Here is a 72,089-nt window from a genome sequence, read left to right as displayed (position 1 = left end):
AACCATTTGCAGTTTTGACACTCCTATGGATTTAGAGCAATCCAAAACTTCTACCCGAGAAGCTGCTTCTGATTCCGTGAAGTTCTAAAGTTGTGGTGAAGCTCTGAAGCTTTGTCATTTCCTATGTGAGTGGGATCTCAACATCCGGGCCTCCGTCTGTAGAGTTGTCTACCCCATTGAATTTGGGACTACTTGAAACATCTTTCTACAAAGCTCCTTGCCATTCTGTGAAGAATCGACGAAGTTGTGATTCTCTTTGTTTTTCTGTTGTCTTTTTGCAAGAAACTTCTCAAAGTTTCCAAGACCTTCTCATTGATTGCCACGTGGCAGATAAGGCTACCCCTTATGTTTTAGTCTACCTAAGGTTCATTTTTGCAAGTAAATGCAAGCACTGACTGGCTCTTACTCCATTCTCAGATGAGATTTTGGAGTTCTAGTAGAAGAGAGATATTTGCAAATTGTATTGCTGAGTTCGATTATGCAGTGATGCTCATGTTTTGAGGCATCCCAAGTTCTATTTTCACTAGTGGTCATTACCGTGGGACCGTGATTTCTTGGATATACCTTATCCAGATCACTCTGGTTGCAGTCTGAGCCATGTGTGCTCATTTGTGGTTTGCATTGGGTTGCAGTGGATTCTTTATAGGCCATTTGGATGCATTGCGACCCTTGGATGATGCACTGATAAGCCCAAATTGCCATGTGGGATGCTTTATTGATGTGATGCTATTTTATGCTGAGGGACAGCTTTGACATATTGCAGTGGATGCACAGGTTGTGCTATGATTTCTTGGATGAGATTTTGTTGATGCATATGCTCATGGACAACATTTATGCTTGAGGCATGTTGGCACTTATTGGCACTGGGATTGCCATTGTTTTGCCATTGCAGTTGGCATTTTCTTTTGGGCCAGATTTGCTCATATGGATGCATAGTATATGCACATGAGTTAGATGCATTTTGATGCTTTGAGCCTTTGAGGTTTTGTGAAATTACCTTCCATTTTGGCATACACATTCGGGTGCACCTCGTATTTGGTGCGATTTCTCTCTTGCAAGTATGGCAAGTTGGCACCCCTTTGACACATTGACAATTGACATAATTTTTTTTTAAAAGCCAATGGAAAATTATAATCAACACATGTAACAACTGAGTTCAAATCTAGCTTCTATAGACAAACTAGTGCTAATGAAGAATGGTAGTAGTGCCACTCTTACTCTCCACTCTATAAAGAGCGGTGACATCATAGAGAGTGGCATTGATGACTTGCTTTCGCAAGGGATGATACTTTGATCATTCACCGGAAAGAGAGAGTGGCATTAGTGCCATTCTCACTCTACACTCTATGAAGAATGGCACTAGTGCAATTCTTCTAAGAGAGTAGAGTAAGAATGACACTAGTGCCACTGTCTCTTTTATGGAGGATTGACACTAGTTCCATTCTCCAAAAGAAGTGGGACAAAAAACTTCAAATAGAAAATGAAAAGTATATTTGGAACCTTTAACAACAAATACAACAAATAAAAGGCAGGAAATCTTACATCCCAATTTAGGTAATCTTTATGACCTTTCACAAGGCCTCGGGTTTTGGCTTATTTGGTTGCCCAAAGGCAATCCATTATTGGGACCTAAGATGTTGTACAATATCGATGCATGGTTGGTCCTTTAGAATAGTTTGAGCCTCCATATTGGCCATTGACGATATCTTACAGCTTGCACTTTTTGGAGCGTTGACCACGATGCACACCTTTCTCCTTGTGTGAAAACTCTTCCTTGCTGCAAATGTTTCTCCCGATGGTGCATCTCTTATGAAAAATTGAGCTGCAACTATTGAGTGTTGGCCTGTAAGAATCCAGTAATTATACTTCTGCAACTTTTCTTTCTGTACCTCGTCCTTCCACATTGGAGTATCTAATTGTCCTTCTGTGCCATATTTACTAGGTGCTATGTGGCAGTTCACAACAGGAATGGACACTTCAAACTCAAGTCCAAATGGAAAGTACTTTGCATAATCCATCAAGCTTGTCATGTTAGTGTCCTTCTTAAGTTTTTTCTGAATTGCTTTGTAGTCAATAACCTTCTATGATTTCTTGTACGACACTACTTTATTTCCCATTCTAGATGCACCACCTCCCATGCCAAATTCATCCACCTTGTCCCTACCAGTGCCTTGTATCCCCGCCTGCTACTTTGTCCCTTGAACTTGTGCCTCTTGACCTATCTTTATCCACCTCCCTATCACCTAGACCTGTTCTTGAATTTGGCCCCTCAAAGGAACTTGACTCTTTCCCCACCCTATAGGTCCCTATATCCTTATGTGCCATTTTATTCCTTGAACTTACCCCTTCTTCTTTTGTTACCTTGTCTTTCTTAGATCTCTTACTGCTCTTGGCCTTGTCTTCCTTTAAATTTTTGTTAAATGTAGAAAAGGCATCCAAAATCTTAGAACTATTCAAATTTTTAGACTCAATGGTCCATCCGTTAGTTTCCATGGAGTCATCCACATTGGATATCATCCTTGCATGGTCATAACATGTGAGCTCCAAAAAATACATAGTGCTAGTCATTGTTATGAACCTCGAGGCAAGTTAGGCCATCCATTCCTTAAACTTCAGCTTCCACCATTTTTTAAATTTCCCCGACATCTTTAAATGATGTTCCTTGGAGGTTTACAAAGCAATGCATTTCACTATTGTATAAGTCCAAATACCTACCCTTTCTAGAAGAGACCCCATCAACACACGACACTTTTGAGATCTCTCTCTTTCCCTTTCCCTTGGCCATATATGCAAATCCAATCAACAATAATTACAACATAATGCAAGAAAATACTACCGACATCATGATTTGAATTACAAAATAATCAAATGAAAGCAAACATCATATGCATTAGGGAGATTGGCACTAGTGCCATTCTTCCCCTCAGAGGGAACATTCACACTACTTACATTCTTTCATTTGGTAGGGCAAAATGGCACTAGTGTCATTCTCCACATCAGACAGGCAGAATGGCACTAGTGCCATTATTGACAAGCAAGGGGTAGATTTAGCACAAGTGCCATCTTGCAATAGGGGGAGTGGCACCAGTGCCATTCTCCATAAACTCACATGGAGATTGGCATCAATTCCATTCTTCATGTAAGTCTATGGAGAATGGCATTAGTGCCATTGTCCATGAGAGTTTTCACTTTTAAGTTTTCCACATGAGAGTTTTTCACACAATGTTAGGAGAATGGTAGTGATGCCATTCTCCACATAATCATATGACGTTGTGGAGAATGGCACTAGTGCCATTCCTCACATCGATTGTGGAGGTATGGCACCAGTGCCATTCTTCACAAACTCACAAGGAGATTGGCATTAGTGCCCATCTCCGTGTAAGTCTGTGGAGAATGGCATTGGTGCTAATCTCTTGTGAAATTTAGTATAAATTTTTTTGACAAATTTCAAAGATACATTTTCACATGAGAGTTTTTTCATAGAAAATTTGGAAAAACCTAATGCATTATGTTAAAAGCATTGCATTGGTGCCATTCTCCACAATATCATATGAAGTTGTGGAGAATGGCACCAGTTCCATTCCTCACATGGATTGTCGAGAGTGGCACTAGTGCCATTCTCCACAAATTCGCATGGAGATTGGCATTAGTCCCATTCTCCATGTAAGTTTGTAAATTGGTATCATGTCTATTTTGGTCCGATTTGCACTCGCTTGCATAAGCACTATTTGGGCCCAATGCATATTTATTATCCATAGTCTTTCTTGGTGTGCTAATCGGCTTACATTTTTTGTGTACATTAGTAGTTAAGATCACATGTTGGGCCCATATTGCACCTACTAGTGCAAGTGCAATTTGAGCCCAATTTGTCTTTTTCCAATGGGCCTCTCTATGCTAAGTGGCATTATATTAATTTTATCCAACGCTAGAACTAGATTCCAATAGGGGCCCCTAATGTTCCTAAAAATATATTCCATTAATTAGTCCAATGGGGGGGGGGGGGGGTATAAAGGAACACAAAATATTTTGCCACATGTCGTGATGGCACGAAAGTCAATTCTAGCATGTTCCAAATTCTTCCTCGCCACCTCGCACAGAGTATAAATCCCTAGGGGGGTTGCGAGGAGGAGCCAGAGGGAGAGGGAAGGGAGAGAAGAGTGAGAGGCAAGGGGGATAGAGAGAGATGGAGCAAGAGGGAAGGAGGAGAAACATGGAGAGATGGAGATGCAGCCTTCAATCGTAGGGCCTAGATTGGGACATGCGATGATTAAGATTACAGGGCCTAGAATAAATTAATGGTGACCTACAATGATTAAGGCCTATAGCAAAGTTTAATCGGCAATGAGGCTGAGTGAAAAGACATAAACTAATTGATTTTTGCGGGGCGAGCTATTAAAGCACGATATTATTGAGCAGATAAAAGGGTTTTTGATCAGAGGTTATGGCTGCTTTATAATCCATTAGGCTAGTTTGAGTCAATTTGGTCAACTATTACACTTGGTCACTAAAATCAATTCAATTATTATGATTGATGGTGCTTTAATTGAACTAGTTACCATGAATGAAATGAAGGCCATATGTTGCTCTTTTTGAACCCAAATCAAACCTAGTTTGAACCATGAATTCAATAACTAAAAGAGCAAGCTTCTAACTCCTTTTGAGGCTAATTTAACTTTTTATGCATCATTATGCCAATCAAACATTGCACTAGTTTGGGTAGCTCATTTAAGTAATTTCTTGCAAATTTAATCCTTTTTTAGTTTTGTCTTTACTAGCAACATCCATATTTGAACATGATACCTTCAAAGGTTGCATACCAGTGATAATTTTTGCGATTGTATAACAAATACGGAAAATTCAGGTAATGATATCATCTTCTTAGTAGCAAACTAGATGATAATAACTATGAAAATTTGAAAATCAACCTATTAAACATCTTTTAGTCAAAGAAATTGTAGGAAATTGTCATGAAAAAGGAAAAAACTCAAATTATGTTCATCAATATCCACATCAACCCCACATGGCATTACATCAAATTAATGACATCATGAAAAAATAAGCCAAATGAGATGAAAGCGTAGGTTTGATACTCCATTTGATAAATTCCAATGTCAAATAGGTAATGATCCCCATCACCAAGGATTAAAATTCAATGGTTGATGCCTGGAAAGTGCAACCCAACAGGAACCCTTAGACCAAGCCAAGTCTAAACTATTTGATCAAACTAAAAGATATAATGTTGGTTAAATAACATTCGTTGTTTAGGAAATTAAACATGAAAGATTAGTAAAATTTTCATTAAATGGTCTAGGCAAAGAAGATGAGCAATTTGTGACAGTGATGGGCTACATACATTTCATATCATGTATGATATGCTTGTGCGATATGCTTGTGCAAGAGCAAATGAGAAGGGCTTCTAGTTCAAAATCTAGAAGTCATAAACATGCATTTTCAAAATCTAGAGGAAGAGGACAACAAAAGTCTGAGACTAAAAACCAATGTAATTTAGAAATACTTAATAATTAGCTAGATGTAATTACTTTGATAACCCTAATGGACATACTTTAGGTTGCATAATCATCGAGGTCCTACCATTCACAAGGGCACATGGAATCCTATAAGGATAGGTATATGTGGCAGATGTGATTATGGATGAAATGTTTCAAAAAGAATGAGAAATTGCAACAATTGCAGAACCCCGGTCATTGCAATAGAAAGAAAAAAAAAGTATTACCATTGGATAGTACCGTAGAGCAGGCAAATTCCTAGCAATACAAAGACCAAAATCAAAACCAACATCAAACAATAGAATTTATAATTTTTATGCATTTGTGAGAATGACCAAAATGAGATCAGTACAAGACAAAAAATATTTTAACAAAATGAAACAAAAGGTATTACCATTAGTGGACAGTATAGTGTAGTTGGCAATTAGTAGCAATCGGGCTAGCAATTAAACCAAAATCAATAGCATCGACATTTTTTATGCATTATGAAAGTGATAAAAGTGAGCAAGAATAAGATCACAACAAAGTTCTAGCATAAAGCTATCATTTCACAATATGCGATCATATGGCATATAAAAATGATTGGTTTTCAGAATCCTAACAAAAATGCCAAAGAAAATGTAATCATCGATTATAATATACCATGTAAGATTGAAGCAGCTGGCAACTTCTACTAGACAACAACATAGATCGTGGAAGCAACATTGGTGATGCATTTTATGTTCCAATTGTGGGCACAAACTTTATTTCAATCAGTCAAATAACCCCAATAGCCTTATTGCAAAATGTGCCAAGATTTGCAAAATGTTTAAAGTGTATACAACCATTTCCATTTAGAGATGGTGTCTTGCCATTGAAATTAGGTTGCATATCTTAGCACTCTATAGCATCAAAGATTTGGACTCCTCACTTTCAAGAGATTTTCTCTTACATGGTCAAATATGGCTCAAGAAATTCCATAGGTACATACTCTTAGACAAGTTAATGAATCATGTTCTGTAAATATCAACAACCAGTTCTCACTTCATGATCTAGGATTTTGAACATCCTTGAGATCATTCATTCAAATATCTAGGAATATTGTCCATGAATAATGCCTTATACTTCGTCACTTTCATTGATGACTTCTTCAGAGAGACATATATCTATTTTGTGAAGCTGAAACTTGATGCACTCTATTTTCGGAAGCGGGAATTTGATAAACCATATTTTAATAAAGAAGAAGATGAATACCTCAGGATTAGCATTTGTTCCTCAGGATAAACTATATTATAATGATGAACATGAATACCTCAAGATGAACTATAAACTATATTATAATGATGAAGATGAATACCTTAGGATTAGGGTTTGTTCATATGCCCTTTGTACACCCTCTCTTAACTTACAATAAGTAGAGGGCGGCACCTTTTTGGATTTTCTATTTCATATGATAGCCACCAAAATTGGGGGAACAAAACTAAAAATATTAGAGTAGTTTGTGGTTGAGAACAATGACTACATAGTGAAAATCTGTACATTGAGTATATCTTTACATGGAGTACAACTTAATCTTCACTTTCCCTTCTTAGGTTGTAGCAAGCAAATTTTCCAAAGCATGAGAAATTGTAGAGGAAAGTGGTTTTGTGAAGATCTTTGCTACCTATTTGTGTATTGGAATGTGAGCAAGGTCTATTTCTTCATTGATGACCTTTTCTAAGATGAAGTGATAATGCACTTCAATGTGTTATAGATTTACTTCTTTGATCTCAATTTAAGATCATTCCTAACTTTGTATATGACTTTTATGAATGGTTTATGATCATGTTGAGATTTGTAAACGATTATGAAGAATTGAAGAAGAAAATGAGTCTTCTAAAGAGAAAGAGAGAGAGAGAGAGAGAGAGGATCCTAAGTGACTAAGTGTTGAAGTATTAGATCCCATATGTCCTTCAATGACCTCTATACTTGTCTACAAGCCATCAAGAAAGTGTGAAACTTGCATGGCTCCTAATCTCTTAAGCTCCTATGAGAAACCTGATCCTATATAGTTATGTGAGGGTGACCGATAACTCACCCATTTTTAAGTGTACTAGATGAACATAAAGAGGATGTGACTGTTCTAAAAACAAAAGTCCAAAATAAGAAAAAAATCCTTTTTTTGGTGAATATCGTGTCTCCTACAATTTCTAAATGTGAACAATTCGAAGCGATGCATATAGCAAAAGATTCTATCAATTTCCTAAAAATCTTCGAAGTAAATTGGTGTGTCCAAAATTGTGGTCCCTACTTTAGGACCTGCAAATTCATTCAGAGGATTCATAGTTTTTTTCTTCATGGGGCATCTTACAATTTGATTTTCAACGATGTGAAAATAATAAAAGAAATTGTGGATGTGTAGCTTTTCAATATGCATACAAGAGAGTTATAATTCTTTAGGAAGTGCCTCAAACCAACTAGAGCCAGGTTCCACCATCATGAATGTTTTCTAGTCAACTGGCAAAAATGTTATGTAGACAAAATGCCCATGTTGCCCATGTGAGACAAAAAAGGTGATGGTGAAGACCTTTAAGAATGTGGAAGAAATCACCAAGGTGAAGGGGAAAATGAAGCAAAAGAAACATCTTGTAGGCAAGGAGATGCTTTGCAACATCCTTTTACTTTTCTTCAAGAGTCCACTCACAAAAGTTGTCAAGTATAATTACATTTGTATGTAGGCTGAGGTTTCTTGAATATGTGGTTGTATCAGTCGTGCACTTTGTAAAAAAATTATACTTCAAGGAGCAGAAAGAGATTCAGTCTATGCATTGGTATTACAGATAATCCCATAAATCTTAAATATAAAACATGTTATCTATCCTTAAAATTATAGTTGTCATCCAAAAAACTCTTTAAAAAAAACTCAAAGCGACAGAAAAATATCATCAAACCATAACCATTGAAAATATCATCGATATAGGACAAGCGATAGAAAAATCATCAAAACTACCCTAAGCATCATCAAATACATCAATAAATTTTTTTTGGATGTCAGATCATGGTAGGGCATGCTATTTATAATGTTCAGATTCTTAGTCACATAAGCCTTTATATTGACATTAGTCCTTACTATGTGTTGCGGGATGTGGTTTGCACCCCAATGATCTATAATATTCCTATAAGTTATGGATATATACAATGGGCTAACAAATTGAGTTAGGCCATAGAAAGTTCAATCCCTATGAGTTTCTACAATAAAAATGTATGCAAGGCCCCATTATTATCAGAGACAATTTAGAACCACATAAATTATTACCCTATGGTTCCATGTGACATGCATTTGTCAATTTATTCTTCAAAAATTTCCACAGGGTAAGCACATAGAGTGAGATAATTTTCTATCTCATAAGCTACTTTTTTATAGGAATAAATGCCACATACAAATACTACTACGTGCAATGCCCCATGACCATTGGTATTCATTTAGCCATTCAAAATCCTTTTGTGTCGATGTCATAATACACATAAAGTGACAAAAAAAATTATATGGTAACTTTTTAAGATGGCTTATCGATGTTTAATCAAGATCAAACTTTGCATGGAGGAGGCCCAATGGATCTCTCATGCATTAACACCCTTGGATTGGATTTTCACTCTTACCAACATGGACTTTAAAGGAATAAAAAACAATACCCTAGATGTGTGGACATAAAACAACCATTGGTATATACTTACTAGAGTTAATAAAACCATCAATAATATCATTAAAACAATTAATAAAAACACGTTTTGACTCTAATATAGACGGCTTAGAGAGTTTCTAAAAATTTACTAGCACTGGTGTCAATTTAGAAATTTATAAGCACTATTATTGATGCTAATTTTGATGACATTTTTTTAAGTTTTAAAATAAATTTTGATGTGGAAGTTTGAATTCCCTTAACATTTGAGATCTCCTATGCCCTCTCTATCCTCTCAAGCACTCCATTTGCTCAGGCTCTCCCTTTCTCACACTCTCCCTTTCCCTCTCCATCCCCTCGTTTCACCCTTCTACCAGCTCATTTTCTACCTCAAGGTAAGGTCTCACTAATCTCTTCACTTCTCCTATGGCCTCTCTATTCTCTCAAGCTCTCCATTTGCTTAGGATCTCCCTTTCCCTCTCCATCCCCTCATTTCACCCTTCTACCAACTCATTTTCTACCTTAAGGTAACCTCTTCATTGTAAGTTGCCAGAAACATCAGAGCAACCCAAAATCAATGTAAAAGCTTCCCTTATGGTTTGATATGACCTCTTGCTAGGTGACTTGATAGTACAATGTCTAGGCTGAGTGTTCTTTTGTTTGCATGGTGCTACAAATCACATTTTTTCTTACCATGGTGGATCGTTATATATCATGGGTGGTGGTCAAGTCTAAGTAGATATGAAGGGTAAAATATTTTACATATTAGTGGTTTACCATGGGGAGCAATCATTGATTGAATTCTCCGTCTCTATGGTCTCATTACAAATATAAAGGGTTTGTTTTTGTGAGCAAAATGCTGAATTTAAAATTCAACTCCTCTTTTACATACTTTGGTGTAGTCTTTTTATAGAGACTAGTTGTGAGCAAATCTATTATTAGTCAATTTGAGAAGTCTTCGCATAAATTTCCTTTTGAGATCTACATTCAATGCAAAGATATTAAATTCATGGTTTGTGTTAAGGCTGTATAGAACTCATGTGTTGAATAATTGAGTTCTTTTTGGCCTTATTGTGGAAGATAATCAACTCTTCTTCTTCGACTTAGAAGTGGCTGACTTTGGTATAGATTTTGCAAGTTTATGGCTTGTGTGGATTTTTAGAAATAGATTCTTGTTGGTTGTGCGATTTCCTTGAGCATCTATGCAGTACTCTCATCCAAGAGTAAAGAGAGAAGAATCAGACCAGCAAGTTCTTATCTCATTTCACTTTACAATTTATATCACATGCTTGAGATTAGGTGGCAATAAGTATTTATCCAATCCTTGCTTTCGCACATACATAAGATACCAATAGGACTAGTGTTATTTTTAAGAAATTCAATCTATTTGCCCTATTCTAGACTGATTTCTTAGGTGATTATAGGCTTACTTCTTAGTCAAATCAAACGTATTTTCAGTGCAGCATGTACATTTCACATTTGGATTGCATAAGCATTGCTTCACTCTCAACCCTTAACCTTAGCCAAAGAGAGAAAACTAGTTATTCACTTTGAGTATTGGGCTATTGGGTGTAGTCAATCACAGAACTACTTTTGCAGTGTGATGAGACATGCATTAGTGGGCTGGACTACAAATCTATACCAGCTCACGATGATGTGGGATAGCCCATGCGTTCATTGATATTTTTTCATGATGTAATCATTATTATATGGGAGGCCGAGGCCCCAATTCTCACCACGACTAAGTTTTACCAGCTGCCAACTGCACCAATGTTGCATCTATTGTGTGATGGTGGTGTGCCACTTTTCTCCTAAGGATGATCATTGTCTTGTAATCTTCATCACGATGTGCCTTGAAATCCCCAATAGAGTCACCAAAGATTTAGACTTATTTAAGTTCCTAGTGAGATTGGTGCCCACTTTTGTCTTGAAATCAAATAACTATTGTTTCAAAAAGAATTTATCATGTTTAATCCTTGTAGATAAAGCACAGTGGAAGAACGAGGAGGTGAAAGCCAAAGAACCCATTGCCCAAGCAAACCAAAGAGAGGAGGAAGAAAATCAAGAAATCGGTTCACTCAAGCAAAAGCTAGGAAAGGTGAAGCAAATAATGAGGAGGAGGAAAAATAGGGCCAAGGCAACCATCGAACACATGGACCAAATTAATAAAAAGACCTCAAAGCATGAGCACAAATTGTTGAGGCCCAAGTGGATCTAGCCATGGAAAACTGCTTGTATCCTAAACCAAGCTAAAAAAGTGGAAGGATTCCACCATTTTTGAAACCATTCTGCACATTAAAAGGGATGAGCTTTCAGCTAGAGTGGAGGAACTTCTATAGCTTTTGACCAAAATTTTCAAACCCTCCTAAACTAAGGTTTAAAGGAAAGATGATCAAGATTCAGATTTAGCAAGGAGCGACAAGCACAACCATGACATCAGGCACCTCCTGTAGCACAAGACACCCTAACCAAACTAACGCCCATTAGCATATGACCATTGAAGTGCGTGGAAGACCAAATGCATCAAACACAATCTTCAATTATGGGTCATTCAATGCTCAAAAGCATTATTCCAAAATCCTTTCATTCAACAAATCATAGGTTCTTATACCGTTTGTACCAAACAATTATCATATTAGAGGGGGACATTTTATCAACGACAAACAAAGTACATTGTTTAGTGAATTTGATCCATCTCATCAATTTAAATTCTTCTATGGCATTCGATATGAGATTGGATAAGCCTCTACTTATGAGCACCACCTTTAATCAAGGAAAGCCTCTCAATTGTGTGACACATCTAGTAATGAAATGGGGTAAGCCTCTAGCAGCACTATTGTAATAACAATTTGGATAAGCGTCAAAACAATTTTCAACAACAATCCCCATTAGTTCATGTAATCATATTGCAAAGAACATCGTAGTTTACATATGGGAATCATGGAAAGATAATATTCCAATTCAATTTGACATACCACTACCAATAACATCAACAACATTAGACATGGACAAGGGAAACTTTTTAGGTTGTAATAAAAAATGAGTGTTTGACAAGAATTTTCAAAATCTAAGACTTATCAAATGGTAACAAAAAACTAATAGATCCATATCTATAACAAATGTTAAAAGACTTTCTACACTAGAATCAAGATTTATGCAAAGAACTAGGCGACAAAATTATTCAAAAGAGACAATCACTTCTAAGAGAAGGTCCAATCAAAATGCAAACAAGGCAATAGAAATCAATCAATATTACAATTGTATGCATACGAATTCAAATTCTTCGAAGTTATGAAGTTCTCAATGCAATAGATGATGCTCAGTCAACCCCCAAAATTTATGTATTTTTATAATTCAACATTTTGGGATTCTTGATTTTTGAGAAATTTCGAGAATGTGTTTAAATATGCATATCAATCATCCACATTTATTTTTCAGCACCAACAAGCAATACAATAACAATGGTACAATCGTTTTTTTCGGTCTTAGAAATGCTCAATGATTTTGATACACAAGAAAATCTTGTAGATATTCATCAAGCAAATGAAAGCTATTCACAAAAAGGAAATTTTCATTGTGGATATCAACATTCTTAAAAAACAAAGGCACTTAGATATTGCACATACAAAAAGTGATTAGACTTTGTAGCAATAGAATTGGTTGTTCCCGTGATCACAAATATGCTATCACATGCCAATGTGAATATGTATCATCTTATTCCACTAATGATAGTATATGTTATCCATCATCAACTTCAATCAAAGAGAGAAATCAACATAATACAAAGAGCATTATCATGACCACAAATTTTTACAATCGACAACAAGATTTGACACAAGTTTATGAGTCCATCAATCAATCTTCAAGTCTTTCCACATGTGAAGACATTGTTTCTTCAACTTCTCCGTTGGATCCTACTAGGATACTCAATAAAAATTTATGAAAGTATTTGTCAGTGCAGCAGGTCCAACTTCAAAATGTGAAAATGCAAATATCAAAGCTCTTGGAGATTATGCCAAGCTACTATTTTAAGGTGATTCAGATTTGGAAATGCTAGAGGAGAGGCTATAGAAGTTGTAGCCTATTAGCAAAGGTTTGCCAATGGAGGATTGTACATTAGAGTGTATCTGGTGGTCAAATGATGTGGACGAGGTCTAAACTTCAAACTAGGTAATTAAAGGAGATTGCATTTTCAGTGAGGAGGGCTAGTTGCTACCCTAGCAATAAGGATCCGATGTTGCTTGGAGTTTCACACTTGTTTGAATGAAAGTGCACAAAATCTGAGATAGTGACTAAAGAGAAGTTTTCAAACACAAACATTTTGTTGATATCTATATCAAATGCCATCATTGTAAAGCCATTTTTGGTAATTTGGCATACCTTCCACTAAACTATTCAAGAATGGTCAAAATATCTAAAAGTAGATTGCTAATAGGTGCACTACTTGCAATGCACTACATTGCTAATAGGTGCACTACTTGCAATGCACTACATGTGTAACTTTTAGTGTACTTCAAGCTGGATGGATGTCTTAAAGACACTTTTATGGGTACCACCTTGCCAATTCAAGCAGGTATCCCTTACTAGGTACTTGTTTCAATCTGAATGATTGTCTTTTGGTGGAATTAGTTCTCTAGATTGATCTATGTTTGCCAAACCAAATCTCTTGTATCAATTTTTGTTACTTTTTTTTTTTGGCAGTTTTACCATCTGTTTTCATTAGAAATTTTTGCAGTTGATTACACTTGTGTAATGCTTTGACAAATCACATGACGAGATGATATTTGTAGACGCCTTAAGGCAAGTCCTCAAGATAAACATAAGAACAACATTAGGATGTGCTGGTTAGTACTATACCTCCAACTGCCTAATGCAAGTCATTCTGCCCATCTGAGGTTAAAAGAGTACCCTATGATCACTCGATGGGTTGGTTTTTCAACAACTCTGATCACAGTAGAAATGCAAAGAGGCCCAAACTCAGCAGTAATTTTGAACATCTCCTTAATCCACTTAGCATTTTCTAGACTGATCAGCCTCAAGATTGCATCCAATTACCACAAAGCAGTGTAAAAATTAGAACTCAATACATGACCCACCATAAATGGGCTTGTTAGGAAGTGCACCCAAGACTGAAAAGAGGGACTGCAATTCTTGGAGAGAGAGTGGTGCATGCAAGACTCAGTCCGAGACAACCAGCCACCTTGAGCCCTGCTATGTGTTAAATGTAACAAATGGACACCTCATTTACAGGTACCAACACCATTTCATTTTGAGGACCTGCCTGTTCCTTCATACCAGTCACCATAAAACATGAAAGGCTATATGCAAGAACATCGCCAAAGTCTGCATGATCTATATTTCAAATACTGGCTCCTGAGACCCACCTCAGGAACAGATTCATGATTCAAGAGGACAGAAGGCTTTCCATAAGCATGGGAGTAGTGCTCACTCTGGAGCTCCCAAAAATGAGCCCTAAGAGGAATGGTGCCATTGCATATTAGTGTGTAGGCATGTGATGGCCACTTATACACTAATTGCTGCCCATTTACAAGAGTTCAAACATGTATGTATCCCAGAAGGATGATAAACTTTAGAAAGAAACATGTTTCTAGGTTGTGCTAGAAACAACGTTCAATGCACAAGTGCACATAGAATAAAAGCTAAATGTCACCTTACCACAGAAAATAGTTGTAGAATGAAACTCACCTTTATCTAATTGCTGAGCTTCATCTCCTTACTATCACCGCACACTGCAACCACATCTAGGCCTAGATAATAACACTTTAGTACTTAGATCACCTTAAATTTGATTGCTCAATATTTTATAGAGTGATTACGTTGTCATCCCCTTTAAAGTATACAAGGCCATTCTTCAAGTGTATGCATATGGTTGCAAAAATGGATAGGTGTTTCTAAGAGAATCATTCTAAAGGTAGAAAACATCACTGTAGTCATAGGGATGGTGACAGTATAGCAGTACTTGGAAGCTTCCTGCAGTCAGTTTTCATCCAGCCCATTCTGCTGTTTTCATTATCATATACCACCAAGTGTCCCTGCATTGAGATATCTGCAAAATTGGCAGCAGCATATTAAGGATCTGAAATCAACAGCCAATCAGGAGGTCATAAGAGTATGATGGCAAAATTTACCTCCTATGATGTTTGCACTGTGGTCTCCTAAGACTTTTACGTCCAAAACTCCAAAGCACACATTTCCTTTAGACTGTCATTAAAAAAGCCCATAAAGATAGCTCAGTACATACGCCTTGTGTAACCTGAGAAGGATTAAATCAACTTGTTCATTTTTTTATTTTAAGAAAACAGTGAGCCTAGGTTTTCCACATTATATGAACCCAAATGAGGAAACATCTTTATCATTGGAGCCACTCGCTTACGTTGATAATAAGGTATCCTTCAGGGGAAATCTGCAAGTTACTGCTCTTTGAAAGCCAGCCACTGCCTTTAAATGCCAGGGTAATGGCTTTGAAAAGATGTTGGACATCCTCCAAAGACCTACAAGGCACATTCAAAAGCTTAACACAAGAAAAACATCTTGCCAAAATTTGTCACCACCTAAAACCACCTTCAAGCTGCGCTACTTTATCAAAGAGTACATACTACAAAAGAACCTGGTCCCCAAAAATGTACAAAAAGTCTTGATTTCACCTGAAAGGGGAGCTGCCACGCCAACATAGAGGTAAAGTGTCATCTGTTTCATCTTGCTGAAGGCCACTGCCAACTAAGCTCTTCGAAATCTGGATGGGACATATATGTTTTAAACTCTCCATGACATACATGATATACAATGTCAGGTTTTGAAGGATTCAAAACTTACAATTGAGACAATGGCTGCATACACTGGAGAAACAAGATAGGTATATGAAGTTCCGCTATCAAAGATGGCTGATCCAAATGCATTGTGGCCAATGTTCATCACACTGTCTCCGAAATGGATATTTTCAACAGCTAATGCGTAATTTCTCCTGTCATGAAAGAAAGAAGGGCAATGTTGGATGAATGTATCATACGAAAGAAATTCAGACATGGAGGTCAATGTAGGAAGATGAGGTTCAACTTACGCAGAGGGCTTGCCAAGCATGGGAGCCCATGTGATGCCCCATGACGGAAGAAGTTTGTCTCCAAAAAACAGATATCCACCACCCCTACTGTTCCCAGCTATACAGTGCGAAAGTATATTTTTTATAAGGCCTTGTCCCGCCAATTGGGAGGGAAGAGAGACTCTGGACGAACTGAGGCCCAACACTCCATCTGTAAGCGATGGAGACTTTGCCAGAGACCCCTGCTGATCGTAAGCGCACCTATTGATCATGCAGATAAGATTCATGACAATGACTTGAGGAACCTGGAATTTGGAAAGGACGCAACAGCAAAAATGAGTAAGCCAGTTACCCGAAGATAGCTTTTGTTTGAGCCCAACTACCATTGGTAAGCAGCAGGGTCATGCTATCCCGGACAAGAACACCCAAGGAAGATCCACCGTCCGCATACTCAATCTCGTAATCACATTGACTGGATCCCTGCTTAGGCTGAAAATTACCTCCCGATTGCACAGCTGAACAAATATCTTCCTTAGAATCCACAAGGTTGGCCTTTCTTGGCTTGTACAACGCATGGGGTCCCTGTACGCCAACACGAAATCAAAGATGAAACCCCATACAAGTGATTCCTTCCATTTGTTAGTGGAAGTTTAAAATCAAAGATGACTGTAAATTTTCTCAAACTACCTTCGCACAGCTGGTGCACGGTGCATCGCATTGTAGCCAAGTTAGGTCGCTTCCTGTGTCTAAATCCAGAAAGTACTGTTTCGGAGGAGCTCCAACCATCAATGTGACGTAGTACAGTCTGCAAATCCCTGGCCCGTTTTCAAGTTAACAAGCCGAATTGAAAGCGAGACTGACACTACAGAACACAGCATGCCATAGTGTTTTGGTCCCTTTTGCTCGCTTCCCTAGGCCATACCGAAAGCGAGACGACAGAATATGCAAATCCCTGTCCCGTTTTCGAATCAGGAAACCGAATTGAAAGCGAGACTGCACAGTTCGTAGGCTATCGTGTTATGTCCGATTTTGATCAGATAAATAATAGAGTCGTGTTTTTAAGCCTATTTTGCAATAAGTTGAGTACCGATCACAGATCGGTAGAAGATAAGACGACTATGCGATTACGTCGACACCAAAGCATATGTGTCTTACCCATGAGGATACACGCTTCCGCGAAGAGGAAAAACTGTGGTAGAAGTCTTGTCAACCTCAGTGTCAGGCGCTGCCTCACTCCCTAACATATTGTTGCGCAGTACATCTCGCTCTACGAGCTTGGTAACCGCAGAGGGAGAGACGTTGCCAGGGTCAGATGGATAGGCAGGGATAGACTGGGAAGCGAGGGAAGAATTAAGAGTGGTAGACACCAGGAGCTTAGAGTAGATACTATAGACCATAGATCGCTCGCCCTTTTTAGAATTGGAAGAATCATCATCGAGCTTAAGGGACGAGGGACCGTATCGCCAGAGAGAGTAAGCGACCAGGGCGATGAAGAGGAAGGAGGCGAGGCGTTTGGACCTGAGTCCGTGGAAGAATCGTGTGGGGCGGCGAAGGGGACGATGGTGAAGGGGAAGGCGATCGTGCTCTGTTGGAAGGGAATCGTGATCGTCTTCTTCTTGTAGTTCTGGGAGAGCTTGATGATGGTGATGAAGATGATCATCGGGATTTGCGAAGGCGAAAGCTGCAGCGATGGTCTTCCCGTCGGAAGGGCTCTCCGGCGGGGGGAGCTTGATGATCACCACACCTTTCATGTCGCCTTCCATATTTTTGCGCTCGTTTTCTGATGCTCTCTCTCTCTCTTACAGATTGCAGAACAGAATCGATTCGAAGTGTATTTCGCTCCGCGAAGCCGGGAAATCTAGCCACGGCTCATGGATCCATCACCGGGAAGAGCTCCATCGCTCGACATCGCTAGATGGAACGATCAGAGCTCGGCAGAGCGGGGGTGGCGTCAGTCTGGCGATTCCATAGGAATCCGTCCGAGGTATATGCAAACTCGCGAAGAATTCAAAGCTCAAGGGATTGTGCACAAATTGAGAGATGGAAAGAGCGTCGAGGATCGAGGCGGAAGAAACGGAAGGGGGAATTGGGGAAGAAGATCCATGGCGAAGAAGATGGAGATGGAGATGAAGAGGAAGGAGAGAGAAAATTCAAGGAAAATGGATAGAAAGGTTCTAGAATTATATGAGTGGAGTTAGACGTGTGTTATATATAATAGAATGTGTGTGTGTGTGTGTGTGTGACATTTGTGTGTGTGTGTGTGTGACATTTGTGTGTGTGTGTGTTCCCACAAAAAAAAAAAGTGTGTGTCTGTGTATTCTATTCTCACCAAAAAAAAAAAAAAAGTGTGTGTGTGTATTCTCACACAAAAAAAAAAAGTGTGTGTGTGTGTGTGTGTGTGTGTTTTTGTGCACGAGCACAAGGAAACCTTGACTCTCAAGCTTCTTCCCCTTTCTTTCTACCATTAGTGGACCCTCACCCTCCACCCCTGCTTCTCTTGCTTCTCCCTAACACCATGCACCGGCTCTTGCCCCAGTTGCCCATCTTTCCTTCACACCCTCAACAAAGATTGACCGAAACAAAGATCCTTCTCACAGCCGCCTCATGTCTCAAGAGAGAGGGAAGGCACCCCCCCTGGACCATTGATGCAGGGTCTGCCAGAAATAGCAAAGCCGACAACAACTATAGATGCTCCAGTTCCTCGTCTCTTCAACCTTCTCTGCTGCATTCCATGCCCAATCCAAGGCACAAGGGGGCAGATGGAATCCATGGAGCAATTCAACACACTCAAAAGCTTGAATGTGAAGCTTCTCCCCTATGGTTTGCACCCCCTCACATTAGCTTTGATCTTTAGAATACCAGCGAGATTTTGAGTAATTTAGTGTAATTGAATTGCACCCAAACTTTAGAATACTTGCTTAGTTTTTGAGTAATTTAGTGTAAAGAAACAACAAACTTGTATATTCAAGGTCCAAAAATCAACAAACTTGTATATTCTGAGATGCAAAAATCGGGTCACCAATCAATTCATTTGAGATTTGGTGAGAAAAAAGTTAATGCAAAAATTGGTCCTTTGGAGATTAATTTATGGAGAAAAAAGTTTTTCACTCATTCATCCCACTTTGCTACTTTGACTTTCGTCCCTCTCCCAACCCTACCTTCTTTCATCTATTTTTTAATCCCCTCGCTTAAAGGGAGTTCTATAGTGGAGCTCCTTTTGTAAATTTCCACTTATAATTGTTTTTTAAAATGTTTGCCTAGGTAAAAAGTTTTCTCAAGGTAAATTTAACCAATCTATGAGCTTCATTCCTAATATACATGGAGGCAATGCACACACAAACTTGCACTATAATGGCAAAAAACGGTTCAGATTCTGCCTAGCCTTTATTTTATGGACTAACTTTTACTCATTTCAAGGCAAGCATCATCGTCCAACACATTTGAGATTTCGTAAAGTCGGCATTCCAATTGCCACTCAAGCAGGCCCAACTTGTTAAAATCTCTCAACGGCATGTTAAAGATACAATCTAGGTACTTTAAGGACCTTTTTAGGAGGGAAATAGGTTGAAATATAGAAAATAAGGGTTTAACGGCCTATTCCCACTAGGACTAGTTAAGGATTGTGTGCATTCTGAGTCAGCTTCAAGAGGTTCCAATTTTATTACATTTCGATGCTTGAAATTTAACCTAAGGAAATAGGTAGTTTAATGACCTTTTGTGAAAGGATACAAGTTGGAATATATATATATATATATATATATATAAAATGCCGAATATATTATGAGGGTGGTCAGCCCTGGGAAAAAAGAGAGACCATGTACAAAATTTGGCCTAACAATGGGCTATCTGCCCTAGGCCTACGCTGAGGGTCTAGCTTTTGGGTGATCTAGGTCAGGTCCCTGAGGTTTGCTTTGATGGCCCATCGAGACCCCGCGCTTGAAGACTATCTTATTTCGGATATCCCAGATTGCCATGTACGTCGCTGCCTTGACATATAGCCAGCACGCAGCTAGAGTCGACGGAAATCTCTCTGTGTCACCCGTAACGGCCGGTTGCTATGAGCCGAGGAAGAACTTCGCCATGAGACCCGAGTTTCGGATCGCTGATTCCACTCTTGCCCAAACACTTCTGGAGACGACACAGTTCCACAGTAGGTGGCGGACCACCTTAGTTGACTTATCACAGGGAGCGTAGCAAGGGTTTACCGAGAACCGTTTGGCAAGCTTACACCGCATTGGCAGCCATTGGTTCAAAATTTTCCACATGAGGAAGTTGGCTTTCCCTGTTGCGCAAGCCTTCCAAATTCCCTTTAATCGGTCCTTCCACCATGCTTTCCCTCGCTGAAGTGACCATTTACGATTGAGGTCGAGGACCAGGGATCTGGCCCTCCATGAGATGATTATAGCCGATTTAGCCGACAGCTTGCAGAAGGATTGCCTTCCCAAGGTCCACTAGTTCACATGCCATCCGGAGGACGGGCATGTATTGGTTGGCAACCAGTTGGGAGTAGAGTCTAGGACGGCGCAGACCAAGTCCGTTTCCCCATCATTCAGCCGGAACCTCTGCTTCAAAATTTCGACAGAGTGCCAGTCTGCTTTCTTGGCATCCTAGAGATCAAACCAGGAGCAGATGCCCTTCTTGGAGACATTTCTGGCTCTCACTAGATCCATCATGGTGGCGAAGGGATCACCACCTCTTCGCGGGGTGGGACTCCACCAAATATTCTCGACCAGGCTTACATCTCCCCTAAGCCCTGGGCGTCCTTTTCAGGAGAGGCAACCAATGATTTCTTTCCATGCCATCACCAAGCCAGCCACAAGATCCGATCCCATGATGGCAATGGGAAACATTGAAATATTGGTGTACAAGCTGGGCGGGTGATGCCCATTGAAATATTGGTGTACAAGATGGAATATTAAGGATGGTGTACATTAAAGCATAGAGCTAGGGCATAGGGATGAACCCGAATCCTAACCCTAACCCTAAGGGATAAGGATGGTGTACATTAAAGCATAGAGATAGCGCATAGGGATGAACCCGAATCCTAACCCTAACCCTGAGGGATAAGGATGTATATATTCATAATCATGTTTAATATTACATAGTGTATAGTTAGTCATCTCTTGTGCACTTACTCTCTCTCCCAAATCCTCCAGTATGGTATCAGAGCGACCCTTCATGAGAGAGTGCTTGTGTTGTCAAGGTACAAGCCCTTGCTTCATCAAGGCACAAGCCCTTGCTTCCATCAAGGCAATAAGCCCTCTCCTTGAGGCAACTTCGTATTTGAAGAGTTCATCTTGTAGAGTTTCTTCCCATCTTTAATTTGGTCTAGAAATATCTCTATTCCACTTTATGGAGTTTCGATTATATCTTTTTGAAAGATTGTATGTTTCCATGAGGTATTTTAAGGGTATTGTGAGTTTCATTGCTTGTGAGAGTGAGACTTATTAAGATTTTCTTTTGTAAGATCTTTGTGAGATTGGAGTATGAAAAGAAAAATTCTACCTTTTCATTGCCTTTGGTAATACTCCCCCTATTACTACTTCAACAAACGTAATGTATCAAATACGACTACAACGTCAACAAGTAAAGAAGAGACACAGCATAGTACAATGACTACTTCAATGGCACATGAGAAAGCAAAGCATCTAAGCTATAACATACACGACACACTAGCAACTCATAGGAACAAGGATTGACTCGACAATAGTCGACATACTATAAGTATGCACTACGCAGTGATGCATGGCCAAAGACAATAGAGTAAACACAACCAGCAAAAGATTCAAGTGTGGACTCGATGCAAGAACTATGGCAAGCACCTATGCTATAACAACTACAATAAAAAAGCAATGCCACAAGCACATCTCACTGGTAACTCCATGCAAGTAGCAATGTACATGACAACATCCAAGCGGTTGACACTAGTGACTTCAGCATTTCACCTATTCTCATTAACTAATTTGTCTCTAATTCCATGATCCCAATCAACCTAAGGTAATTTGCATGATTAACGTGTTAATTTCCTCTCCTAATCACAACAAACCTATTCAATCTCTTCGCCTCTACTCCACTCACACTTGCTGCCTCCCTCCACCTTTCCTTCTCACTCTCAGTGCCTCCTCTCACTCCCTCCTCCCTCCTCTCACTCCCTCCTCCCTCATCCCTCTCTCCTCCCACTCCTCTCCCTTACCCCTGCCTTCCACTCAACCCCTCCTCTCCCCCCCTTCCTCCCCTTCTCTTCCTCCTTTTGTTTGAGAGACCTTCACAGCTCCCATGCCTGCACTCTATTGCCCCCCTCCTCCTTTTATACTAGTAATCCAGTGTGGCATAACCTTTTGGATTTGGAGGCTTTTGGAAGAAGCCACCAGCTTGCTGCGCCACCAATCAACTACCCCCCATTGCATCGCATCGCCTTCCCTTAATTGACCATCGTGTCGCCTTACCTTAGCTTAATCTTTTGTGCACACCCCCCCCCCCCCCAACATAGAGAAATTAATTAATTGTGAGTTTTTCTCGTTGGGGGGCCCTATTGACTTCAGCAAACAAGCCATGCCAAACAAAGATGACTACAACTATTGCTAACAAAGTAAACTTAGCTACAACAACTTGACCTATGAAGCAAGGACTACATGATGCCTACAGCAAAGACACGAGCTCAATAATAGCAATGTGATGCAGGATGACACAGATCATAGCAACAAGCATTTCATTGACACAACACAACAACAACACATGGCAAGAAATAGAGGCAAGACAACAAGCAAGCCACAAGGAGCTACGACCTCAACCATGATCAAGTAGACTAAGGCAACTAGTAGTGAAGCACGTGAATAGCCTAATGACGAGTAGTAGAATACAACAATAGAGTAGAGCGATTGAGAGACACACAAAGGAGCACTAACCTCAATAACCATCAACAATTAATTCTTCTTCATTTTTTCACCCTCAGTAATTCTGCTTACGAGATCTTCTTCATTCCATCATCATCGTTGTAGTTCATAACTCCATATTTTTTTGCTCCACAAAAACCTGACCCTTAGTTTTTAACATGTGGCAATGCTTATTCAAGGAGAACATGATGTGCCTAACTCTCCTCCTATTTGTTCGATGGAGTTGGAATGACTACTACACCAAGAAGAATGCGAGGTATATCTTTATGAACTTACTTTTATTGGTGATTTTATGTCTCCTGCATCAAAAAGAAGTTTTGATAATGTTAAAAAGTATGAATCTTCTTTCAATGATTTAATATTTGAATTTAAAGATGTTTTTCCATCTGATTTATCTGATAGTTTACCTCCTGAGAGAGAAGTAGATCATAAAATAGATTTAATTCCTGGATCTATCCCTGTTTGTAAACCCCCATATAGGTTTAGTCAAATGGAGGAACGTGAGGTCGAAAGACAACTAACGAAATATCTTAGGAAGGGCCAAATCCAACCAAGTAGCACACCTTGATCTGCACCAGTTTTACTGGTAAAGAAAAAGGATGGTACTATGCATTTATGCATAGATTACCGAGCACTAAATAAAATCACCATAAAAAATAAGTATCCTATGCCTCACATTGATGAGCTCTTTCATCTATTGTAAGGAGCAAAATACTTTACTAAGAGTGATTTAAGATTAGGATATCACCAAGTACTAATTAGGGAAGAGGATGTCCTTTAGACATCATTTCATCCTAGGTATGGGCATTATCAATTTAAAGTAATGCCATTTAAATTAACAAATGCTCTAAGGAAATTTGTTGTATTTTTAGATGATATCCTTATTTATAGTAAAACAAAAAAAAAGCATTTAGAACATTTGCGAAAAGTGTTCCAATTGCTTAGGGATAATTCACTCTTTGCTAAAGAATCAAAATGTGAATTCTTTGCAAATGAAGTGAAATACTTGGGACATATAATATCCCAAGAAGGGGTTCATATGGACCTTGACAAAGTAAGGGCCATATTGGAATGGCCACATCCTACAAATCTAGAAGAATACAGATATTCTTAGGTTTGTCAGGATTGTATAGGAGATTCATCCAAGATTACACTAGGATTGCTATTCCGATGACGGACCAGCTTAAGGGGAAGGGAAGCACCTTCATATGGGATGAACCTCAAAAGAGAAGTTTTGAAAAATTAAAGGTAGCTATAGCGGTAGCTCCTATCTTAAAAGTAGTGGATCCCAATGAACCATTCGTGGTTGAGATAGATGCTAGTGATTTTGTTGTTGGGGCAGTACTTATACAAAAAGGTCGACCATGGCTTTTGAAAGCAAAAAGTTAGATTGTGTCCAACGGAATTACTCGGCATATGAGAAGGAACTATATGCTATAGTCTATGCTTGAAAAAAGTGGTGGCACTACTTATATGGTGCAAAATTTGAGATCATCTTTGATCAAGAGAACATTAAGTGGATTTGTAATCAGCCAGAGCTTAAAGGTAGAAAAGCTAGATGGGCTGAGTTAATGCAAGAGTTTGATATACAATTGGCATATAGGAAAGGGAACTTCAATGTGGTTGCAGACTCTCTTAGCCGAATGTCAATTGTTAATGAATTGAGTTTTACTTAATTTCAGAATGATTTCCTAGAGTCCTTAAAGGGGAAATGTGAGCTTGATCCTCACTTCTCTGAAATATGGAAAGCAATTAGAAATAGGGATCCAACTAATCGTGAGGCTTTCACTAAGGAGTTGCATGGAAATGGTGACATACCACAGGTTGGTGATAAAGGACTCAAGTGGAAAAAGTATACTATTGAACATGGCTACCTGCTCTACAAGGGTAGAGTATGTGTCCCAGGTGATAATGACATTAGGTGCCAAATCCTTTTTGAATGTTATGATAGTCCAAGTGCCGGACACCCAGGAATTCAAAAGACATATGTGCTTTTGAAAAGACAATTCTTTTGGTGGCCTGGAATAGGTAAGAATGTCCAAGATTATGGATTGAAGTGCCAAAAATGCTAGGTCAATAAGGCTGAATGCCTTAAGGTAGGAGGTCTCCTACACCCATTGGAGATTCCATCTGGTAAATGGGAAAGCATCTCCATGGATTTCATTGTGGGGTTACCTTGGACACAGAGGGGGCACAACTCTGTGTGGGTAATTGTGGATCGGTTGACCAAGATGGCTCATTTTATTCTTGTCAGTGAAGATGTTAAAACTCAAGAATTAGCTAGGCTATTTGTGGAGCATATCTATAGACTATATGGGCTACCAGCCGGTATAGACTGGTTTTTGCCATGATGAATTGATTTGATGTTTCATTCTAACTGCTATGTAACTGCCTGGAGCCACGTAGACTCCAAGTTAAGGAATCACACATTCAAGTAAATCTTCTGTTGGACTGCTTTGTCAATGCCGATTGGTCCTCTTGCATGGCTGTGTCACTCATAGCTTCTCTTGTAACTACTTTAAGAATGGTTTGTGACTAGTTTCTGCTTGTACTTTACGGGTACTTTACAGTGTGCTTTGCATGTGCTTTAGCAATGTTAGAAGTGTTTTCACATGTGCCCAGTTGGGTCTGTCACTTTAGAAGTGCTCTTGCAAGTCTTTAGCGATGTCTTTTCACTTTAGAAGCTTCAATGGCATTGGATTCATACTCAGTGACTGCTTTACCACTGCTTTCTTTCTAAAAACTATTTTTTCACAACTTGATTTTTTGACTGGTTGTCAGTGCTTTAGCAATGCTTTGTGATTGCTTTGGCAGTGCTTCGCATGTTCTTGTTGCTGCTTTGGCTATGCTTTATGAGTTCTTGTCCTTTTCTTAACTACTTTATGAGTTCTTTCCACTGCTTTCTACTTGTAATGTGCTTTGCATGAAATTTACAAGTTCTCTATATGTGCTTTGTGACTGCTTTGAAAGTGCTTTAACATTGATTTGTGGCTGCTTGTACACTGCTTTCTATTTGAGGAGTGCTTTACATGTGCTTTTCAGTGCTATGACAATGCTTTAGTGCTGCTTTGTAATCACTACTTGCTTTTATGATTGGTTTGGAAGTGTTTTAGCAAAGCTCTGTATGTGGTTTGGCATGTTATTTGCATGTGCTTTTGACTTCTTAGATTTTGCTAAGAATTGCTCAATGACTGCTTTACCATTGCTCAGTGACTGCTTTACCACTAGTTTTTTTTTTAAAGAGCTTTTTGACAGCTTGATTTTTTGATTGTTTGTCAGTGCTTGGCACTGCTTTTGCAGTGCTTTGCATGTGCTTGTTACTACTTTGGTAGTGCTTTATGACTGCTTGTCCTTTTCTTGACTTCTTTTTGAGTGCTTTTCCACCACTGCTACTTCTAATGTGCTTTGCATGAAATTTACAAGTTCTTTGTAAGTGCTTTGTGAGTGCTTTGAAAGTGCCTTAACATTGATTTGTGGTTGCTTTCTATTTGAAGAGTGCTTTACATATGCTTTTCATGTGCTTTGGCAGAGCTTTACATGTGCTTTGTTAGTGCTTTGCATGTGCTTGTTACTGCTTTGGCAATGCTTTATGACTGCTTTGTCCTTTTCTTGATTGCTTTGAGTGCTTTTCCACTGCTTTCCACTTGTAATGTGCTTTGCATGATTTGTGGCAACTTGTCCACTGCTTTCTATTTGAAGAGTGCTTTACATGTGCTTTGGCAAAGCTTTACATGTGCTTTGGCAGTGCTTTGCATATGCTTGTTACTGCTTCGGTTGTGCTTTATGATTTCTTATCCTTTTCTTGACTGCTTTATGAGTGCTTTTCCACTGCTTTTCACTTGTAATGTGCTTTGCATGATTTGTGGCAACTTGTCCACTACTTTCTATTTGAAGAGTGCCTTATAGGTGCTTTGGTAGAGCTTTGCATATGCTTTGGTGATGCTTTGCATGTGCTTTACATGTCCTTTGCATGTGCTTGTTACTGCTTTGCATGTGCTTTACTGCATTGGTAGTGCTTTATGACTGCTTGTCCTTTTCTTGACTGCTTTATGAGTGCTTTTCCACTGCTTTCCACATGTAATGTGCTTTGCATGATTTATGGCAACTTGTCCACTGCTTTTTATTTGAAGAGTGCTTTACATGTGCTTTGCATATTCTTTGGCACAGCTTTACATGTGCTTTGGTAGTGCTTTGCATGTGCTTTACATGTGCTTTGCATGTGCTTGTTACTACTTTGGCTGTGCTTTATGACTGCTTTATGAGTGCTTTAACATTGATTTGTGGCTGCTTGCCCACGGCTTTCTATTTGAGGAGTGTTTTACATGTGCTTTTCAGTGCTTTGACAATGCTTTAGTGGTGCTTTTTCGCTGCTAGGGATTTGCTTTTGAAGTCCTTGAAAACAATCATCATATCAAAAGATTTTTGCCCAAGTCCTTTACATGTGCTTGTTACTGCTTTGGCAGTGCTTTATGACTGCTTGGGCTTTTCTTAACTACTTTATGAGTGCTTTTCCACTACTTTCTATGTGTAATGTGCTTTGCATGAAATTTACAAGTTCTCTATATGTGCTTTGTGACTTCTTTACAAGTTCTCAGTATGTCCATGGAGTGCTTTACATATGTGCTATGATTTCTATCCATAGAGTGATTTCTATCCATGATTTCTATCCAACTGTGCTCCCTTTGTTTTTGAACTAGCATAGATTGAGTTCTTCCAATGATTCAAGGAAAATTTTCAAAAGATCAAGATTCAGCAACACTCCTTTGAGTGCTTGAAGCCCTATTTCGTTTGAAAGATGAAGGACAGGTACACATGCTACTGCATTTATCATGTGCAAATGTGTTTTTTGAAGGATGTAGTCAACCAGCTGAGGACCTAGAGTTTTGGGATTCATGGAGCACGCTGCAATTGTGACTATAAGGTATGTGGAAATAGTGAAGGGGAGTGTGGTTGCAAAGCTAATCAACATGCTAACATGGGTGTCACTAGTCTTTGGAATTCATTGTTGTGCCCCAAACCTCTTGAAGCCTGCTACCACCATCGTGGGTGTCTTTTGGGTGACTACAAAAAATGTGGCCCACGCAAAATGCCATGGTTCCCACACAAGATGAATTTTGTTTCCAGAAAGGTGATGGTGAAGGTCTTCCAGAATGTGGAGACAAGAACCATGGTGCAGGGGAAAAAGAAGCAAAGGAAAGACCTTGTTGGCAAGGAGATGTATTGCAACAAACTTATACGGTTAATGAAGACTCACCTCAAAATATTCTTCAAGCACAATTACACTTGCAGGTGGTAGGCTAAACAATTCAAAGAGTGTCTGCTGAGGTTTCTCGAAGATGTGGTGGTTTTAGTGGTGGACTTCACAGAGAACTATTCTTTCATGGAACAAAACGAGATTCAGTCCATGCATTAGCACTCTAGCCAAGTTACAATTTTTGTCCACATAACATATGTCCGTATTGGATCTGAGGTGAAAAAGACATTTTATTTTTTCATTTCAGATGATAACGTGCACGACACCCTCTTTGTCCAGCATTGCTTTATGTTGCATCATAGGTGGTTGTCAGAGCAAGGGTTGGAATTGACTAGGCATTGGGTTTGGTCGGATGGAGCAGCCTCTCAATTCAAGGGTAAAAGACCTTTCTATTTCATTTCTAGATTTGAATAGATGGTGGGTTTGAAGATATGGAATTTCTTTGGATCTGGACATGGAAAGGGCGAACACGATGGGTTTGGGGCAGTTGTGAAGAGAACATTGACACATGAACAACTAAAGACAAATGGAGCCACCTTAAAATATGCAAGAGATGCCATGGATTTTTTGAGGACCAACTTATCTCATGGGGCTCAAGCCAACTATGTATCTAAGGAGAGGAATGTAGCACAAGTGTTTTGGGTCATTAAAGAAGGAGATATTGATAGATCTAAATAGTGGGACTGTCAACCTATGCCACAAACACAATCCATGCATTGTATACGAGGAGCTGCGCAAGGGGTTGTTAGTCAAATAGCTATGAAAAGGTTGTCGTGCTAATGCAATGCTTGTATTCAAGAGTCTTGGGGACACTGCACCAGTAAGAAGCATGTGCCCAGTTGGGAATATCACATCATTGTTCTTGATGATGCAGGTGTTTTAGATACTGATGAGGAGCTCATTGAGGAGCCTCTGAAAACATTGAATCTTTCCTTGGAAGGTGAAGAATAAAAATTATTGTTTATTTATAATTAGCAAGAGGAAGAAGACAAATTAAGGAATCTAGTGATGGATTAAAAAGTCTATAAATGAAGAGAATCTAAATAATAATAATAATAATAATAATAGTGCATGACCCATTAGAGAAGGTGCTAACCCAATGCTATGTTTACGTTTAAAACAAAACCAAAGTATGATGCCATGCTATTTGAAGAATTGGAGACTTCTAGATGTCAGATTCATCTATCATATTAAACACAATGGTTGGATATTTCATTGTGCCCAACAAGAATAAGGACATGTAGAACAAGGGTATATGGAGCATACCAGTATGGCACCATGGTATATGAAGATCCGGACAAAATTGGATTCTAGATTTATTTATGAAATCGAACACACTAATGGGGTTTCACCATTATTCATTGTGCCCAAGAAGAATGAGAAACTAAGACTATATGTAAACCTCAAGAATTTAAAGGATGTTGTAGCCAAAAATCACCTCGAGATCACTATCCATTATTGAAAATATATATGGGCACAAAGTGCTTCTAATGCCATTTTGATTGTACAATGTTGTAGCTAAATTACAAAGAGTGATGCACATGGCATTGAAGTCAATACTCAACAAATTTCTATAGGTCTTCTTGGATGGTATGAAAATTCCTTGAAGGAGTATTGAAAACGCAGAGAATATGGCATTTCCCTAAATCAATGAAATATGGTGGATTCATGGTCACTGATAGAGTTGCTCTAGCCATAGTCACATGGCATGGTATTGAAATGACAAGGATAAGATAAAAATAATTGTAGAATCACCACCCAACTTTATGAAAAATCTGTATAGATATTTAGGCTTATACAAGATTATAGGGTTTATAGATATTGACCCTCCTGAGGGTTTGAAGGGTTTAAATATGAGGGGAAGAACTCTCAAGTTTTGGTAGTCAAGAAAAAGGAAGAGAGGAGGAATGCATCTATTTTTGTTCTAAGGTAAAAATACATTTTTCACTTATGGAACGATGGATCCCTTCATAGCAAGATATATTTTTACTAACATCTCTATGTTAACCTGATCCTTTATGATTAGAGCCATACATTCCATCTTATCTAACTGTACCACAAATAAGCATGTCACAATAGATAAACTTATAGCACAAACAATTGTTTTACAAACAAACCAAACACTTATTAAACAAAGTTCAATTGTACTTTCCCCTTCTCTAAAGCAGAGCCATCTGATGATTTGATCTCATCGAAGGAGCTCACCAAAATCTGTTATTTTTTACAATTGCTCAACTAGACATCAATTTCTAGTTGGGCATGGCATAACAGTCCACTTATGCAATGATGGAGCCCTTCATGGCAAAATAGAATGATAGAGCCTTCGTGGCAAGATAGATTTTTACATATATAAATTTCAAGTTTTGGCATTCAAATAACATCATTTAGAAAGGAAGTAAGGAGGCATGAAAATAAGGCATTCCGAAAGACAAATTGACAAATTTGATTTGATCAATCAAAAAATTAGGGCCATATCATGAGAACCTATGTAGGGATTCTAATTTTTGAGCATAGGAATATGGATTTCTTGATAGACACATGTGAATTCTTGGAGTTGTTCAAGTCAGTAGATGCTAGAAGAAGTGCATGGTATACTAATGTGAAGCAAATAGCCAACCATTTCAAGCTAAGTCCTAATGAGATCAAAATTCTTGAAAGTTTTATTTTAGAGAAATCCAAGTCAAGAACCATGGGCAAAGATATGGCATTGAAGTTTGTGACATTAATCCTTAGTCAAATGAAGAAATCTTATCTAAAAATTAGAGAGGCTTGGCCATCAGATGCCCTAGAATGTGAGTAAAAATGTGTTGATTCAAGTTCTCATTGATTGTGGAGTTGTTAATATGTGGGTACATGTGACATCAAAGCTGAGGTTCATTAAGGACATACCCAAAAGGCAATTGCCGGTTAATGAATATCTTGTTGAGATGTATCATGTGTCCCTGATATCACCTAGTCCAAAACACAATATTTGAGATTATGAAGTCATGGAGAAACCATGGGGCCTTCTTGTACTATTTTGGCCCATAAGTGGACTATTATGCCATGCCCAGCTAGAAATTGATGTCCATGGAGCAGTTGCCAAAAATAACAGATTTTAGTGAGCTCCTTTTGATGAGATCAAATCATCGAATGGCCCTGCTTTGGAGAAGGGGAAAAGTCAATTGAACTTTGTTTAACAAGTGTTTGGTTTGTCAATAAAATAGTTGTTCCTGATGCAAGTTTATCTACTGTGACATGCTTATTTTGTGGTAGAGTCAGATAAGAGGGAACACATGGCTCTAATCTCATAGAATCAGGTTGACAGGGAAATAATTCTTGTGAACATTAGTCGACTTCTTAGAAGTTGATGAGGGGATGTGATGCTAATGTGCTCGACATGCATTTTGCTCAATGGTGTCTTGGGAAGTTGTCCTTCGTCTCGTTGTATTGCCTATGGTTGTGGTCATGGGCCTGCTAAGCATCTTGTATCCATCGATGTGAAAGGAGTAGCCTAGATTTGATATCTACGTTATTTTGGGTAATGCCCTTCTCTAGCTTTTTGTTGTACTTTGGCTACTTGGATCTCCACACCCATCATTGTGGTTCTTTTAGTCAAGTTTTGTTGTCTTTGAGGTAGTCTGTTGCTGCCTAATGACTTTCCCATATTAACCTATACCCTTGACCATATGATTATAAATCATTCATTAGGCCTGCCCTAGATTCAAAACAGCGAGGAAGATGTGCAGTGCAAAAAAGAGGGCGGAGATGATGAATTGAAAGCTCGAGAGAGAGAGAGAGAGAGAGAGAGAGAGAGAGAGAGAGAGAGAGAGAAAGAGACAGAGAGAGAGAGAGAGAGAGACAGACAGACAGACAGACAGACAGAGACAGAGAGACAGAGAGACAGAGAGGGGGGGGAGGGGGGAGGGGGGGCCTTAAAATGTGGAGGATTTCTAGAGAGAAAAATAGCATGTGGAGAGGGAACAATACCAAGTGGATCGTAAAATCATTAGAGACTTTTTGAAAATTGAAAATGGCTATTTTCTCTTTGTTGTGAATCGCCGAAATAACACATCTGGCTATGTATTTGTGATGATTGGAGGACCGGTCTTCGCGCAAGCATTCGCGCAAGCAAGAGTGTATATCTCTGTCAAACACCAAAGGTGAAATATGTTGCACTTAGCCATGCTGCCTGTGAGCATGTCTGGATTTAGCTACTCATTTCACAGATCCCCACGGCCTCCAACTCTTTCTGGCACCAGGACTTCCCATTAATCATATACAGGTCTGATATCACTTCGTCAGAGAATCGCTCCAGACCTATAAACTCTGACTTGAATACTGCCCCACTCTGCATATGTTGGCATACTTGCTCACCAAGCCTCTCCCAAAGGAACGTTCTCCATCTCCTCTGCACCCAGATGTATGCTGGGTGGGAGAACATGATCAAGAGGACCTACATCAAATTCGATGCTGCTCAATCAGTATATACCGTCTCTATATATCCCTATAAGCATTGGTATATACCGACATAACAGGGTATAACATCGGTATATACCAATGGTACAGGGTATAAAATCTAGCAATAGGCATAAAAGCTCATGGGTGGCTATTTTTTGGATCTTGAGTGGATTTCCTTGCATTTTGTGTTATGATTTTGGAGGTGTTGTGCAGATGGAAGGGACGAGTGGAAGCTCATCAAATGATGCGCCAATGCCCGAGAGTGCGGAGTGGCTTACAAAGAGGTGGTATTGTCATTGCACTCATTGTAAGTGAAAAGTATGACATCAACGCCATATTTTCATGTGCCACTTGCGGATGTATGGGTCATTGGTAAGTCAATGCTATTTGAGTTCGTGATTAATATTGCATGTGTACTTCACAGGAAACCTTGAGACAGGATCTTATATTTACACGAAACCTTGAGACAAGATGAGGAGGGTGGTGAGGGGGCACATATACCTTCACACTTTGAGTAGGAAGATAGTCTCCCGAATGTGCCAGATGACGACGAGGGTATGGTGGACATGATGGATTCTATTTTTAGGAGCACTACCTCACATGTACACATGATGTTCGAGAGTCTGAGGCCAATATGCAAGAGTTGGAATCAACACGGTTGTACGAGGCTACTAGAATGTCAAAACTAAGGCCTGTCTCTGAATCTTGAATCTGCAAGCAAAGTATGGGTGGTCCGATACAAGTGTCTCGGTGTTAATGAGGTTAGCGTCTGCATTAATTTATCTCATAATTTGGATCTTGATTGTTTTGAGAATCATAATAGTTTCTCATTATTCGAAGCAGATGTATGTTTGAATTGCCATAGGTTGCTCCAGAAGATGTTGCCTGCACCAAATACCATGGCTGCATCAAGATCAAAAACTACAGGTAAAGAGGAAGAAGAGGACAGAGAAAATAAAGAGGAATAAGAGTCAGATCAAGACATTGAGGAAGATAAAGATGAGCTCATGTCAATAAAGAATATCAATTTGCGTCTTAATGAGATGATCACAAAAGATGATGACGGATATATATGGGACAAAAGCCCTATTCGATGAATGCTCGAGATGTGGAGTCAGCAACTATTTTTACCAACAATAGGAATCTTGATATATCTTATGCGATGCAGGTATTCAAAGCTTTGGTGCATGGCAAGAAACCCATGGTCTCTAATGTAGTCTTACATACAATCATGTTCTATCCCAATATAGGTAGCCGTGACAGTGGAATTATGTTTGAAGCACCTACGCATTTTGAGGAGAGGTTCACAAAATTCTTCACACAACACCTTCGACAAATTCTGCATGAACAGGGTGAAGAGGCAAATGAGAATTTTGAAAGAGGAAAAGAGAAATTTATTGCTACATTGTAAATTTGAGCTGATTGATGGTCAGCACTATGCTTATGCTTGTAATGAACTCGCTAGACAAGCAAGGGACTCCAGAAGACTCACTGTAGTGCAAATTTTAAAGGTTCTTCCCTTCAATTTGTATATGGCCACAGTATGTATTTTTAAGCACTGGACAAAATATTTGATTGAGTCTGAAAGACTGCATCATGATATTTTTGCAAAGCATAAGATAAGATCAACATCGAAAATCCTAATGAAAGTGAGGTGTCTATGGATGACACTTGGTTCTCCAACAACACATTTAAAAAGAACTGCCACAAAAACAGATGGAGACACATTGGTCAATTTTTATACATGTTTAAGTGCAATTGTACCAAGGGGACGGTTGAATTCATTGAAAGCGTGGTTTGTACAAACAAGGTAACCTTGTTGCTCGAGGTTACCTTGTTGTTGGACCATACAAACCACACTTTCAGTGAATTCAGACCAGTTTATAGTGAAACCATCCTTTGTAGGGGCATTTTTTTCAGCCTTGCAATGCTCAAGGGCAAAACCATGAGCAAATGCAATCCCAAACTGCATATTGGGGGGTGCCTACTGGTAAACCCAAAAGTGAAGGTCCAAAGCCTCTTGTAGAAGGTACGGGTCTCGAAGACTTTTGGCCTTCATCACCTTGTAGTCCTTTAACTTTTGTGGTGGCTAACTGAACACAGTGAGCCATTCTCTTACCAGAAGGTCATCGTCTATAAGCCTTCGCGGTTTCTTCTCAACCATGCTAAGACCATAAACGTCATGAAAATCCATAGCAGTACAACAAAATCTCTTGACATGCAGGTCTGTGGATGATCGAGACATTCTTGTAGCACCTGCTCAAAGAGGCAGAGATGTGTATTAAAAAAGACTGAGCTCAGGACCTGCTAGGGAGAGGATTCAGTTGGGCTGGAAGACCTGCCTGGGAGACAAGGGAGACGACGTGTGAGGGATGAAGCAACAATTACAACTGAAGTAGTGGTATCATGAAAGCTTACAAGCTTACGAGTGTCATGGGACACATGTGTAAAATGCCCAATCATAATTTACATGGCTGGTGGATATATGTCACAAGCAAGCATCTCTTGAAAAGTGCTAAAATTGTGCTTTCTTAGCACATGCTTTTAAGCACATAGCTCGTGATGATGAGGCATGCATGAGACCCACTCCAGACGTCGGTGCCAACATTGCAAATATCAGTTTTGGCTCCTTCAATTGACATGGAGCATTTCAAAAAATTGCAGGCAGACATTGCCTCGTTCACGGACACATTCGAGATCCTAGGATTCAAAGTAGAAGCCCCAAATTTTGAGGAGAGCGTACCTGATTTGGAGGTAAATTTTATCATACACTTTGTGTCAGTCCTTAAGTTTTTTTATGATGTTTCCACAGTCCATTGTGTTTACCTGAGTTCAGTTTTTTTTTTGTTTTGACATGCAAGCGCAATTACATGAAAAGTTTGTTGTCTTTTAGAGGAGGCATCAACAATATTATTTTGCCAAAAAAATGATGGAAAGATTCCAGTCCAACCAGCCTCTTTGTATTTTCCCATCCCCACCAACAATTGCCAGCACAGAGGATGAGGGTTCAATGTAGGCTTATGATTGCATAGCCCTGTGGTGGATGTGGCTTTACTATTAACAGAAAAGAATTTGTTGAGGTGTGTTTGCTTGCATGTGGCCATCCTTACCACTGATTTTGTTTTGCAAATATGTGTTTGGAAGACCCACATTGTAGGGTGGAGGGTTGCTTGGAAAAAATCCCCACAGCAGTGAAATCGATGGTTTTAGGCTCATCAATTAGTATGCCAACTCCTTGTTTTGTTTGGCTTTTATGTATTGCATATCTGCTTTGTGACTTCTTGCCCATTGCTTTCTATATTTCTATTTTTGTAATGCTTTACATGTGCTTTTCAGTGATTTGTCAATGCTTTACTAATGCTTTGTGACTGCTTTACCACTACTTTCTCTTTTAAAATTGATTTTTTGTAAACAGTCATTGCTTTTAGATTGCTTTGGCACTGATTTGTGAGTTTGCTTACTTTTGTGAGTGCTTTTGCAGTGCTTTAGCACTGCTTGTGAGTGGTTTGGTAGTTCTTTGGCATTGCTTGGTCACTAGTTTGCATTTTTAGACTGCTTTACATGGCATATGCAAAGTACTCTACACGTGCTTTGTGGGTCTCACTACTTTAGCACTACTTTGTATCTGTGCTTATCAATGCTTAACAGTGCTTTGTGACTGCTTTACCACTGCTTTCTCTTTTAAAACTGCTTTCCATGTAAACAGTCATTGCTTTTAGTATGCTTTGGCACTTCTTTATGACTTCTTGCTTTTGTGAGTGCTTTTGCATTACTTGTGAGTGGTTTGGTAGTGCTTTGGCGCTGCTTTCTAACTGCTTGGTCACTACTTTGCATTTTTAGACTGCTTTACATGCAAAGTACTCTACATGTGCTTTGTGGGTCTCACTGCTTTAGCACTGCTTTGTATGTGTGCTTGTCAATGCTTAACATTGCTTTGTGACTGCTTTACCACTGCTATCTCTTTTAAAACTGCTTTCCATGTAAACAGTCATTGCTTTCAATATGCTTTGGCACTACTTTGTGATTGCTTGCTTTTGTGAGTGCTTTTGCACTGCTTGTGAGTGGTTTGGTAGTGCTTTGACAATTCTTTTTTATTGCTTGGTCATTGCTTTGCATTTTTAGATTGCTTTACATGGCATATGCAAAGTACTCTACATGTGCTTTGTGGGTCTTATTGCTTTAGCACTGCTTTGTATGTGTGCTTGTCAATGCTAGCAGTGCTTTGTGACTGCTTTACCACTACTTTCTCTTTTAAAACTGCTTTCCATGTAAACAGTCATTGCTTTCAATATGCTTTGGCATTGCTTGCTTGTGACTACTTGCTTTTGCAATGCTTTTGTACTTTCTGACTGCTTAATTACTACTTTGCATTTTTAGACTGCTTTACATGGAATATGCAAAGTACTCTACATGTGCTTTGTGGGTCTCATTGCTTTAGCACTGCTTTGTATGTGTGCTTGTCAATGCTTAGCAGTGCTTTGTGGTTGCTTTACCACGGCTTTCTTTGTAAAACTACTTTCAATGTAAACAGTCATTGCTTTCAGTATGCTTTTGTACTGCTTTGTGACTGCTTGCTTTTGCATTGCTTGTGACTGGTTTGGTAGTGCTTTGGCACTATTTTCTGACTGCTTGGTCATTGCTTTGCATTTGTAGACTGCTTTACATGGAATAGGCAAAGTACTCTACATGTGCTTTGGCACTACTTGCTTTTGTGAGTGCTTTTGTAGTGCTTTAGCACTGCTTGTGAGTGGTTTGGTAGTGCTTTGGCACTACTTTCTGTTTACTTGGTCACTGCTAAACAATGACAAGCACACATACAAAGCAATGCTAAACGAGTGAGGCCCACAAAGTACTCTACGTGTGCTTTGTGGGTCTCACTGCTTTAGCACTGCTTTGTATGTGTACTTGACAATGCTTAGTAGCAGTGCTTTGTGATGACTACTTTACCACTACTTTCTCTTTTAAAACTGCTTTTCGTATAAACCACTTTGCCGCTGTTTTCTCTTTTAAAACTACTTTGTGTGTTCTGTGTTAGGTACCATGTGTTCTCTAGAAGTTAGCATTTATTGTCTGCTATTTATAATATATTTTCTACCTATTAGCATTTTTGTGTGTCAGGTAGCATTTGGTCTATGCTAGCTAGCATGTATTCTATGCTAACTAGCAAGGCTCCAATACCTTGAGGTAAGTCGCTAGAATAGAGAGAAAAACTGTGCTCCTTTCTAGAGATAAACGGTGGTCAATATGGCCCTTGCCCCTAAAGAGGACCCCTCAAGGGCCATTTTGACAAATGTTTATCTCTAGAAAAGGCTTGAGAGATAAAGTTGTTTGTCAATATGACCTTTGAGGGGTCCCCTTTAGGGGCAAGGGCCATATTGACAAGGGTACTGACATTGCTCCCTCAAGACATTGCTTTTGCATTGCTTGTGAGTGGTTTGGTAGTGCTTTGGCTTGTGAGTGGTTTGGTAGTGCTTTTGCATTGCTTGATTTTGTCAATGCTTTTGTGATTGGTTTGGCAATGCTTAAGCAGTGGGTTTAGATTTTTGTTTGCTTTCCTTCTACTTTTGGACTTCTTTGCATATGCTTTGCATGGGCTGTGCAAGTGCATCATGTGCTTTGTGACGCTTTTCAGGGAGTGCTTTGTATATTTATTGGTAGTGCTTTGTTCCTGCATTGTATGTGCATGCTACATGATTACTAAATGTGTTCTTGCATTAGTTTTCACGTGTTTTTTCCACCAGGATAAAATCTCCGTTTGAAATTTGGCATTTCTCTGGATGCAGTTTTTGTTTTGATAATTCATAGGCAGGATCATCAGACAAGCTTGAAGTACTTGGACGTGCACATACGTTTACTGCTGAGCCTGCACCTTTCTTGGGCAACACAGCCCATGAGAAGACTTCTAGCCTCAGCCCACTTCCTTTGAGGTGACTTACTAATTGAAGGTTGCAACACCCTCAAGTTTTTTGAAATCCTTCCAAGAACCCACATATGAAGTAGCTCCTCTCTCCCATGTGTCTCTCCCATCTTATCCATTGCATGTAACAAGAAGTGCCAAGAAATTTGCCATGGTCATCAAGTATGTTGTCATTGATAAGATTCCTGTCAATCTCTTCTAGAGAAGGAGGGGGCCTCTCCATATATTACTCCTAAAGTCATCCCAAGCTTTCAGTGTGGTAGCAATAAGTAAGAGAGGAGAAAGGAATCATGAGATGCATTGGTCTAAAATTCCACCGGCACTATCCATCCCATCCCCACTCGTGGAAGGAGAGAAGGACTGTATGCAACAATGACGAAACCTTTTCAAGGCCCTTGTCCGAGCAAAATCCCCCTGACCACAAGCTTGAAAAGCAGGGCCCTACACTACAAAAATTGGATCAATGATATTGAGTCAAAGTCTCCCAAGCCACCCTAGCTCAGTATTTGCCCAAGCATGTAAGAAAGTCCTTATAGGCCTTTTGAGCTGAGCGATACAATTCCCAAGCATGGTACCAAGAACAAATAAATCACATTGCGGCTAGCAATATCCGATTAACAACTATCACCCTAGAAAGTAAGGTCAAGTCTAGCTAAACTATAAAAGAGGAGTTTTCTCCTAATCCTCTCCAACATAGGAGCGAATTGCTATGGAGAGACACCTATACCAACCTTGCAACTGTGTTCCTAAATAAAGAGAACATCAATAAGACCCATGTGGAACTTGGATGAAGCTAATTATGCATCGATGCTGCCTTTGGTGGTGGCGATGAGGTACACCACCAAGGCCCTGAATATTCCATCCAACAATCCTTATTGGTGGGAGAAAGTGAACTAGAAAACCTTACCCAACCTAGTGGCAAAATAATCTCCTTATGAAGATCTCCTGGAGTAGTGGAGAGGAGAAAATTCCATAGGAGAAAGGACCCCCACACCTATGGAAGAGGATGCTCTATCGATAGGAAGTGGAAAACCATCATCCCCAAAGGTAGAGGGTAACATCTCCAAAATTAGTGAGAGGAGAGAAAGAGTTCCTCTAACCAAAGATGGAGCTAGAGTCCGTTAGACCCCCGCATGTAAGAAAGCTACAAAGACAAGAGCCACATCCTTCCCTCAATCAATAATAGGTTCAATGTAGCACTAAAGTGAAAGGGGCTTCTCAAAAAAAGAAGAAAGGCCATGATCCTAAGATGGAGCTAAAGGAACATCATCACTAGCCGCGACCAGAGTAGGGTCTGAGACAAGAGAATAGGCCTCTTGATCTACAGATGATGGAGGAACACCAAGTCTAACTGCAATCCCATGGAGGGCAGTAGGAGCGAGACATGCAATAGGTGTTGGGCGTGTAGGAGTTGTCGATAGAGAGCTCTAATGAGGAGAGGCCACACCAAAAGACTTCTTAGGTCTTTTCTTCTTCTTTGGGCAACCTCTAGCAAAATGCCCAAAGGTCCAACAGGTTCGACACTTATTCTCCTACCTGCAATCTCGACTCTCCATCGAAAAAGAGAGCCATCCCTATGTATGAGCATAATGTGGCCATTGGGTCAAACCTGATGACTGTATTAGGGTCAAACATGATGACTATAACTCAAGAACCCCATCAGACCTTATCACCTCACTAGGATATAGAGGGTAAACAAGGGTGGGACGAATCTATGTGACCAACCCAAAAGAAGCTTCAATCGTGGCAAGGACTCGATGATAGACTCGAGGCAGAGCGAGCAATCTGATGAAGAGTGAAGTGACCCATCTATCCTCTTGTATAGGGTCAAGACTTAAATAGAAGGGAGTGGAAAAGTCCCTGGGACCAAGACATAGTTACCAAGGAACGAGAACGTTCTGAAAATTTGAGTTTCGAAACTAGAATGTTTCAAGAAAGGGGAATGGGGAACCAAAACTGAAACGCCACGTCATACATGACACATCATCATATGACATAAGACTATGCTACAAAATGAAAGAAACTAACGTTTTATAGATATATAAGCTCTAAAATACCCATTTGAAACTTTCAAAGAGGAAAAAAACAAGGGTGCATGTATGCACGAAAGCACTTGGCTCCAACTTGTGGGTTTTACAAGTCTTCAACCACTGAAGATTGTTTAGTAAGAAATAATAAAAATGAAACGCTTTAAGGACTCACAAGATCCATTAGACTTTGCCAAGGTTCCATAGTTATTTGCATGCTCTCACACTGACTGCAAAGCCACTGTCTTTTTTATAAACAACTATAATTTAAAATTGAAAGGTAAATTGGCATTATTCTTCCTTGAAAGTTTTACGAATGATACCTGCAAGTTTTGATGTCAACTTTTTGGGGTTTCTTTTTTGCTTTATTTTTATAAACAGACCTAGTAGACGACAATCTCTTCACCGACACGCATAAAGCCCTGCAAGTTTTGATGTCAACTTTTTGGGGTTTTTTTTTGCTTTATTTTTATAAGCAGACCCAGTAGACGACAATCTCTTCACCGACACACATAAAGCCCGTTTGGCAAGCATAAAACCGATTTTGCTAGTGTAAAGCCCTTTCAACAAGAAAACAGATTTTTTTTACACAAGCAAACCTACTTTTCTGGCAAACAGCTTTTTGGATAATTTTTTCCAAGCAACAACTCCTGAAAAGCCAAGTGCCACACACACACGCTAAAAGCTGAAAAGCCAACAACCATCTAAAAGAATTTTAAAATTTCCTAAAAAACTAAGAATAATCACAAAACTCCCACTCAACTCAATCCTAATGCATTGTCTCTAGGAGAGGCAGTGTTAAAAAGACGTTCCAATTTCGCCTTGCCTCCCAAAACAGCATTTCAGACGTTCCGGATGTTGGAACATCGTTCCCTGGTAACTATGGGTCACCAAGTGCCCAAGGGCTAGCTTTGAGCAGTGTGCTCGCACCTCCAAGAGAATCAAAAGCCACCTGAAAGAAACCTCATCCCAATAATCGAATATTAGAAAGGCAGAGGGTGAGGTTTGGAGGTATGGCAGCAAGCATGCAATCTCTAACATGCGATCTTGGGGTGCATGACTCATGGATGCGTGCAAAGAGGGTGGTGGAGCTCTAAATTCCACATGCTGGCTGATTAGTTAGCCATTAGTCAATCAAGGTGGAATGCCGACTCAAACAAAATGAAAATTCTTCTATTGCTTGAGAGGAAGAAACAGGATGAACGGAGGGGCGGAGAGGGGAAGGAGGGGACTCCACATCCTGGCTGATTAGTTAGCCATTAGTCAATCAAGGTGGAATGCCGACTCAAACAAAATGAAAATTCTTCTATTGCTTGAGAGGAAGAAACAGGATGAACGGAGGGGCGGAGAGGGGAAGGAGGGGACGAGCTAAGAGGAAGAGAGAGGACGGAGAGACAGAGAGAGAGGCAGGGTGGGCAGAGGAGCAAGAGAGGGACGGAGGGGCAGGTAGCGGGAGGAAGGGGGGCGGGAGGAAGGGGGGGGGATGGACAACAAGGGAGAGAGGGGCGGGGGGGCAAGGACGGCGAGGGAAAAGGGATGAGTGGGGGAAGTGCAACAATAGAGTTTATTATTGAATCAGAGACAAATACGCAGGAGTGTGAGAAAGTGAGTAATGATTCTCTAGATCAACAAAGGCTAAGCTTTGTGTGAAGTTTTACTGCTTGGGTAAAGAGCAAGAAGATTCTGAAGCAAGCACTGCTATTCCTTACAAAGAGCTCAGTTCTAGATAGGCTTTGGTTGGCAACTTATCCTATCATAGAACAGCATTCCAACAAAGGTTGGCTTCTTGTTTTCTCCTTCAAGTTATAACTTCTGTTCAACTTGGTAGCTTGGTGCTTTGGGGGATGAATTGAGGAGACTCTTTGGTTGAGTTTCTAGCTTAAATGGTCTCCAAACCAGAAAGTTACATCTAATCATTTTAGAGAGTTGGTATTGCAACTGTTGGAGTCCCCTTCTGATCGTATATGTTCAGCTAATAATATGCGAATCTGTCATCCTCCCAGCAAAGTTGAAAAGCAGGGATAGCGCTGAATATGTATTTCAAGATTACACAAACGCATTCAAGGTGTTGAAAATTTGTTACATCTATTATATTGGCATAGACGGCAGTATTGCATAAATTGGTTGAAGAGGTTCACATCTTTATTCTCAAGGCAAACTTTCAATGGAGTCTTCTTCTGTGAGAAAACCTTTCATGTAAATCATGCACTTCACTTGCAATATGCCACTCCCCTAACGTCCTGACATCTCAAGAGCTTCTGGAGCTCATTTTGATTTCATTAAAATGGCACTTAATAGGCATCACCTTATACAGCCAGTGGGAATCTGGCTACGTATATACAGCAATTTTCCAGGTTGCACCTTTCAAAGCCTTGCATGATGCTCTTGTGCTGGACCTTTCAAGCCTTGCATGATGCTCTTGTGTTGGACATAGAAGTTATGTCGAGAGCAAGAGCTCTGGTAGCCTGCTGAAAAGTCCTGGAGGACCGACAAACCTTTGTCCCAAACTTCACAGAAGGATCTCAGTTTATAATCCATACTGCTTTGTACCTGGAAACCATGCTGCCAGTACAAAGCTATTAATGGACTGGTGATCGAGATATGGGAGAAGCACATGACAATCGGCTCACAGCGTGCCTTTGAGTTGCTTTATCTTTTGGTGAAGAGGACTTGGTGTTGCCTGTAAGGCGGGATAACATCCTCTTCTCTTCTGCAAAGTTTACACACAACTTGTCAATAAAAGATGCACCAAGGTTTTCAGAGACAGGGTGGTTCAGCAATGGTGGTCTGGTTGAGGGCCATAGAGAAAGCAGGACTTGCTAGGACAAAGCAGAGTCTTGATACCTCTTTTTGATTCAAGTTCTTTTTGAAGCTCCTCTTTCCATTGTTTTTGTTGCTCTGTTAAATAAAAAGTGCTGCCCAGCCAGAGTGGGAAAAGAAGATAATAAGGAAAATAAATATGAAATATGGGTACTGTTCAGGCTCCAACTAGAGACATTCGATAGAGAAATTGTACCTCGGACTGGGCAATGCCTGTTGAGTTTCTTGTAAAAGCCCTTTCCATTCACGAAGCCTTGGGGAAGGCAATTCAACATGTGGGCTGAAGTTTATACTGGGATTGCCACCACCAGGGCTACCAGAGCTCACACTAGCCTCACTGTCATGACTATTGAAAGCCATTGAAGGTCCACTGAGGCTACTTCCTTTGCTAGGTGATCTACTGTTTCCTGTGGTAAGATGTCTCCCTGCCGCAGGACTTGAAGGAAAAACAAGGCTCTCTGCTCCTCCTTTGTGGTGGCCTGTATTTTTTGGACTGTTTGTCCCTCCATTTTGTTGAGTTACTTTCCAAATGCTTTCAAATTCCATGTACAGTGGTGTTTGCAATCTCTTTAACTCTAAAGCCTGCCATGCAAACAAACCACAAGAATTATATAGCAGCAACGAAAGCTTTGTATAAGTAAACACAAGCTGCCATAATAACGAAAGATTGATGAGATTGTATGCCTCATAATAGTTATAACCCGTCCCATATAATTTAGTTCCATAATTCAATAAGGTAAGTTAAGGTTAAGCAGTAAAATGAATGGTTTACCTTTTCATCCAAGAAGGCCTTTATCTTGGATTCCGTCACCTCTTCATCATCATCAACTGGGCCACACTGGAAAGAGAAGTCTAGATCATCTTTAGCAGAACGCTGCTCTATGCCTGTTACAGCAATGATCTCAGCATCTTTATTGATTACAAATCCATCTTCTGCACCGCTGCACCAGCCATCCTTGAGATAGGATGACTCACGTATAGAGTTGAAACTTTGGGGCTCATTCATCGGATTAAAACTAGATTGCTCCCACAAAGGATGTTCAAAATTTGAGGATTTACTAGCTGACTTAAAGCTCTGCAAAACATTAAAAAAAAGGCTTTCAACAAATGGCTGTCCTTGCAAGTCAACATTTCACAGAGGAAGTGGAAGAAACTGCAATTCATGCTCCATTTTACTATAAATTAAAGGGAACTCTGCCTGAAAGTTTTAAAAGACCTTCATCATGGAATCACCAAACTGAACAGAATCCAGTCTGACAGAGCAGTCCAAATCAGATGTAAAAGACTCTGTATTGTGGTTCTCATCATCTGACTGTAAATTTCCAGGTTGTACAACAGAATTATGGCAAAAGGCCAAGGAGCGTCTGACATTTGGTTCTTCCAACGCATCATGAGACCTGTTTCCAGATAGCTAAATGAGAAATGCAGCATGGATAAAGAGCAAACATGGACCAATGGGACATGAAAACTTGACATCTTCTTTAGAACCACAGCAAAGACCCTATACTCACATCTGTCTTCTCTTGCTACTCTCCGTAACCTCATATGTCTTTGTTCCACGAGAAACCTGTCCCTGCAATTTCATGTCTGATTAATAAGGTGTGTATGATAAATAAGATCATTGACATAGGTTTCAAAAAACAACATAACTCGCCTGTATTGAGGCTGAAACTCTGACTGGATGTTTGGAAGCTATTCCACACTCTGAGTATCCTTGCTTGACAAAGGGATGCTGCAGTCAAGCATTGCATCATTCAGTAGTTTGAAGTTTCCAAGCTATTGGGTGAAGCTCAGAATGAAAGAAAGTTATACCTGCAAAAGCTCTGTTGCAGTGGGACGGAGATTTGGCTCCCTGGAAATAGAACAGTACGTTTACAGTCATTTAGAATGCTAAAAGACAAATTTTAGCCTGCTTCCATTTTGCACTTATAGTTCCACCCCTCAACAACAAATGCACCATCACCCTTAATAATCAAGTGATTGATAGATGCATGTGGGCTGGCTTACAGCTCAGACAGGAGTGAAGCAATCTCTTGGTGTTTCACTTACTTTTTCAAACACTTGAGAAGAAAATCCTTTGCCTCACAGGAAAGATGTTCCGGAATGGGAGGATGTGACTTAGTTGTTCCAATGTGGAACAGTGCAGCAACCTGAGTATAAGCAAAAATATAGCGCAAAGGTGAGCGAAAAGTCAACAAAAATATGGATGAGAAACTGACAAACATATACTAACACTAAAAAACAATCATGTCTCATGTTTAATGATTCCGGGCTCCTTTTAGCTGATTGTCTAAACCAGGTCCTAGTAGAGCAGCAGCAGAACACCAGCTAGCATCTTTCATCGAAGGGTTACAAATGATTTGTGATGTGTATAATAGATACTTGACTGGTGCCCAAAGGAAGGAGAATGAAAGTGTATTGTTGAGCAAGAATGGCTAGTTCGGGTAAAAGAACTCAAGACTTCACACTCATGGGAAAGTGATTATTAACCAAGATGAAGGCTCCACAATGTCAATGGGTGACAGAAATAAATGAAGGCTCCATAAGGTCAACAAGGAGGGTTCAGACTAATTTGCAATATGCCCTTGTGGCAGTATTACCTCCCATATTTTGTTTTTAATTTGAGAGAAGCCAAATCATCTAATTATGCAAAACAATCAGTATTCAGCATGACCAGTGTTAAACAGCTGGAAAGCACCTGGTTCACATGTTGCTTTTAAAACCAAATATTTTACAGATGTGGGAACTTCCACATACGGTCACTAGAATTTTAGTCCGTCCATTTGTACTAAACGATTTCAGTTTGTTTTGTAGCCTAGTTGTTTGCAACCCAAATCAATATGCAACATGCCTTCGTGGAAATATGAGTTTCTATATTGCATTCATACTTTTACTTCAAAGTCATATTCTTTGAACAAGAATCAAAATGAAATAGAAATTTATACAAAAAGCCTACACTTGTAAGGCATACACGTTCTTTTTAAGATAATGCCAAGTGAAATGCAGTATGCCACAATGACCTTTTTGTTCTATGCTTTTAAACCTCAATAGGACCTTATGAACCACGTTCTCTTGAAGTCCTCCAAACGCCAAATGATTGCTTATGGGTTTCAAGAAAGCACACAAATAAACCATTTTAAGACAATGCTATATGATATGTATGAGCTTGGGTTTACTCTGTAAAACAGGTTACATCCTTGACCTCAACGTGCTATAGTAGGCTATGGCATGCAAGGAGTTCAGACACGTAAAGCAGCATAAACACAATCTTCTGAGTAATCTAAATGGCATACAAGGAGTTCAGACATGTAGAGCAACATAAATACAATCTTCTGAGATGCTACTCTATGCATCTTTGATGCCAAACTTTAGCCCTACAATACCATAGAAATGGCATTAAAACCCAAGGATGGTTCAGATCACTAACGAACAGCAAGAAAAGGAGAACTTCAACAAGGAAAATGACACCAATTCTAGAAGAGCACAAACACCATTGAAAACAGATGCATAAATTTTGTAAACCATCTGTCTATCGACAACAACAAAAGACTCGTAACCAGTTAACGGTCTGACACTGTTTAGCCAACTATCATGACAGCAGCGAACTGGTTACGCCCACCAGAAAGGGTGCACATCCTGGACAAGCCAACAAGCATACCATGGGCTCTTCTGAATATGGACATGCCTGAGCCTTTTACGTCCAATATACATGCAGCCTAATGCCATTTAACTCTGGCAGGTTAGTGCAACAGGTTGAAGTGTGACAGGTGCATAGTCCAGACCATTGTAGGCAAAAGCATATCAAATGGAGCAGCGATCTCGCAGGTCTAGTGGCACAGGGTGAAGTGTAACAGATCCTTAGTCAAGACAGGTCTACTGGTGGTGGTAAAGCGTAATAGGAGCAACAGCATATAAATTGGAGCTCAAGATATCAGTGAGAGATTTGCAGAGTGCAGTAGAGGGCCCAAGCACCAAGAAATAGATATTGCTAAGCATAGGACATTTTATTGGTATAAAAAGGCTTACTAAAATGTTGAAGCAGAAAAAAAGGACAAAAATAGGAGAAAGTTTCCAAACATCAAGAAGATTGTCTAGTGTGAAGAAGGATGGAGATCAGGACAACGTAATCAGATTCTGGATTACAAATTGAAAGCTATTTGAAGGAAAGCAGGAAGGTGGTGACTGAGCAGAACCGAAAGGGAGGAACTGGGGAAATAAAAGTTTGAGAAGACACCTCCTGAAATTGTTGACTCCAGGGTGGTTTACCCGTGGCCATTTCAATTACTGTGCATCCAACACTCCATATGTCTGCTGGCCTGGTAGACAAGGCAAATGCAGCTAACTTGAGTTTTCTTTCTCAAAGCATGCATTGAAATCTTTTGTGTTAAAAAGACACGATTACTGGACATCTACTAGGGAAAAATTTTGTGAAGAGGAGCAGGCAGAGGAGATGGTTACAAACTATGCCCTGTCTGCCTGATGACCTCTGGAGCCATCCAATATGGAGTTCCTTTCATTGACTTCGCTCCTGATAAGGTAACCTGCGTGAAGCCAAGGTGACAACTTCTGAACATATGCAAACCATCGCTACCTAGTTCTCCACTCTTTAAGGCCAAAAAGAATACTTACCAGCTCCACCACCTGCTTTGATGCCCCAAAATCTGCAAGCTTGATACAACCTTTGTTGTCAACCAAAATATTTGCACCCTGCAAACGCGTGCTTCACTGATTAATTTCCATTGGTTTCCCTGATTTCACTTTTATACGAAAAGAACACACAAAGCAAAGGCTGGTAGCTGTTTGATGGCTTGTATCAAAGAACTTGAATGGGAACCAGGGTATGGATATAGGAGCTCCCAGAGTTCCAAGCAGAGGTCGACAGCGAATAAATCATATCCCAAGTACTTGCCCAAAACAAATATTTCAATGCTAAACCAAACCCCCTCAAGTTGCTCCACCATGTATCAGATTGTCGTTTTATGGTGGTGACCAAACCAACCTTTATATCACGGTGCATAATTCCATTCTTATGAAGGTATTCCAATCCTTGCAGTAATTGTCGAGTATACATACGGACAACCTGTGAACACAAAACAGCGCTCAATACAACCGTCCCATCACATACACGTAGTGTAATAGAGGGCCTAGTGATATCTACATGGCAGAGTGAGAAGAAACTAACTTACAGGCTCTGGAAAGGAGCCAAATTTCCCAAGAAGAGATGAAATGGATCCCCCCGGGACGAACTCCAGAAATATGTTGAGGGCATCATTCTCTCTAGCAGTGCCCAAGTACCTCTGAAATGATTATGATTAATTCAACAGGAGGTCCTGATTTAAAAAAACCGATCCAACAGGTAACATCAAGAACCCAAAGTTTTTAGCCCGTACCACTATGTTGGGGTGGGAAAGGTTTCGCAGCAGTTTGACTTCCTCTTCAAGCTCCCGCACATGGGCCTTGTTTTAAATGAAATAGCTAGTCAGAAGTACACGAAGGAGCCGAAGTTCTTCACATAAAATGGAAAGGGGAAACTGCAGCATTGAAATCCACATGGCGATGGGTAATTCCTATGCCTATGCTTACTTGAGCCTTCTCCTTTGCAACGCTGTTGGCAGCAATGAGAACCTGCAAAAGGTCAACCAGATTTTTCAAGCGATCAGGTTTTAGCTATTGAGCGCAGAAGCGAGAATGTCTGTTGCATCAATCTCAATCTTTGAATCTAGCAATGCCTGCAGTCCGATCCCCGTCCTGAGGCAGCATGGCCAAGATGACTGCAGTGGGGAAGTTCGAGAGAAAGAGACCGAGGGAAGGGCGTCGATAAGGGGTGGAAGATTTGAGAGAACCCACCTGTTTGACGGCCAGAAGCTCGCCGGAGTCGAGGTTCATGCCCATGTAGACACGGCCGAAAGCACCGGCGCCGATGAGTTCACCTTTACGCCAACGGATGGGGTGGTGGGGGGTGGAGGGGGGAGGGGAGGAGAAGGAATCCATGGCAGGGGAGCTCGAAGCTCTGCGGCTATGGCGATGCGAGCTCTGAGCTCAAGCTGTGCTGCGGCTATGGCACAGTGATGAGTCTTGGAAAATTCAAATTCAATTCTTTTGTAGGCAACGGTCACCAGCTCTTTCTCGTTGCCTCCACCGTCCGATCTTCCTATCCAACGGCTCCCCTTGTTTCTCTCTCCACCCTAGACCATTAGTGGTTCACAATATAAGGCCGTTTACACCGCCGATGGTCATAGTATGCTAGTTTGGAAACCTACCCTTGGCTCTACTGGCATCTGAGGACCTCTCCTCACTCAAGGTCAGTGCACACGCGAGCAAGGGTGCACAGCCAGAGAAATGGGCTTTCTGTTCTTCACGCATTTCATTCCAAAGAGCCACAGAGAAGATAATAAAATGTGGAGTGTAGTAGGTAACGATCTATAGAGGCCTCTGTCAGGCCTTAGTTGGCATTGATGGATTGGCTCTTTAGTATTCCTATCATGTGTGCAGGGCTCCGGACCATGTGCAGTGGGAGTTGCCAAGCCTTAGTTGGCATTGATGGATTGGCTCTTTAGTAGTGTGCAAGGTTCTGGACCATTGTGCAGTGCCACCTGATTGGTTGAATGAGTAATCTTGCACTGGTGCTCGTTTTGGCAACCTCCAAATGCAAGCGCTCCTTTTGCACATTTGTACACCACCATTTTGTGTTAATTTTTGTGCAAACCGTAACTGGCTGCGCATAAAGCATAGCGTGTGCACTCAACCTCAAGAACACGAATCCCAGGGGGTTCTTTTCTTTGAATTTGTCAAGTTGTCAGCACTACGAGCATGCAAGGTGGCCACTTGTGAGCATGTGAGACTGTGGGAAAGCAAGACGGGCATTTCTGTTGTATTGGCATTTCCACTCTATGGGCGTTGAGCGGGAATACCCTCTAAGAAGACATAGGCTCGCAAAGGACAACATAGTCTCGAAAATGCCTACCCAGTGAGTGACAAGAGGAAAAACCCATTTCCAAAAGGAGCATTCCAATGCTCGATTCTAGCATCTACCTTTGTGGAGCAGTGGATGGGAACGTAGCTAGCCCTGGCATTTTTATGGCATACATGCTCAACAAGTGCTGACCGGGATTGGCCTCTTAGTGTGGGTGCACACTACCCCATGCCCACCCATGCGAGAAAAGTGGTGGGAGGTGTGTGGTTGGTTACACACCAAACCGACATAAGGTTAAAAATAGAAGGTAAACTCACAAGTACACAAGGATGCCCCATGCATGGATGTCTTCCTATTGGTAGGCACACCCTCTATCATCAACATGAATAATGCTTGGGCAAGGGATGGGCAGGGCTCCCCTTTTTGTGCCACAAAATGACCACATGCAAGTGACAGTTACATCTGCGTGCACATGTCTGGGCGCTTGGTGTGTAGCCACCCTTATGTCACAACCCATTGTCATTCCTTGTGTAATCTACTCCAACAAGATGATGTGGATTGCACCTAACGCGTCATTCGTTGGTAAATTTGCCAACCTACCATAGCAAGTGACCATGGGTTTTACAAGGTTGCCAACCTACGATAGCATGTGACCATGGGAACCTGTGGCAACCTTGTGGAGTAGCCTCTAGAAGGTACCTCCACTCGACATTACAATAGGAATGGATAGCAAATTTCCAAGCTCTGTGGTGACGCGATACACATGAGATGTTGTAGTTGAATCATAGCTCTAAAATAGCTACCTAAAGGCGCCTTCTATGGTAACTTGCCCCCTTTAAAAATTTTGGTCTACAAAATGACAATATTTGACAACATGCTACCTTGTCACTTTGCTAGAGTGCTACAAAGCTGCTAAAAACTTGATGTTTAACTTTGGTGGTAGATCGCTAGAAAACTACATCACAAAACCCTTGACACATTAGCTGAGGCATGCCAGCTCATGTGCACAAGCTATGAAAAACCTTAACATTCAGAGGCCAAGCTATGGCATTGTTCCAGCCTTGCTACTTTGGTAGTGCTAGGAATCGTGCCACTGTGCTTTAATATATATATAAAGCAAAGCCAAGCCTCATACATAAAAGAGCCTTCCCATTATGGGGCTAGTCTAATTATTTATGGCATTAATCCCACTATATGGCCCTTGAGAAATTGAGTCTCCTAGTTGAGTCATAGCTTGAGCAAGCTATTCCAATCACGTATATATGGCCATGCACTTACAATTGTACTTAGAGGTTACAAGTTGAGATGGACACATCTAGCACCTTCACAGGCATATGTTTGGATGTGATGGAGTAGATGCAGGCATGCCCACTTGGGTGCTTTTTAAACATAGCTACAACTAGATGTGGTGGATTATGGGGATGGCTTTGATAAAGGCATAGGAATGCCCTTACTATTTTGGAGGCATTAAATAAAGGTATGGGATAAGTTTGGAGGCATTCACTACTAGTCTTTAGGTCCACCAAATGGTGACTTTAATAGGCATGGGAAAGCACTTTAAGGTCTTCTTATAATAAAGAAAATGCTACATTGAATGTTTTTTCTCTATGTTAAAAATTATTATCAATACTTGGATTTTAGCACATGAGAGAGAACACTAGAATGGATCCATCCTATTTTTAACAACAAAAGTTCATCATCCTCAACCTAGAGGTCACGTGCTAACCTATGATGGCAATAAGATAGGAATAACCACTTTTCTTCCCATATTTCATAAACCCATAGTAAATCATGGGTCTAGAAAAAAACGTGTCATCCCACTACACTCCCATTCTGAATCAATTTGTTTAGAATGGACTTAGAGTGGGATTCCAAACCCATCCTATTCCCATCAACTATGTTCTAAGGTGTTGTTTTTCACAAAGCAAACAACTAGGACACATTATCTTGATGAACGCTCTTAAGAGCCATGTCTCACCATTCTTTAATAATTTTGGAACTTTGCAGAAGTTGCATTTTGCATCATCGGTATACTGTTGCAAGCTCTTCAATATTCCAATTAGTTTCACACAAACCAATGTACCCCTTTGCCTATAGGGTGGTCTCAACATATGCTCTTTGAGAAGGAAAGCTACTCTTTGACTAGAAAAGTAGGTGTGAGCACTATGCCCTGTGCTCAACATGCATGCAATAATAGAATGTTAAAATTTCATTAATTGTGGTTTTGCAATGTATTGGTTGATGATAATCATGGATATTATTCATATTTGTTTTCAATGGTTTGAATAGACTTTATTGCTATTGATACTGGATTCTAAAATATGTATCCATGAAAAAGTAGACAGCTATAGTTATGCCTTCAAAATTATACTTTGTGTTGGCAAAAGAAGTTAACAAATACATATGATCAAAATACATGTGAAAATTTTGCTACTGCAGTCACTTCGATGGAAGTAGAACTATGGTTAAACTGTACGATGTAATTGTGCAAGGGGTGTGCAAGTAAGTGCTACTTTGGGGCTTTTGATTTGGTTGTGATCTTAAAATGTTTCGTTGTGTTTGGCTAGAGTAAATAAGGTTGACATAGGACAATGTCACTCTATAGCTAGAAGATGCTTTGACTTTTTTTAGTTAGTTGAGCTAATCTAGATGTATGTATGCACCTATGAAACAAATTTACTTTGAGCTAGACATAGTTATGGTATTTTGCAATAGATATTGGAATTTGGACTCCCTTCTTGAAAGATGCTTTGGCTTGTTTTATTTAGTTGAGCTAATCTAGGTGTATATATGTATGCACTATCAAATGAATTTAATTTGACTTAGGCATAGTTATGGTATTTTGCAATAGATATTGGAATTTGGACTCTCTTCTTAACTAAGGAATACATAACTTCTATTTGGTAATTTGGACTAAGGAATTTAGATTCTCTTCTTGACTAAGGAGTACATAACTTCTATTTGGGATTTTTCTTCTACGACACACATCATAGTATTAGAATTCATTGTTGTCTATTAGATTATACATGGTAAAATAGGTGGAATGTGGTAGTTAGAGATCATTGCCTCACATGTGGGACCCTAAATGAAGAGGACAATGAGGCAAGTGACAAATTGCATTTAGTCTTCTTAGCAAACCCAAATGATGAAGTCAAAGTCAAACTTCTCACAAAAGGCAAACTACAAAGATCGTATTCAACCAGCCCATCAAAATTGAATTCTGAAGAGGTACTCAGCCCAATGAAGAAGGCATTTATATCTTTCTCAAAGCCAATACACAATGAGGAATTCGATCTTCTCAACAAAGCCAAATTATGCAAGCATCCCAGATTGGATCTGATCGATTAGATCTGGATGACAAATAAACCTATAGGCATCCCTCATTGGGTTCTAGAAGGCAAGCATCTTAGATCGGATCTAGAGAATAGATAAATCTACAGGCTACTTGGATTGGGTCCTGGAAGAGAAGGAGTCGTGGGTGGACCTTGGATGATAGGTAACCTGCTAACATCTCAAAGACAAATCTTAATTTAGGGATGTCTTTGTGGCTATAAGCTAGACATGAACCACCCTGACTTCAAGAGGGAAATCAAGCGCTACTCAAGGACTAGATCCACTACTCAATGCTAGGTCAGTGAGAAAGGAAGCTTGCTATAAAAATTCATGGATAGCCTAACATAGTTACACAGCACGAAACACATAGTCAAAATGTGGATTTATGAGGCTTAGTGATGTAATGAACTTGTAAGTCAAGCCCTAGCCTATAGCCAACATAAAGCCAAGCTGAGACAGTGGGTGCAGCAATGTAAAACAATTGTGCATATTAAAGGAAAAGGTGATGAAGATATTGCAACATAATGAAGCTACACAATGGTTAATGTTAGATGTGACCTCCTAGGAGAACATGTGATCTATTTGGCAGTTTTGATTGGACCATATTAGATGGTCATTGCATGGTATTACGTAGAGGCCACTTGGCACTCTACTATTGATGGAACGTTGTTGGCAAATCTAGAGGCTTCTCTGCATGGTGGCTCTTGGAGGTCTTACGACACTTGGTTATCTCCACGAGGCGTCTGGCAGTGATTAGAGCTCGGTGGCTCTCACAATATAGCTGATGGAGACGATGACCTCCTTCTTTTTGTCCAAGCCCTTGTGGCTAAGTCTGTACTACTCATTGTAGGTCCGTAGTAGAGTCGGTTCCTTCTCTTCTTTTGTATTGGCAAAAAGCCTTGTAGGGATGAGCCTCAATCCTGTGTCATAGCAGTTAATTCGGATGTATCTAGCTTCTTAATTCTATAGTTATTCATCTAAGTCTATTGAGCCTTAGTCGCATATTATTTGCATAAGTAAATCTCGTAATCTTTGATTGATTATTCTTTTGTCTAAAGAAGAAAAGGCTCCAAAACCATCAGTGGTATCAGAGCGAGGAAGAAGAAGCACACATGAGCGAGGATTCCGTTTAGTACATGAGGTGGAATTAGTAGGGGCTTGGGAGGTGTGGCTAGAGGGATGGATTCTTTCAAGCCTCATCTTTTAGATGATAGGGATGATCCAAGGATTATTAGGGATATGGAAAAAGGAAAGGGAAAGCAAAAGAGGTGTACTCCAGCCTTTTGATCTAAGTAAACACATTTCCCCCCCCTCTACACTTGCAGAGAAAGGGAGAAATGGATCAAGATGTATGAGGAAGATAGATGGATGTGAGAGGATACATTATACCTTTAAGAAGAAGCAACAAACGTCAACCATTTTCAAGGGAGCAATGTGTGTTTCCTATTAAATTCCCATTATAACTAGAAGATGCTCTTGTAAGAAAATAATACAACGTTTGTGCTCAACAGATAACAGGATCTCATACGCAAGAGAGAAAACAGATAGTATGGAGAATCAAAAATTTGATTATTGTAAAACCGATACAATAGATGGCACTCCTCCCAGCTGCGCGCTCCTGTGAAAGAAGCTTTGATGGCGTGCTGGAAACAGTAGAGGACAGAGGCTGGATGCTAAGGAATCAGGGTTGCTATAGCCAGTGATGAAATGGGCTTCACAGGCTTGCTCTTATATAGCCACCACAAGTATCGGTTAGAGCCAATTGGGTGACTGACCCAGTCTGCCGAAAACGGCCGATTGGGGGTCAGTCCCAAAATAGGCCACTGACCACACGATAGAACCGGTGCGCAAAATAGAGCAACTAACCTAAAAAGTCCGTTCGGACCAGAGCCATCCGGGATCATCTGAGGCTCCAAACGGGCCCCGCAACCCGAGAGTGGGCTGCCCCGAGAAATGCTCCGTCTACCCTCAGTGCGGTCAGTCATCGGATGCCTTCCCACACTTGCATGTAGCCTAGTTGGCAGTGTGCCAACTCTATCTGAAGCCGTCCAGCCATCAGGCCACACATGGCCCCCATTTGGTGTCCAAACCAGGACCTACCAGATAACCGAGCTACTCAAATGCCTTCTCCTCATATGGGGGGCTTACAAGTAGAGTTAGATGGCTCCCGCATAGTTACATGAGAGTGGAGCATTGATATCTAACACCCCCCTCAATGTCCACCCACAAGTGAACTTACTTTTTCGGTCTAATGCCAAGTCGATGAAGATGCCTCTCTAGCAAGTCTCTTCCAAGAGCCTTCGTGAAGATGTCCGCAGCATTCTCTGTAGTCAGACAGTACACCAAGTCGACCTCTCCATCCATGATGAGCTCGCGTACAAAGTGATATTGAATCTCAATGTGTTTTGTGCAAGCGTGGAACACAGGGTTCTTTGCAATCGCCATGCAACTCTGATTGTCACATGATAACTGTGTAGGCTTGTTCTGCACTGCACCCATGTCCCCTAAAATCCTCCTCAACCACACTGCCTTACAAGAAGCAAAGCCTGCTGATTTGTACTCAGCCTTTGTACTCAGCCTCGGTAGAAGAAAGAGCAGCAGTGGGTTGCTTCTTGCTGACCCATGACACAGCTCCAGATCCAAGTGAGAAACAGTAACCTATCACTGATCTCCTGCTGTCCACGTCTCCTGCCCAATCCGAGTCACATAATCTGGTCAAGATGTTCCCCTTGGTATAGGTGATGCCATAATCAAGTGTGCCTTTGATGTGTTTTAGCACCCGCATCCCTGCCCTCTAATGGTTCTCCCGGGGCTTATTGGAAAACCTGCTTAGTAAACCAGTCGCAAAGCTAATGTCCGACCGCGTGTTGCATAGGTAAATCAAGCTGCCCACAAGCCTTTTATACTTTGCTTCGTCGACTAGTGGTGATGAATCCTCATTTGAGAGCTTCACGTCAACCTCCATAGGGGTACCAATTGTCTTGCACTCAGCCATGCCAAATGCCTTCAGTATCTCTCCAGCATACTTCAGCTGTGAAATGAAGATCTGTTTTGGCTCTTGCCAAACTTCAATCCCCAAACAGAAATGCATCAGTTCGAGGTCTGCTGTCATTTCAAACTCTCTTCCTGGCAAATGCTTTTTCTACGAGATCTTCTCTTGATGGTTCCCTATTATGACAAGGTCGTCCACGTAAAGGACCACGATCATACACTTGCCTCCTTCTCTGAAGATATACAAATTTGCATCAGATGGGCTCCTCCTGAGCCCGTTTTGCAGAAAGTAGGCATCAATTCACTGGTACCACGCTCGTGGGGCCCGTTTCATCCCGTAAAGTGCCTTCTTCAGTTTACAGACTTTACCTTCTGAACCAGGGATCACAAAACCTAGTGGTTGTTCCACGTATACCTCCTCCTTGAGATCTCCATTCAGAAAGGCAGATTTTACATCCATCTGAAACACGGGCCAACTTCCCTGGGTTGCTAAAGCCAAAACACTCCGAATTGTGGTTAGTCGAGTTGTGGGAGCAAAAGTATCCTAATAATCAAAACCATGTACCTGTACGAATCCTTTTGCCACGAGCCGAGCCTTGTACTTATCCAACGTGCTGTCGGACTTGTACTTAGTCTTGTACACCCACTTGGTGTCGATTACCTTGCGTTTTGTTGGACGATCCACAAGGTCCCAACTTCATTACGGAGCCATACTTCGACTGCATAGCCTCCATCCACCTATCATCACCCTGTGCCTCTTCAAGACACTTGGGTTCATCAGCATGGATCACCTCTGTCATCAAAGCATAGTTGACCAAGTGTTCCTGCGCCCTTCTTTGCTCCTCTAATCTCTTGGACTGGCAATTTTTGGATGGTTCCTCCTCAATGGCTAGAGGTTCTCTGCCATCCAAAAGCTGCTTTACCCACTTCAGGAATGGCTGTTGCCGTTGTGGTTCTGCAGGCTCTTCTTCCTCTTCTTTATCTTGAATCTTCCCAAGCACCGTTGGGGGAGTTCGGTCTGCTGTTGGTGGTTGTATTGATGGATATCTTGGTCCTGGTTGTCTGGGAAGGAAGAGTCCTCCTCCAATCGATGTGGTTGTTTTAAGAAGACCACATCACGACTTACTATTACCTTCTTGGTAACAGGGTTATAGAGATGGTAACCATTCGCCTCTTCACTGTAGCCCAATAAAATACACTTCCGGCTCTTCGGTTCCCATTTGGTCCAGTTAGCATTAGGTACATGCACAAAATAGTCACATCCAAAAACTCTGAAATGTGCAGCTGAAGGTTTCTTACCAGAAAAGGCCTGTAATGGAGTCATCAGGTTCACAGCCTTCATGTAGCTATGATTCAGAATGTAAACTGCCGTGTTACATGCTTCAGCCCAGAAAGTCTTTGGCAAATCTTTCCCTTTCATCATACTCCTACCCATTTCATAGATGACGCACATCTTGCATTCTACTACTCCATTTTGCTGTGATGTATGTGACGGGGGTTTCTGCCTCTTGATCCCGTGACTTTTGTAGTAACTTTCGAATTTAGTTGATGTGAACTCCACCTCTGTCTGATCTCAATTTCTTCACCTTCCTCCCCGTTTCTTTCTCGACCATTACGTGCCATTCTTTGAACTTACTAAAAGCCTCGTCTTTAGTCTTCAGGAAGTATATCCATATCCTTCTACTGTAGTCGATCAGCATCATGAAGTAGTAGGAACCACCCAAAGCTTCCGTCTCCATCTTTTCGTAGAGGTCCATGTGAACGAGCTCTAGAGGAGCCTTTGCCCTGCTGGCCTCTTTATGAAAGGGATGCCGATGCTGCTTGCCCATCATGCAAGCTTCACATACATCGGGAAGATCTGTAATTTTTGGTAGGTCTGCAATCATTCCACTTTTATGCATCTCCTTTAAAGAACTAAGGTTTAGATGACCAAACCTCTCATGCCACAGCTTAGTGTTCTTCACATCTGCTCGAGCACTGAAAGCTAAGAGTTCGTAGATGTTGTTACAACGTGTACCTTTACCAACGACCTTCCCTTGAAGATCCAAAATCTATGTGCCATTCTTATCGAAGTGAACTTTGAGGTCCCGATCCGTGATCATAGAAATGGACAACAAGTTCCTCTTGATATCTGGCACATAAAGAACATCGGACAACTGTTTTACAACTCCATCTGACTTGAGAGCAATCGTACCTTTTCCTTTTGCTGGACATTTTGCATCATTGCCGACTACTACCAGGATGTCATTCCCTACCGGCTGTAGAGAGGTATACCAATCCTTCCGACTGGTCATGTGGTGCGATGCACCACTGTCAATGATCCAAGGTTCATCCGTAGGTACATGAACTGCCTTCGTGCAAATTTCCTCAATTGCTATGAACAACTCTACTGGTACGCTGTTGCTGGACTCTTTCTTTACTCCGTTCTTCTCATCTGCAATCTTCTTCCGGCACTCATTCTACTTGTGCCCTGCCTTGTTGCAATAGAAGCACTTGATCTTCTTCTTTCTCTTTTTATCATCAGAAGAAGATGGGTTACCAGAGTCCTTACCCTTACCTTTCTTTGATCTAGCGTAGAAAGCCAAATCTTCTCCAGTCCTCGTCTTTTGATGCATCTCCTCCTCCAGAAGCATCGCGCGTTGAAATCCTCAAAGTTAAGGGGTGGGTTTTTGTTCTGCGTATTCAGCGCCGTAACAAGACCGTCTTACTTTGGTGGGAGAATCCATACGCACCTCCGTGCTAGATTCTCGCTAGTGATGGTGATGCCAATCGCAGTCATCTAATCGCACAGATTCTTCACCCTGGTGATGAACTTCTCTGCCGCTTCAGACTCATACAGTTTCTCGTTCGCGAGTTGAGTCTCCAGATTCTGAATCCGCGTCAGATTCATGGTCTCGTACTGATTTTTCAAGACCGTCCATGCCTCCTCCGCTGTGGTGACATCTTGAATTAACGCCATGACGGAATCACTTACACTGCAGAGAATAGAACACAGTGCATCTGCATTTCTTCTTGTCCATGCGATAATCTCATCTGTAGTTGGTACTATCTGTTGTGCTACATTGGCCAGATTCGGCGGTCTCCGGTCTCAGGATCGGCTTCATGTCCACCCCAGTAGTAGTATCCCAAAGCTCATATGTGCTTAGGATGGTCTTCATCTTGAACTTCTAGAGTGGATATTAGTGCCATCCAACTTTTTGCTTTCGCTGAACGGTGGGATTCGCATTCTTGTGGGCTAGGCCATCTCTCACAATCTGATGGCAAACAGAAACACACTACCAAATCTTCTTGCTAGAGTCCAGGCTCTGATACCATGTAAGAAAACAATACAACGTCTGTGCTCAACAGATAACAGGATCTCGTATGCAAGAGAGAAAACAGATAGTATGGAGAATCAAAAATTTGATTACTGTAAAACTGATACAATAGATGGCACTGTCTCCCAGCTGTGCACTCCTGTGAAAGAAGCTTCGATGGCGTGCTGGAAATAGTAGAGGATGGAGGCTAGATGCTAAGGAATTAGGGTTGCTGTAGCCAGTGATGAAATGGGCTTCATGGGCTTGCTCTTATATAGCCACCATAAGTATCGGTTAGAGCCAATTGGGTGACTGACCCAATCCGCCCAAAACGGTCGACTAGGGGTCTGTCCCAAAATAGGCCATCGACCACATGATAGAATCAGTGCCCAGAGCCATCCGGGATCATCTGAGGCTCCAAACGGGCCCCGCAACCCGAGAGTGGGCTGCCCCGAGAAATGCTCCATCTACCCTCAGTGCGGTCAGTCATGGGATGCCTTCCCACACTTGCATGTAGCCTAGTTGGCGGTGTGCCAACTCTATCTGAAGTCGTCCAACCATCAGGCCACACATGGCCCCCATCTGGTGTCCAAACCAGGACCTACTGGATAACTGAGCTACTCAAATGCCTTCTCCTCATATGGGGGGCTTACAAGTAGAGTTAGCTAGTTCCCGCGTAGTTACACGAGAGTGGAGCATTGATATCTAACATCTCTCATGGAAGCCAAGGAATAAGTAAATTATAGAGATTAAACTTACTATGCAGTTTTCATATGCATCTAAGTCTTTTGATTAAGTTTATAATTCCTTATTGATTTCAAGACATTGAATACAACTCTCTAAAGTTACTTTGTTTTTCGTTATATCTCTTCAATATACCATTTTCAATGCATTTGGATGTTTTGTCACCACTTTACAAATTAAAATACTTTTGATCAATGAGTAATGTCAAAATTTGCATTAGTACTAGGGATGCAAAACTCATTGAAGGTGAATTGGACTATGTTGAAATCTTATGAGAAATTTTTCAAGATAAGTATAATTTAGGCATTGTTCTTATGAACAATTTCACTAGTATAAAAGGATTGGTGAAAGATGTACTCTATGTTCCAAAGCTCACCAAGAATCTCGTGTTAGTTGGGCAAATGACGAAACACAACTATCGAGTTATCTTTGATGGAGATGAATGCAAAATCAAAGACAAATCTAGAGGATATCACCTAGTAGGAAAAGTAGTCAAGGAAGGATGCTTGTTCAAAATGCTAGCTTCAATTCCAGATTTGCATGCCATGTCATCTCAGCAACAGTTGATGCCACTTTCCACAGTATGGCACAAGAGATATGGACATGTCAATTCCAAAAGCTTGATACAACTCAAAAATCAAAATATGGCAATTGGAATTCCAAAACTACAGTTTCTTGGAAAAGTTTGGGATGCATGTTGCTTCATTAAACTAAAGTGAACCAACTTTGGTAGAGGCACCTCTCAAGAAAGAGGTATTCTTGATTTGATTCATATAGATGTATGGGTTTATGCATAGACCCGTAGCATCAATGGTTCACTTTACTACTTGACTTTCATTGATGACTACAATAGACATTGTTGGGTCTAATTTTTGAAAGAGAAATCTAAAGTCTTTTTCAGATTTCAAGAACTCAAAGCCATGGTTGAGAACCAAACTGGTAGAAAGATCAAGTCATGAGAACAGACACAGAAGGTGAATACATGTCTTCAACATTCATGAACTTTTACAAAAGTAATGGCATTCGAAGACAATTCACTTGTGTAGATACTCCCCAGTAGAATGCAAGAGCTAAAAGGAAGAACGGTACTTTAGCAGATAGTGCTAGAGCAATGCTTAGTGAGAAGCATCTTTTAAATCAGTATTGGGCAAATGCAATTACCCATTGCAAACTACTTAATCACCTTTCGATCGAACCAATATAGGGTATGACACCTTATGAAGCATTTATTGGATACAAGCAATGCATTGGGCATCTCTGCATGTTTGGTTGCATAGCATATACCCACATACATGACGATCATCGCAGAAAGTTGGATGTGAAGTCACGTAAGTGCATCATGGTTGGCTACAGTGAAGAAAGCAAAGCATACAAGTTGTATGATCCCATTAATCGAAAGGTCGTTATCTCTAGAGGTGTAATATTTCATGAAGAATCTTAATGGAAAACATCAAATACACAAGTGATAGACACACTGATTACTCAGTCACCCATAGAAAAGTTTGATGAAGAAGAGCAAGAATTTGCCTTATACACCCCAAGAAGAGCAGCAACTCAGACGGTCTACTAGGGAAAGCAAACCACCAGCCAAATTGACATATGCTTAGAAAGGGAAAGCAATTCAGGTTGAAACTACCAATTATGCTCTTATGACTACCATCATGGCCACAGAAGAGCCAGTGTACTTCGAAGATGCAGTTGACAAGCCAGAATGGCAAACTAAAATGCATGAAGAAATGCAAGCTTTGTACAAAAACAATACTTGGGAATTATGCAACCTTCCACCAGGAAAGAAGGCCATATTAACAAACAAATGGGTTTACAAAGTGAAGTACCATCTAGATAGAAGCATTGAAAGATACAAAGCCAGACTAGTTGTAAAAGGATTTGCACAGCAATATGGTCAAGATTATGATGAGACTAGTTGTAAAAGGATTTGCACAGCAATATAGTCAAGATTATGATGAGACTAATGCTCCAATAGTAGCAAAGATGGATTCCATATGGTTCTTGATATCACTCATGACACTCAGCAAATGGAATGTGTACTAGCTAGATGTCAAGAATGCTTTTCTCAATGGTTACCTAGAGGAGGAAGTCTACATGTAACAACCAGCAAGTTATGTTGAACTAGGGAATGAGAATTAGGTTTACCATATCAAGAAAAGTCTCTATAGCTTAAAGCAAGCACCCAGAAGTTCATATAACAGAATTGACAAGTATTTTGCTAATCTGGGATACATGAAGTCCAATGCAGATCATACTCTCTACTATAAAGTTCAAGGGGAAGACATCACCATTGCAATTTTGTATATAGATAATCTGATTGTGACAAGATGCAATGATAGCTTCATTGAAACAAGAATTATCTGCAGAGCTCGACATGAAAGATCTTGGACTTATGCATTATTGTCTTGGAATTGAGTTCTAAAGAGACTCAGACAGCACCTTCATGAGTTTGCTAAAATATGTTGACAGTCTCTTGAAGAAGTTTCATATGGTAGATTGCAAGATTGCAGCCACTCCCATGCAACAAAGTTTGAAACTTATAAAAGATCCATAAAGGCCTACAGCCAATGACAGATAGTACTATCAGTAGCTCATCGGATCTCTTATATATCTGACTATCATAGGGCCAGATATTTGTTATGTAGTAAGTTCACTTGAACAGTTTACAGCAAATCTAAAATAGTCTCACTAGAATGCAGCCAAAAGAGTCTTGATATACATCAAAGGTACAAGTCAGTTTGGAATAGAATATAGAGGAAGTCATCTAAGGTTGGCATGGATACTGTGATGACTATATAAGAGATCATGACACTAGGAGATCCACATAGGGAGCTGCATTCTTCCTTGATAAACGTGCTATCTCATGGTTGTCCCCAATAAACAGCCAACTAGTTCTTTGCCTTCAACAAAAGAAGAATATAGGGCACTCACAGAGCAGGTGCATGTGAGGCTATATGGCTTAGAAGACTATTGTCAGAAATAGATTACTTTGATGAAACAAAGCCAACAACAATATATTGTGATAATCGATCATCTCAATCATTAGCCAAGAATCTAGTATATTGCTCCAGGACAAAGCACATTGATGTCAAAGAGCACTTCATCAGAGCAAGAGTGTTACTTGGGTTGGTGACATCACACTGCAACATTGTCACAACAAAGAGAATGACATGGGCACAATCAACATATAGTAAACAACCTCAACAAAACCTTGCGTAGAGTGTTCCGCAAGGTGAAGGTGGATGAAGTAGAGAGGAGAAATAGATATGACTGTAACACCATTAAAGGGACATGAAATTTGCACAACATATTGGGCTTTCTAGACTACCACCTTTGTCTCAAAACATGATAGCTTTCCTATGTTTGTAGTGCATGCATCATGGGAGATATGACAAGTGTGACGACATTGTGGGGATGAAAGGCCACTATGCCTTAACCCTAGTTACATACACAATACTCAACATATATATATGAATGACAGAGAAGATAAGGGTGATTCAACACCCACAAATCTGTGTGTTCCTCTCTAGCCCTCACCCTCTCTTGTTTTTGCTTCCATTGTGAACTCACGACTGGTATCAAAGCTTTGGGGTTCTCTGTCTCCTTCTTGAGCATGTGAAGAGATTGCACGAGCTTTCTGCATTCATGAGGCAGCGAGCTAGGATCAGTTCTCAAAGCGACGTTGATATCCAGAGTTTGAGGTAGAATTTTGGCTTGAAGTCTTCAATAATGATGTAGAGGACTTCAAGAGCTACATGTTTGCTTTTTATGTTGTCTCAGTATGAGCTCTCTCTCAAATAGGCCTGGAGAGGAGAAACAATGCAATTCGTGTGTTGCATCCGCACTTATGGGTCACCATTTTGTGATTTTTCTCTACGATCATGTTTGGGATGGCCTAAAACATTTGCCTGCAAAATTTATCCTAATTCCATGAAGTTTTATAGCTATGGTGGTGAACCTTTGTGTGTAGGCATCTTCCTCATTTCATTTTTCTTCCGTTGGTGGGATGTTAACTTCCAGGCCACCATTCTCTAAACTGTTAGTTCCGTTGGATTTAGAGTGGTCCAAAACCTTTATTTGCAAACCCAATCTCAATTTCGTGCAGGATTGATGTCTTGGTGATTCTCTATTTACAAAAATTCTTCAAAGTTCTCCAAGGTTTTGGTTGGTTACCACGTGGTAGATAAGGCTAGTCCCTTATGATTATTTGCCTAAGGTTATATTTGCAAGTGAAATGCATGGTTTGCAAGGGTTGACTCCCTCACCGGATGAGATTTTAGAGTTGCGACAAAAGGGAAAAGTGTGCAGATTGTGCCACTGAGTCCGGATATGCAGTGACGCCCATGTTTTAAGGCATCTCAAATTTGCTTTACAGTATCGGCCATTGCCTTGAGGCCATGATTTTTGGCATACTCTATGTAAATCACTCATTGCAGTTTGGATTCTTTATTGGCCATTTGGATGCATTGCGGTCCTTGTTGGGTGCGTTGATAGGCCTAGATTACCTTGTGGGATGTCATTTTGATGGACACATTGCACATGGATGCTATTTTATGCTAACGGACAGCTTTGACACATTGTAGTTGATGCACTGATATTGCTATGCTCTCTTGGATGAGATATTGTTGATGTATATGTCCATGGACGGTGTTTATGCTTGAGGCATTTGGCACTTATTGCTTTTGGATTGCCATTGTAGTTGGCATTTTCTTTTGGGCCAGAGATTTGCTCATATGGATGCATAGAATATGCACATGAGTCAGTTGCATTTTGATGCTTTGGGCTTTGAGTTTTGGTGATATTGCACTATATTGTGGTATACATTTGGGTGCACCCGGTATTTGGTATGATTCTTTCTTGCAAGCACTGGCACTTGGGATTTTGCTTTATTTGCATCATGGCATCCTCTTCCATGCCTAAAAATGAGCTTTTTAGCATTAAAAAGTTTGATGGGACAAACTTTTCTTTGTGGAAAGAATAGATAAGGGATGTGCTTATTCAAAAGAAGCAGATTAAACCCTTGGAAGGGATTGAAGCTAAGCTTATAGCTATGTCTACAGATGATTGGAATGAGTTGGATGCATTAGCAAGTCTACTATTAGACTTCATCTTGTAGAGTCTGTTTATTTCACTGTATCACAAGCAAATCCACTGCCAAGGTTGTGGTGCCATATCTGCGTTGTCGGTGGCCATGATGAGAACAGTTGCATCTTCAACATGCGCAACAACCCGCCTCGACCTCAACAATACTAAGTGGCACCCATGCTAGTATACAGGCAACAGGCACTTGCACAAGTGCCCCCATCTCCGAGGCTAAACCTTGTTCCCGTTCAGACACAAGTCCCACAACTACTTAGGAATCCGAATCCACGACCATATCCAAGAGCACCAAATCCAGCTCCTTAGGCAGTTCCCATACATCAATTACAAGCCAAGGAAGTAGACTCACCATTTGAGTATGAAGCAGAGTACCCAGTGTACTATGTAGAAGATGTAGAGGGTCTGATACCAATTTATGCAAATCAAGTACATCCCAACACATATCCCACATACGGTTAAGGAGAAAATCATCGGATCGCAGAGTGCCCTCATCGTGGTAGCCCAGCTACTTTCCAACCCCTCTGTAGAGATTGTGGCATAGGAGATGCATGTATGGATTGTCCCATGAAAAATAAAGGCCCAGAACAAATAGAGGTTAAGCCTGACGTCCCAATCGGCATCATTGGGGTGGACCATCAAAGTCTGGGTCCAAGTCTGGGTCCGGCAAATGTAATATCACAACCTGTAAATGTAATTACACGCCAACAGAAAGAGACCACCAAGGACCCTAACATTCCAATCCAATCAAAGAGACTTCTTAAAAAGAAAGCACAAGTGCCTCCACCTCCGCCAAGCAATGAGCAGTCGAGCTCATCCACATCAACTCTCGAGCCTCAAATAAAAGAAGCTCCATACCCAAATGCAAAGGTGGAGAAGGCTCGCTTCCAGGCACATCAACAATCCATGACTTGGCTCCACAAAGTATTGATACTGTACTCGAGCCTTTGTTCCAACAACAGACTCCACAACATAATGTACCACCACGTCAACTTGAAGGAGCTGCACTCTCTAGCATCCTGAGTTGCCTTGTGTCAATTCCCATTGGGATCCTCCTACGGAATTGTTCCAATCTCTCGGAGAGTTTCAAAGGATGGATTGAACTCGCAAATCCCCGTCCACCTATGAATGACATCGAAGATATCCCTGTGAGGATGGGTGAGAGATATGACATATGCAACATTACTGTGCCTTTGATCCACAAGGCATATAATGAAGTCCAAGCCATAGTGGATGGTGGAGCAGATGTAAATGTCCTATCAAAGAAGCTCTACAAAGAATGGGGTCTCCCACCAATGCAAAAGGCTAATTTCAACATATGCCTTGCCGATGATTCATGGGCTAAACCCTTGGGAATAGTAAATGGTGTGTCCACAAAGATCGCAGGAGTCCGCTTTTCCCTTCAATTCACAATCTTATGAAGTTTTGGGAACCCCAAGTCTTCAATAATTTCCACTAGATTATTACACGTGCACTCACTAGCATATGCACGTTTTTGCACATATAGTTTGCACTAGATTGTTACACGCACACTCACTAGCATATGCACATTTTTGCACATTAAGGAAGACCTAATTAATTTTGTATTAGGGACGATTGAGTCTTAGTTTCCCTATTGAATCCCACAAATAAGCATATAGTTAGTCCCTACCTAATCGACACATCACATGCATTCACATGATTTTGCATAGGCATATAATAGATTGCATCAATAATAGTATCACACACTTTCATTCCATACTCTCAAAGCATGCAATGAATTCACAAGCAGGACAAGAAGCTATGCCAAAACTCAAGAGGAATTGGCAAAAGTGTCTGTAGCCTCAGCAACGAGACCCCCGCCAAACATCACAGCCATCTGCTAAATGCAAAAATATCAGACTTGCATACAAACTTATCTACAAGCTCAATGATATGGGTGCAATTGCATCCAACATGTATGCAAGATAGCAAGAAATGCCAGCCTCAACAACGAGACCCCCGCCAAACCTCTTCCCAAGAAGATTCGATGTCAGAGTTCGCAGCCTCAGCAACGAGATCCCCTCTGAAATTCACAACCATCCATCCCTCCTCAAGAGGAGATAAGCTTCCTGACTATAGATCATAAATTGTATGGTGCAAAAGCATTATAGCAAGAACGACTCACATGCCACAAGCTCAACAACCATTGGGTTACGCACATGGCATTCCAACTCTGAAATCAAAATAAGCCATAACCCAAGGATGGGTGATAAAATGGATCCGGGAGTAGGTTGTCTCTATGCCAACATGGACTTAGGTAGAATAGAATGTGTGTGTAGAGTAGCGGCAAAGCTTCGCTTATACTTGCATAAGGGTAGAAATAATCCCTCTTAGAAATCCAACTTGCATGTTCTACATGCAAGTTCTACATACGAGTTCTACATGCAACTCCTACATGCGAGTTCTACATGCAAGTTCTACATGCAACTCCTACATGCAACTCCTACATGCCGGTTCTACATGCAACTCCTACATGCGAGTTCTACATGCAAGTTCTACATGCAACTCCTACATGTGAGTTCTACATGCAACTCCTACATGCGAGTTCTACATGCAACTTCTACATGTAGAGAGATAATCTCTTACAATTCCTACATGTAGAGAGAGAAGCTCTCCAACTTGTATAAATACCCCATAATGGAATGAAGCCCACACTCTTTGGGGCATTGTGTTGAGTTCTACATTGGTATTCCAAGCAATTGTCTCAAGTGTCCATGCTTCCTTGCACTCCACGTCCAAAAGCATGTCCTTACCTTGCAACTCCTCCTCCCCTCTCCTCCAACCTTGCAACCCATCCTCTCCCTCTCCTCCTCCCTCCTCCTCCTCCTCCTCCTCCCTCTTCCTCCTCCTCCTCCCTCCTCCTCCTCCTCTCTCTCCTCCTCCCTCCTCCTCTTCCCTCCTCCTCCTCCTCCTCCTCCCTCCTCTCTTCTCTTTCCCCCATGATCTTACACCTTCTTCCTCTCCCACTCCTATGCTCCCCCTAAACCCTTAGTTCCTCAACCCTTAATCTCCATGATCTATAAGGGAGACGAGTTCTCCACCATGTACTGTACTCTAAACCTTGGAACCTCTTCTAAACTTTGGAACTCCTAACTGTGGAACCTCCTTCTAATCCTTGGAACTACTTCTAACCCTGGAACCTCCTTCTAAACCTTGGAACTCCTTCTAACCCTGGAACCTCCTAAACTTTGCAACTCCTTCTAACCCTAGAATCCCTTCTATACCTTGGAACCTCCTTCTAACGCTTAAACTCCTCCTAAACCCTGCAACCCCCAATGAAGGTGAAAGCCTTCATTACCTCAACCATGATGATACAAGTTCCTTTTACACATGCATGCACTATGTTTGCTTACCACACTTAAGCCTACGTCGCTCAACGGAACATGACTTGAGGTCCTAAGCTACACGTATACTACAAACGACAACCCCAATATATTTGTAGGTGACAAAAAGCCTCGGAACCCTACATACTGAGAATACCCTGCTCTTTCTACAGAAGCCATAGGAAAGAGCTAATAGAAGCTAGAGTTGTTTGTCTACTCTCATCTAGTTAGAGCTATTAAGTTTGATATGCAAGTTGTGCCCTCAAAAAGAAGGGTCAAAGGCTATAGAAATTTGATGGACACTCATGATCACATCATGTGTCGTATCAAAAGCATCAAAGATTGAGCTAGCCAACTATTATTTGACTAAAAATGACCGGGTTGTGTGCAATCTAACCAAGGCTAGAAGTTGCTATAAAATAATCATGGAAGCTCTCACTCATGCTCTTTTGTGAAGGTGCTAATGTCCTAGGCTATAAGGAAGAAGACAAAGTGTCAATCATCAAAGCTAGGCTGCAAATTTGAAGGGTGGCCTAGAAGTTCATTTGAAGGGTAATTAAGAAGTATTCCTTTTAGTTGAGAGGTTTTTGATCATGAAGGGCAAGTCACATCTCAAATCCAAAATTCAATTCCAAGATCCAAATAACAAGAAGCCTAGGTTGCAAGGCCACCCGAATGGACCCAAAATACCAAAGTGCAAATGCAATCATAATCAATCATCATATTAGTATTTTGACATAGATTAAAAAAACATAAAATATCAATCATCAACAAAAAATGTTTCACGTGGATCATCGTGGTGGTTGATGTGGGCCACATCGCCTACTATCCATCGTGGTGGTTGTATGTAGTGCCACATGTTCTGCATCACTAGCCAGCATGGTGATTATAGTACATTGACATGGCCATGGCGGTGGTCTACTAGTGGCATGACGGTGGTTGAAATGGTCCACCAAGGATCCTATACATGGCTTCAAAGATTTGCGAGTAGTGTCATCATGCAGGCACCAACCTGGTGGTCATAGACTGCAATGGCATGCCACCACACAATACACATGGAGGCACAAACATTATGGTCGTATACTGCAATGGCATGTCTAATAGTCCTAATATATCTAATGATGCTAGTAGCATTGGTACAATGAAGGAGGCTAAGTGATGATGACTGGTAAAGATTTGAACTGGGCCCCTCCCTTTCATGCTAGAAAAAAAAGCTGACAAGTGTGTGTGCTATTCCACATCTTCGTGATCCGATGTCAATTTCGTAATCCCATCCACTAGTGCACGTTGCACACCAAAAGTGGTTCTACGATTGGCTACACCTGATCATGCATCGGCCTAGAGTGTTTCTTTTTGTATGTAATCTTTCTCGGGGGTTTCTATAGAAGTTGCCTTTGTTGTTGCACTTCTTGCCTTGTTTGAGGTGTCGTAGCTAGTCTTATTGTTGGCTGCCTTCGAGTCATGTTGTTATAGTGCTTTTGTTGTGAGTAGCTTTATTGCTTATTTGTGTTGTTTTCTGGCACTATATTTGTGTCTTTGACTACTTCTTTTGTTTGTATGCTTAGTGTTAATATCTATTTGCAATCCATCATATAGAGTTGTTGGAGTTTGTTGCCTTGAGTGTCAATTGACTATTTGTCTATGTCATCATTTTTTGTTACTAGCTTGTAGTAGTTCTAAAGTCCTACTTGCTTGTGTTTTTGTTAGTCGTACATCTATAGTAGTTGCTTGTGTCGAAGGTGAGTTGTGGATTTTGTTGCTTGCTATGAATGTCGGTTAGACGATCGTGGCTTTGTGTTTGGCTTGACACTTGTTGAGTTAATGATTTTCTCCTTTCTTGATTACTATCATTGCAGTGCTATAGAAGTCTTTCAGTCATTGTGTACAATAATACTTGTTGGCCATACATTTGTTGAAGCCATTTCTACCTTGTAGTTACCCTTGGTGTTCTAGGAGTTGAAGTCTCAATGAGGATTTTTGTTTTAAGATGCTATTGTGTAGCCTTTGGTTGGGTGAGTTGATGCTAACTTCTAGTTATTTAGACAAGAACAAAAGAACTAGAGAGGGGAAAAACTTAAAAAATCTAGCTTATCTCACCTTACAAAAGGCAAAAACCTCACGAAGCACTAAGGAACTCTCGCATGTCACACAATCTTTCCTTTGCCAATCTTGAAATTGTGACATGCGAGAGTTCCTTAGATAGTTGTTCCTTCCTTAATCTTAAAATTTTGACATACAAGAGCTCCTCACACAGTCTTCAAAAGCCCAATTTTGGATTCCATACATAATTCTCTTTCAAACAAATCCACATGCTTCGTCCTAAACCATTGCATGACAATGGAAGTCACTTGCCCTTGCATAGAATTTTGAATTTCTACCACTTTTGCAATCTAGAATGGATGTCCAAGAGGGTCAATTGCAATCATGGATCCACCCTTCAAATTGTCTTTATAACTCCCCCACATTTCATTAATCTGTTATCATATTTGGTGATGTCATTGTGGATTGAGGTACATCTTTCTCATGCAGCTATGTTGATAAAGCTTCTATCTCAAGCGATAGAGGTTGTACATGCTATCTTGAAGGAGGAGAAGATGTTGGCAATACAAAAGGATTATGCTAAGTGATAAACTTGGCCTTCAAAGGAAGTACTCCACCATACTCCAATGTCTCCACTTCTAGAGTATGTTTTCCCCTTCTCAATCAAACTTTTATTCTCAAACATGCAACCTTTCATTGTCAACATCCCTTGTTTGAGCTTGTGCTTGCTTCACCTCTCTATCAATTAATAAAGGTTCTTGCACCACAA

The 72,089-nt window shown here is 40.6% G+C and overlaps 2 protein-coding genes across 2 annotated transcripts; both read right to left on the bottom strand.

The window, feature by feature from the left end:
- Window positions 1-14,166: 14,166 nt before the first annotated feature.
- On the bottom strand, window positions 14,167-18,385 carry LOC147894568 (aspartyl protease APCB1-like). The gene is made up of 9 exons (XM_087384967.1): window positions 17,358-18,385; window positions 16,890-17,007; window positions 16,555-16,784; window positions 16,224-16,463; window positions 15,980-16,127; window positions 15,811-15,899; window positions 15,540-15,657; window positions 15,295-15,367; window positions 14,167-15,212 (listed from the first exon to the last, which is right to left on the bottom strand). Exons 1-9 carry the CDS (start codon window positions 17,963-17,965, stop codon window positions 15,097-15,099), a joined length of 1,740 nt encoding a protein of 579 aa, XP_087241093.1. The 5' UTR covers window positions 17,966-18,385; the 3' UTR covers window positions 14,167-15,096.
- Window positions 18,386-42,871: 24,486 nt separating this feature from the next.
- Window positions 42,872-49,544, bottom strand: LOC147894567 (mitogen-activated protein kinase kinase kinase NPK1-like). The gene is made up of 17 exons (XM_087385338.1): window positions 49,401-49,544; window positions 49,137-49,178; window positions 48,944-49,009; window positions 48,740-48,850; window positions 48,553-48,633; window positions 48,183-48,260; window positions 48,012-48,094; window positions 47,788-47,869; window positions 45,603-45,703; window positions 45,366-45,405; window positions 45,208-45,285; window positions 45,065-45,126; window positions 44,770-44,950; window positions 44,326-44,628; window positions 43,750-44,135; window positions 43,578-43,648; window positions 42,872-43,443 (listed from the first exon to the last, which is right to left on the bottom strand). The coding sequence occupies exons 1-17, from the start codon at window positions 49,542-49,544 to the stop codon at window positions 43,313-43,315; spliced, it is 2,040 nt and encodes a 679-aa protein (XP_087241464.1). The 3' UTR covers window positions 42,872-43,312.
- Window positions 49,545-72,089: the final 22,545 nt, after the last annotated feature.

Source organism: Dipteris shenzhenensis, chromosome 14 (genome assembly GCF_047967505.1).
Source record: "Dipteris shenzhenensis isolate YYH24624 ecotype China chromosome 14, Dip_SZ_1.0, whole genome shotgun sequence".
NCBI classification, from domain to species: Eukaryota; Viridiplantae; Streptophyta; class Polypodiopsida; order Gleicheniales; family Dipteridaceae; genus Dipteris; species Dipteris shenzhenensis.
This window is presented reverse-complemented; position numbering and strand designations above follow the sequence as displayed.

Coding starts and splice junctions, on each gene's coding strand:
- LOC147894568 (XM_087384967.1), bottom strand. CDS start 17,965: ATGGAAGGCGACATGAAAGGTGTGGTGATCATCAAGCTCCCCCCGCCG. Junction 16,464..16,554: donor CAAACAAAAGCTATCTTCGG/GTAACTGGCTTA, acceptor CATGATCAATAG/GTGCGCTTACGATCAGCAGG. Junction 16,128..16,223: donor ATGCTTGGCAAGCCCTCTGC/GTAAGTTGAACC, acceptor CTTTCATGACAG/GAGAAATTACGCATTAGCTG.
- LOC147894567 (XM_087385338.1), bottom strand. CDS start 49,544: ATGGATTCCTTCTCCTCCCCTCCCCCCTCCACCCCCCACCACCCCATC. Junction 49,010..49,136: donor TTGCAAAGGAGAAGGCTCAA/GTAAGCATAGGC, acceptor ATTTAAAACAAG/GCCCATGTGCGGGAGCTTGA. Junction 44,136..44,325: donor AGGCCTTCTTGGATGAAAAG/GTAAACCATTCA, acceptor TTTGCATGGCAG/GCTTTAGAGTTAAAGAGATT.